Source organism: Myotis yumanensis, unplaced genomic scaffold (genome assembly GCF_028538775.1).
Source record: "Myotis yumanensis isolate MYYU_CA2020_CCGP unplaced genomic scaffold, mMyoYum1.0.hap1 SCAF_1, whole genome shotgun sequence".
In the NCBI taxonomy this organism is placed as follows: Eukaryota; Metazoa; Chordata; class Mammalia; order Chiroptera; family Vespertilionidae; genus Myotis; species Myotis yumanensis.
In genome coordinates, this window is record NW_027223752.1 from 76,521,978 (window position 1) to 76,594,066 (window position 72,089).

Sequence of the window (72,089 nt, forward strand, 5' to 3'; positions counted from 1 at the left end):
TTTATTATTCATCTGCTATCTTTTGATACATTTCTAAATATCTGTTCTGCTCCATTGATCTATGTGTATATTCATCTCAATGCCTAATGGTTTTAATTATTGTGCATCGTATGTTTTAACATCTAGTAGGGTACAAATATCCTTATAACTTTTCCATTTATGAATTTCTCTAACTATTCATGCATAGTTATTCTTCCAAAATATCTTTTAAATCAGTGTATCTAGTTGCCAAGAAATTATTTGGCACCTATTAAATGTTAGGTTATTTTTATATGCAATGGATACCTATCACATATTGAGTCTTTTTATATAATACTGAAAAGTTCCTTTCCAGTTATAGCATTTTAGTGTCTCTCTTAATAGCATATTGTTTCTTTTATATTACATGTTTACTATTTTGTTTATTACTAGGTACCTTATCATCTTGTAGCTTTTAAAATGGAATATGGCACAGTGAGAAAAAAAATACTGAAATCTAAGTGTAAATACAGAAAACACACTTGAGACAGAAAAGAGATAACCAATAAACAAAATTAATCAGACAGTCATCAAAATTCTCATTTGCAACATGGTGGGATGTCAACTAGAGATTACTGATGGAGAAAAATTAGTCAGACATCAAGATGGAAGATAATTTTAAACATACAATAAATCAGAGAGTAATCGCTCAATCCATATAAAAATAAATAAGGATTCTAACCAAATGACAAATGAGCCAAATGTAGACTTCATAATGAGGAAAGATGAAGAGGAGAAGGAACCAAGGTGAACAATAAACTTCCAAAGACAGACAGATAAATAGAGATAGATAAATGTAGATACTTTAGGATAGCAAGAATAAGCTATACGTGTACTTTTTATGTCTTTTGAAACTGAAGAAACATACAGTGAAGAAGTTTTAATTCTAGTTCAGACAAAAACCACTAAAATATTTAATTAAAACTTAGAAATCTGGGTAGAGGTGAGCAGAGGAGGAAATAATGTTCTGAAACTTGGGTGGCATGGGGCAAAGGAAGGGTAGGAGAAGTAAATTTATACCAACAGTTTTATTTTCATGGAGGAGTAAGGAACTAAAGCAAATAGAGCATTTGGCGGAATGACATGCTATCTCATTTCCCAATAATAGTAGAAAAAATATGTCAATATGAAAGCTGGGAAGAGGATATAGCCATAAGTTAAATGGAAAAATCAAAGAAGAATGTCCAAATTAACCACGGGGAAAATAGAATAAATAGCAACTTAAACCAATAAAAAGAAGGAAGAGGAAAAAGAGAGGGAAAACAGATTAAATAAAGAAACATGTACAGATGAGAACTATAAAACCAATGAATTTGTTATTACACTAGATAGAATGAATCTCCCATAATGACAAAAAAAGTCAAATTGCGTCTACAAAAGAAAATTCAGACTTACACAATTTATAAAAAATAAATTGAAAAAGAAAAGTTGAGAAGAGATATGAAACACATACAAACCCAAAAGAAAAATAGTAATGGCAATATTATTATGAGAGATGCTGGGATTTAATAACTTCAATAGTTATAACATGGTTAAGTTTTGTTCATATCAATATGGGAATGAGCTAAATAGAGTTAAGCAGCTTTTAGCTGCAGAATGTCTCAGAATGTAGAATACCTGCTGACATTCCAAGAAGAGATAGAATATTCAGGATTTTCCAAACTTACCTGGTTACTTTTATAGAGAGAATATAACAGTGTTCTGTGCAATTCCTGAGGGGTGGCATGGGAAGGATTACCTATGCAAACTCCTAAGTATGAAACTGCATGTCCCTTGCTGTAGTCAGTTTATTTTCTCTTCATCAGTCTCTTGTATCTTGGCAAGGGAAGTTTCGATGAGACAAACTTTGATTTTTAAATTTTGTTCCCCTCTTTCAAGTTTGGTGAAAATAACTGAGAAAGATATGGAAAGTATTTTAGTACTCCACATTTGATTTTGTTTTCCATAGAAAATGTCAAATAGAGTAGAGTGGAAGAAAAATAGGAATGAGTATCAGCTAAAACACAATTTAAAAATCAGTCTGGGCATATCCATATCCATTAACTAAAGATTGAACTACTTTATTCTGTTTTTGTTTTGGAGGTGTGTGTTTTCTTTCAGCTAGTAGTCTCTGCCACAGAAGACAGGAATCTCCAAGCAGGAAAGACATGAAGGTTCAACATGGTAATCTGAAAAAATCGCAGGGAAACAGCACAAAATTGTACCATGGTCAACTGGGGATGCAAAGAGAAGTGGCAAGAATACTTTCCATGACCAAATAAACCAACAAGAGTAATTATAACACAAATAATAAGTAGACCCTCTGATTCAGCCTCAAAGGTAAGGCTAGCCATCACCAACACAACCAAAGGAGCCATCAGACACCCACAAAAGTGACTTACATACAAACAAGAACTGCCTTCATGGTACACTGAGGTCTAATTTCTGCAATATAGCACAAGGCCCTGGTAACTACTTACACAATCAATAAAAGCAGGCCAAAAAGAATATACATACAAATAAATATGTTTAATGCTTTTAGCCTTGTGTCCACATTTCAAACAAATGCTTCAACATTAGCTGAGATACTTCCTTAGGAAAAAACTAATGCAAAAGAGATCAAGGATCATTGAAACATCCACCATGTGCTGTCCAACCTTCCTAAAGACCTGAGGAATTTTCAGCTTTCCAAAAATTTCTGATGAAACATTAAAATTTGGAGAGAGTTTGAATTTAAGTTCCTGGCCCAAAATCTAAGAAAGGATCTAAAAATCCTGCTCTGGGAATCACTCAGGTATGAATAAACTGTCTTCCTGACAGAAGAGAAGCATCCCCACAGAGATGCAGAATGGAATCAGCATGACCATCTAGCCCAGTGGTTCTCAACCTTCCTAATGCAGCGACCCTTTAATACAGTTCCTCATGTTGTGGTGACCCCCAACCATAAAATTATTTTCCTTGCTACTTCATAACTGAAATTTTGCTACTGTTATGAATCGTAATGTAAATATCTGAGAACTGCTGATCTAGCCCATGCTTGTTTATTTTAGTCAAGATATTCTAGTGTCCTCCCAAGAAAGTCTAGAACTTGAGTAGAAACATGGGGGTCTGCTGACACTTCCAGATGAAAAGGAGACCAAAAGTTTTCAGGAGATACCAAAAAAACAGATAGACAAAATACCTGGGTTTGCACTCATGTTCTAGATAGAATGTTGTCTATTCCTTTCACTGGTTCTACTCTCTCCAACGCCTTCCGAAAAGCCTGAAGGGTGCTCTGTAATGCTGGTGAATCTCTATTTCCACCACATAAGCCAGGCCAGGAAACCACATGGTCCTGTTACCTTCACCAGCTTGTGTCAGGCCACTTGCTCTTATAATAAGTAGTAAACCAGCCTGATTCTGCCCAAACTCTCATGTCCTCATGACATTCTTTTTTATATTTTCTATTCTCAACATTGTGTATATAAGATGAAGGAGAAAGAGAAAGATTGAGATATTGCTCCCTTTAAAAGATTGATGTAAACTTAAAAGAAATAGTCAATTTAAAAAAACTCACAGAGATCTTATTCATTCTAGGGACAAAAAAAGGCTCTGTCCACATTTGTCCTACACTCCAGTTCTGACTACATGGACTATATTGTTTGACTAACTGGACACAAATGTTCTGTCAAATCAGTTTTAAAAAAATCCAATCCATAAAAAACATAGGTTGATTTGGATCATTTTTTTTAAATCATTGAAAATCACATAAGTCCATCTGGCATTAGCTCAGTGGTTATGTGTCAACCTATGAACTAGGAGGTCATAGTTTGATCCCCGGTCAGGGCATATGCCCAGGTTGTAGGCTCAAGCCCCAGTGTGGGGCATGCAGGAGGCAGCTGATCAATGACTCTTTCTCATCATTGATGTTTCTCTCTCTCTCTCTCTCTCTCTCTCTCTCTCTCTCTCTCTCTCTTTCTCTCCCTCTTCCTTCTGCTCTGAAATAAATAAAAATATATAAAAAAATAAAATAAAATCACATGAGAACAGAGCTTTAAAAACACATAAGTCTTTCAGTTGTGAATCAGAGATGTAGCAAACTGGAGAGTTGTTTTTATCTTTACAAAAAAAAGCGGGGGAGAAAACTGAACAAACTGCATTGACTTTCATTTAACCAATTAGAGTACTGAGATTGTAGGACATAAAACTAACATTGAACCTAGAGAAAGACAGGTGCTTGCAGAGAAAAACAATAACAGAACTTTTGATTACCTGGGGAACACAACCCCATCCATCCCATAAACTGGTAAGATTTTCTTTCTGGTAAGCTACAACATTTCTCACAAATGCTAATTGCTTGGTGTGGACTAGTATAAAAGTACAAAACCCCAGGAAGCCACAGACACAAGTGGTTTGCACCCTGTTGCAGGTTTTCATTCTAAGAAGCTCAAAGGAACGTAAAAGAGAATCCTTGGTAATCTCATCTCATGGTGCTAGTTGGGGGAATGACTAGGAACCACTGTGAAACTCTTCCCAAACCCATCTTCTCTAAGGAACAAAAGCCTCAATATGCAACGGGGAGGGCATCAACACTGTAATCTGAAGACACTGGTAAAACCCATTGTAACTGAGGAATGTGTATGAATATTTTCTAGGCCTACCTAGCATTACCTCCAGACCTCCCTATATTGAGGTTAAATCAAAATATCACAGTATGTCTCCCTTCTGTACCCACCACCACCAGGCTAAGTATAGAGGAAAAATAACAGCAGAAGACAGACTGTCCCTGGGAAGTAGCCCAAAGGGAAGACACAAAGCCAAGGGCAAAACAAGCACAAGGGCCTACATCAAGAAAATAGTACATGAAGGGTAACCACTGTCATAACAAACAAGCATACCAAATCTAAACCCTGTATAGATGAACACAAAAACCCTCAAAGGCCTAGCAAAAGGAAAGGCATGCTCATCTCTAAGTATAAAAAATAATAAACCTCAGTATTGACTGTACTATTCAACATGTTCAGCTTTCAAGAAGAAGTTATAAAACATTTTTAAAAGTTATAAAAAACAAACAGAGACAATTCAATCATCAGAACCAGACAAAGATATGACCAGATATTGGACAGAAAATATAAAATCTCTATGATTCATGTATTAAAGGCTCTAATGAAAAGTTAGACAACACACAAGATTGGATAGGTCATCTCAGCCGAGAGGTAGAAAATATAAAAAAGAATCAATTAAAAAGCTGGAAATTAAGTATACAATAACAAAGATAAAAGAATTTCTTTTTTGGTCTCACAAGTAAATTATAGCCAAGAAAAAAATTAAAAGGAACTTAAAAAGATATGTCAGTAGAAATTACCCAAACAGAAACACAAAGAGAAAGGAAGAATGTGTGTGTGTGTGGGGGGGGGGGGGGGGGGGAGGGGGGGGGGAGCGCGGCAAGGGAGGGAAGCAGAGCTGAGAATCCAAGGTCTATGGGATAATTTAGAAGTTCTAACATGCATAATTAGAATCCTAGAAGGAAGAAGAAGCAAGACAGTGAATGGGACAATGGAAAAATATGAAGATACAATGGCCAAGAATTTTCCAAAATTAGTAACTGGCATCAAAATCCTGATCTAAGAATCTCAGATAACAAAAAAATAAAATAAACTATTTAAAATAAAATCACACCTAGGCATGTCATATTTAAATTGCTGAGAACTACCAATAAATAGAAAATCTTGAAGGCAATCAGAGAGAGAAACAACAATATTTATAAAGTAACTAGGATAAGAATTATAGTAAACTCTCATTAGGGAAAAAAAAAGGAGACAAAAGTTTTACATTAAAGAAAAAATAAATGTCAACCTAGAATTCTATACTCAGTAAAATATCCTTTAAAAGTTAATAGTTGCAGAAACCGGTTTGGCTCAGTGGATAGAGCATCGGCCTGCGGACTGAAAGGTCCCAGGTTCGATTCCGGTCAAGGGCATGTACCTAGGTTGTGGGCACATCCCCAGTGGGAGTATGCAGGAGGCAGCTGATCTGTTTCTCTCTCATCGATGTTTCTAACTCTCTATCTCTCTCCCTTCCTCTCTGTAAAAAAATCAATAAAATATATTTTAAAAAAATAAAAGTTAATAGTAACTAAAGAATTTCTCAGAAAAAAAAACACTGAAGAAATTCACTTTCATCAGACCTTCCCCAGAGTAAAAGTTAAAATAAGTTGCTCAGGCAGAAGAAATATGATAGAAGACTGCTGGGGTCCAATCCCAGCAGGTCCAGGGGTCCCCAAAGGTGTGGACGGAGTCGGCGAAGAAGGAATGACACGAAGACAGCCTTCAGTTGATCAGCAGCCTAGTCAGAACCTCTAGCCAGGATCTCCAGCCAAAGTTCTGGTCGGAGCTCTGATTAGGAACTGATGAGGTTCTGAGGTTTATTGTCTTGTTACATCCGTATTTATACCAGCCGATTTTAATCCTGTCAATTTCTATTACAAAGGTTAGGGTGTTTCTTATCTCCATTCCAGGGAGTAAAGATTATGTAGCTTAACTACCCGCCTGGCACTTAATTAAGGGGTTGTATCCCCTCCCTAACCTCAGGGAAAGATCCCCACCTGGGGAAACAACCTTTCTCGGAGAGGTGACCTTGGTTAAAACACATGGCGCTAAAGGGAGCAAACATATTAAGAACAGTATGCTATATATGCCAGGTCCCTTGAAACATATGCTGTGCAGATGTTTCTTTCCTGCAGCGACTGTGTCAAGCAGCAAGGATGGACCGGCTTCCGGCAGAAGACAGAAACTTAGATTAAACAAAAAATGGGAGAATGTAGAAATGAAATACGTGAAGGTAAAATTAAATATTTTTTCTTATTTTTAACTGCTACAAAAGAGTTAAGTGACACTTTGAATCAATAACAGTGACATTATTTTGCATGTCTTTATATCATATATATCAGTAAAATGTATAATAACAATGGCATAAAGATTAAGAAGAAAAAAATGTAGAAATGCTATTATAAGGATCTAGAAATAAGCATAAGGCAGTATAATAGAATTTGAAGATGGACTTATATAATTTAAAATTTGTATTGCAAATCCTATAAAAAATACTAAAAGGTTTTTTTTAAAGAGTTATAAAGAGTAATAGAGGCCATAGAATGAAATTACAAAAAAAAAATGCTTAATTAAACCCTACAATACAAAAAAAAGGAAAAGGAACTAAAATGTAATAAAATATTAAAAGGCTAGCAAGATAGTAGGTTTTAGTCCAACCATATCAATAATCACTTTATATAAGAATTATGTAAAATAACCATTAAATAACAAAGATTGTCAGAGTGGATAAAAAGGCAACACCCAAATATATACAGTTTCAAAGCAGCCCACTTTAAATATAAAAACATAGATTGGTTAATGGAAAAGGATGGAGAAAGTTATAGTCTGAAAGCACTAACCAAAGATAGCTGTAGTAACTACATTAATTTCAATAAAATGGACTTCAAAACAGGGCTATTATCAATTATATATTAAAATATATAAATATCCTAAATATATATTAACTTAAAACATCAAAACATATGAACCAAATATGTATCGATAAATGTAAAAACGAAAAGAAATAAACAAGATCATGATTAGAATTGGAGGCTTTTTCTCAGTAATTGATAGAAAAGTAGGCAGAAAACTATAAGGATATTGATGACTTGACCAATATAATCAGCCAATTTAACTTAATGGATATTTATGGAATGTTTTATCCAAGAGCAAAATATACATTCTTCTCAAGTGCAGATAGAATAATCACCAAGATAGACATTTTCTGAGCCATAAAACAAACTTTAATAAATTCAAAATAATAGAAACTGTACAGAGTATAGTCCCAAACCATAAAAAATTGAACTAGAAATCAATAATTGAAATATCTAGAAATACCCAAATACTTGAAAATAATTAAATTGCACATGCATCAACCATCTATGAGACAAACAGAAATACTCGAGGAAAATGTAAAATATTATGCACTAGGCCCTTCTCAGTGGTTGAGCTTCATTTGACCCAGGAACAAGAGGTTGCTGTTCAATTCCTAGTTAAAACACATGCCGGAGTTGGGAGCTCAATCCCCACTAGAGGGTGTGCAGGAGGTAACTGATTGAAGATGATGCTTTCTCTTTGATATTTCTATCTATCCCTCTTCCTTCCTCTCTTTAAAAATCAATAAAAACATTTTTTAAAAAAAGAGAGAGATAGCTTTAAAAATAAAGTAACATATTATAAACTAAAGGAAAATTAAAAATACATGTCAACATTTGTGGTATGTGACTAATATAGTGTTTAGAGGAAAATTTGTAGCATTAAATACTCAAATTAGAAAAGAATAAAGATCTAAAATGAATGAATAACTACTCTTCCAAATTAAGAAACTGAGAAAGAGGAGAAAACTAAAAATAATGCAAGCTGGTGGAGAAAAAAAATATCCATAGCATATGTGCCACTTTATTCAAATGTTTAAAGAAATCATCTCGGATGTTGAAGAATTCAGGATGGAATACAGACTGTAACAATAAATCTAACCATATTATAAATGTCTGTGACACAAACTCAGTGAAGTGGTAATTTGACTTGACACTCTAAAGAAAAAAAACTGCACATAAATACTATAATTTAATTGGTACATTTTTTTTTTCTTCACAGGGCAATGGATTAGCAATTTTGAAACTACTCTATACATATACCAGATTTGAACAAATAGTAACTAAACTGTAGATAATGGGAGACAGCTCTCTTATAGCAAGAGGAAGAGATTATAAATAAATAAGTGTGTGTGTCGGGGGGAGAGCATATTTGAATGAAACCTGTTGTGCTAGATTAGAGTCAGATATTTCAGTATAAATTCATGCTTATTTTACATATTAGTAAATAGATAGAAATGTAGATGTGAGAATATATGTTAACTAGAGGCCCGGTGCACAAAATTCATGCATGGGTAGGGTCCCTAGGCCTGGCTGGTGATCAGGGCTAATTGGGGCCTTCCAGCTGCTGGCCAGGGTCTTCCTTTGTTCCACACCACCCACTGGTGGTCAGCGCATGTCATAGCAAGTGGTCAAACTTCCAGTTGGTCAAACTCCCATGGGGACAATTTTCATATTAGCCTTTTATTATATAGGATATATATGTCTACTGAGAGTTTCTTGATGCAGTAACAACCCAATAGCAATGAGCACACCCAGCACCAAGATGTGTTTTTTAACCATCACTCTCTAATAAAAGGACCCATTTCTCTTTGTAGAAAACACTGGTTCTAGGACTGGAATAGAGAAAAATACAAGAAGAACCTTTAGTGCCTGCTGGTTCGAATAAGGAAGTGCATAAAAACTTTGAAATAAGGAAGGTTAAAACCATGTAAAAAAGAGAGCTCCCATTGGTCAAAAGTGCTATTGTTTGAGCATCAAAATTAACAACCATTGTATTGTTATAACCAAAAAAAATGAATATCCTTGATTCAATACTGATATAAATCTATGATTAACTGAATATATAAATAATTAGATAGATAAGTAAAAAGTGGCAAATCTCTAGAGAATAAATCTAAATAACATATGCAGATAGATAGTCCTTAATGTTCCTCCTCTTCAGAGTAAGTTGTACTCAGTAACTCTCTGACAATAATTTGAGAACAGAAAAGAAAAACTGGTAGTATTATAGTAGAGAAAACCTAGCAGACATCTCCTGACCAATAGTGATACTAACCTGGATCACTTGGTTAAGCCATGTTGACATCATGTACTCCCTGACGTGATGAGAAGGGCACTTCACTTCTCTGATATTCTTCCAAAAGAAGCATAATACTAGTCGAATCGTGAGACAACATCAGGCAATTCCAAATTTAGGGGGACATTTTACAAAATACCTGACCAGTACTCCTCCAAACCATCAATGTCATGCAAAATAAGAAACGACTTGAGAAACTGACATGAGGATTAAGTGAAGAGACATGAGAATCAAATGTACCATGACACTCGGGATCTATTTAGAATAGAAAAAGGATATGGGGAATTCTGAGTAAAGTCTATTAATTACATAAAAACTAAGTAAATTTCTTTTTGTAATATAGTTTTATTGGTTTCAGAGAGGAAAGGAGAGGGAGAGAGAGATAGAAATATCAATGATGAGAGAGAATGATTGGCTGCCTCCTGCATGCCCCACACTGAGGATCGAGCCGGCAACCCTGGTGTGTGCTCTGACCGGAATCAAACTGTGACCTTCTAGTTCATGAGTCAATGCTCAACCACTGTGCTACATCAGCCTGGGCATAAATTTCTTAATTTTGCAAATGCACTATGATTGTATAAAAGATTAGCATTAAAGGAACCTGGCAGGAGCATAAACAGTAATTCTCTGTATATCTTTGCAACTTTTCTGCAAATCTAGTATTATTCCAAAATAAAAAGTTTTTAAAACTGTCTGCCAAGGCTAGACTAGAATTTTATGTAGTAAAAATGCTAATACAGTATTAAAATACATGCTCACACAAAGTAACACACAAATTAATTTTGGAATAGAATGGCCATATTTTAAAGTTACTTTCACACCTATAAAAGTGTTCCAGGTAGTGTGTTATTTAAAGTTATAGTTGTCATTTTTTAACACATAGTTTAGTTATAGTGATAAGCTCCTTAAAGTCTACATAATGAGGGGAATTCTTGTGCTTTTTTAAAAACCTTGCTGTGATTGCATGCAGCGACAGAGATGCCTTTAAGAATGTTTCACAGATGCTTCAAATCATTCATTTCTCATAAACATATGGGGTCTATTCTTCCGTCACTGTGCGTAATTCCTATTGACACTAATGGGAACTATGCATGCATATCACTATAATTTGGCCTCCAACAAACTGAAAATCATCACTGTTGAGATGAGATGCAAAGCAAGCAAACAAAGAGAAGAATTGACTCCCTAAAACTCAAGATTCTAGAATTTCTTGTCACAAGAAATTCCAGTCAAGGAGAATTAATCTATAGTGATGCCAACGCAAAAACTACAATAAGTCAAAATATAATACTTGCTGATATTATATTTTAGGGTATGATATCTTCCCGAAGATAATAATTTACCTTTTTTTCCAACTGCAACACAGAAATAACTAAACATTTTATAATACAACTGAACAAAAATCCCAATGCTATAAAAACAGCTATATGCTACTAGGTGGTAACACTACATTGTTATACACATAAGAACCTTTATTCTGATCTCTATAAATTGACTATTTATTCAAACCTCATTTTACAAGATTCTATCCCCGCTTTTAAACCTCAAATTAAAGCTAGAAATGTTTTTCTATTTAAAATGTAAGATGATAGCATGTGTCCCCCAAGAAGGAGAGTCTCACATTAGAGAGATTTGTTCACTGTTCCATTGTCCCATTTCACACCAGAAAATACAATCAAGTTCCTGGTTGTGTATCTCAGCAGTGTCATTTTGGCCAGACTCCAAGATGCAGGAGGTTGCTTCAGATCTCAGTGGGAGGCAGCCAGTCTGTGTTTGGGGGAAGCCATTTGAAGCTGGCAGGTGAGCCAGTTCTATCACTGAGGAGAAAGTACTGCTAGTAAAGTCACCTTGTGACAAGTGTCTCCCTGCTGTGGGTTAACTTCCAGAAAGAAGGTTTGGAGAACACATAACGGTTCACAAACAAGGAAATCAAACAAAATAAATTGGGCATAATTTGACACTGTTAAAATAAGAAGTGTCATTGGCGCTGCTGTGGAGTAGGAGTTATGAAGAGCTTCTGCCGAGATTAAACATTTAGTTAGACAATAAAATAGCTTGCTGGTCAAGCCGAAGACATTATTCTTCATGCTTAAACTGATGGAGACTAGTGAATACGTCTTTTTGACAAGCAGGGCTGCCAAAGAGTAGCAGCTAGGTCTTAAGACGCATGTGTGTGTTCATGTGGTTGATAAGCCCCAAGCAGAGAGAAATAGCAATGTCAGGAAAAATAAAAAATAGAGTAGGATAGGGTTTTAAAGACATTTGCAACAATTATCTAGAGAACTGACCCCCCCCCCCCCCAAAAAAATAAAGAAAACTTTGTTTTCTTTTCCAAATTCACTTGGACCTTGGTGGACTGAACAGAAATATTTCCACATTATATAGTTTTCTCATACCAAAATATTGTCATTCAATTTTCAAATGTTTCTTCCGCATATTCCCCAAATGGTTTAAACTGTATGTAAGAAATGCCAGTGGAAAAAAATGAAATAGTTCACACAGAAATATTGGCAGAAATTAGCAAAAGGAAAGCCATGCAGTCATCGGAGCATCTTCGGTGCTTCCTTTCCCCTTTGTGCATCCCTGTCCCACCTACTAACCAAAGTGTATCCATGCTCTTGTTGGCTCCCACTCACACTTTCACTTCACCAATGCACACCTAACTTAGGATGAGCCCACTCCTCAGTCCTTATCCTTATTAATCAAACGCTGGTTGATTTCCAACTGCTATAATAAAGACAACCATTGAATTAAGTGAATTCATACTAAGGTATGAATCACACTACCCTACATAAGTTTGCCCTCTAAGGCAGTGTGTCTCGGAGTCCGATGCATGGGTCCCTGCACCATGCTAACAATTCACATTGCTGGGCCCATTAGTGAATTAGAAGTGCCGCATATTAAATAATTTCTCCAGGTGATAGTTATGGCAATGAGTTTGGAAATCATTGTTAATGAAAACACTAATTCAAAAGACTAGCCTCCACAATTGCAAAAAGAACAATGAGGGGAGATAGTTCCTAAAAGCAAGACCCTTTCTGAAAAGGAACTTTTCAAATCATACCAGAAATCAGCCTATAGATGTGGCCTTGGGTCTGGGGAAGACTAGCAATGTTATTAATAAACTATTGCTGGTTTAACTCCTTCAACACAGAATGTAAATGACCCTTGAAATCAGAGAAGAAGAGAAAACCAAGATTTACACTTTTCTCAGCCATACAGCTTGTTGGTTTGCAACACTGATCTTCAAACACACATGGGCTAAATAAAACCATAGACTTTTGCTACATAATCATGCTGTAAGATACAATCAAAATCTCATACTTGATTTTCTTTGACATGCAGGAAAAAGCAAATAAGAACAAAGAATGCTGTATAACTTCAGCTGCTACAAGAACTCTTAAGCTATGATTTGGGCAAGCTGAGAATGTTTTTCCAGATACACCCTGTGCTCTCCTACCTCCATGCATTTGCTCATTCTGTCCCCTTCTCTACCTCAACAAATCCTGCCAATCAATTTAGGACCCAACTTGAATGCCTTCTCCCTTCATTAAAATCACCCTTCAAATTCTCATAGTATTTTTTAAATATATTTTATTGAGTTTTTTTTACAGAGAGGAAGGGAGAGGGATAGAGAGTTAGAAACATCGATGAGAGAGAAACATCGATCAGCTGCCTCCTGCACACTCCCTACTGGGGATGTGCCGGCAACCAAGGTACATGCCCTTGACCAGAATCGAACCTGGGACCCTTGAGTCCGCAGACCGAAGCTCTATCCACTGAGCCAAACCGGTCAGGGCAAATTCTCATAGTATTTTATCATTACTGTGAGGATATGTAGTACTTTCTAACTTGCATTAATACTGTACACACACACACACACAAACACACACACACAACATACATGATCTTTCATCTTTTTTTAATCTTTACCTGAGGATATAACTTTATTGATTTCAGAAAGGTAAGAGAGAGAGAGAGAGAGAGAGAGAGAGAGAGAGAGAGAAGAGAAGAGAAGAGAAGAGAAGAGAAGAGAAGAGAAGAGAAGAGAAGAGAAGAGAAGAGAAGAGAAGAGAAAGAGAGAGAGAGAGAGAGAGACCAATCAGTTGCCAGGGATTGAACCTGCAACTGCAACCCAGGTATGTGCCCTAACTGGGAATCAGAGGAAGCTCCAACTGAGCCACACTGGCCAGGGCTAATCTTTCATCTTTTTATATAAGCTGCTGAAGTGCATTGTCCTTGTTATGCTAGATGAATGAGACACACTGAAATGAAGCAAATTCCAAACTATGCCGAAGGAAGGAATAGCGAAAGGAGACAGGGAGGGAGCAGCCTCACTCGTCATAGAGGCAGGAAAGAGTGTTACAGCTTTGTCAATGCAACGTTTGCTTTTAGACAGATCACCCATTAAATGAAGAGCTGGGCTTCTATGGATTCCTTCCCTTCTCATCTTTTGGGAATTCACCTACATAGCCTTTCTCTGAATTCAGTACCTTATTCCAAACCAGGTCTTTCTCTTTAATTTCATACCCATATATACAACTGACCATTTCTACCAAGAGAATAAGACTCAATACTCTTTGAATACATATTTAGTGAGCACTTATTATGTGCCAGACCCTCTTCTCTGTGTTAGCGATATAGCAGCAAATAAAACAAACTGAGCTGCTGTCCTCATGGAACTGATGTAGAAATATGATAAAATTCACACAGTGATAAGTGTGATGAAGAAAAAAAGATTTTGACAAGAGAATAGAAAGTGACAGGTGAAGGGAAGTTTGCTAATGCTGCTAATCAGAGAAGACGTCTCTAAGGAGGTCACTATGAGCTGAGACTTGAGTAGAGGAAACAAGCCATGTGTGGGCTCCAGGGGAAATGGCATTCCAGGCAGGGAACAGCAAGTGCAAAGGTATTAATGTGCAGCATCCATGTTCAACAAACAGCAGGAAGGCCAGTGTAGCCGACAGAGTTAAGTGAGGAGAGATAGTGAGGAACCCAGGCAGATCATGTGCCAGTTTAGAAGCCATGCTCTGGATTTTGGATGTTATTTTCTGAAGCCAGTGGAGGTTTTTAGCCAGGGAGAGACGCAATCTGCTTATGATTCAAAAGAAGCACTCTGCCTGCTGGGGTGCGGGAGGAGAAGGTGGGGGTAAGAAGATTAGGGAGACTATTTTGGAGTCTATTGCAGTGATCCAGAGGTGAAATGACCTGGGTAGAGCAACCACAGCAAGTGGTCAGATTCAGGGTACAATTTGAAGGGAAAGCCAATGGAACTTATTCAGAGACTGGGTATAAGGTGCAAGAGCGGAACTAGGAACAAGGTGAGAAGGGGAGCCATTTCATGCAACAGAGAACAGTAGAGGAGGAACAAACAGCTCTATCTTAAACATGTAAAATGTGACATTAAATATTACATAAAAATTTAGATATAAATCTAGATTATGGGGGAAAGGTCAGAGCTAAGGAAATAAATGTAGTAATTACATGAATTTAAATGGAACTGACAGTCATGTAACTAGAAGAGATCAGTTAAGAAGAGAGAAAAGAGAAAGGGGCCAAGTGTACTCCTTATTACTCCCACACACAACCCACTTCTATTGTAGTTCTAGCTTGTCCTTTAAGATTCAATGCAAAAGGTAGCTTTTCTATCAGCTTTCCCCACCCTGCCTGCTCCCATACCATCCTACAGAAAACTTTGCAATAGTACAAAATGGCATAATCTCAGGGTTTTCGAACACGCTAGTAGACTGGAAGCTTTTTGAGGTTAGCATTGTCTTCATTATTATTAAATCCTCAATATCTTCTGTGGCCACTGAAATGTAGAATATGATCGTTAACTTTGTTTACCAAAATGAATAAATGAACATTTACTGCCCCATTAGTTAAAAATATATACTAGTTAGCTCTGGCCAGGTGGTTCAGTTGTTTGGAATGTCATCCTACACAAAAAAAGGTTGCAGGTCTGATTCCTGATTAGGGAACATACCTAAGTTGTGGATTTGATCCCTGGTCAGGGTGCATATTGTGGGCAATTTCGACGTTTCCCTCTCACATCCATGTCTCTCTCTCTCTCTCTCTCTCTCTCTCTCTCTCTTTCTCTCTCCCTTCCTCTCTCAAATTAATAGAAAAATATCCTCAGGTGAGGATCTCAGCATACACACACACACACACGGGCAAAAGCAGGTTTATAGTTGTGAGTATGCAAAACACAAAGTTTATTTTTCTATTATAATTTATTAATTATTGTATTATTTTCCATGCTAACAACTATAAACCTACTTTTTCCCAACCCTGCACACAAATATATATAAAATATATATATTCAGTTTTCTTTTAGCTCTGTACAAGGACAAGCAAACATTTTTATATTATGAACCTGGAGATTAGTAGCATTCCAGGGAGATACATAGGATTTTTTTTTCATTGAGCACAAATCCCCTGGAGGAAGAATTAAAAATAAATCTGCTATAATGATGACCTATCAGAAATCTAAAACAAATTTGGCTAAATTTCTTGGCAAGAATCTTGAGCACACTGAGTGGTTGAAATTTTAGGCAAAGAGAGGAAATAAATTTTTAAGACCACTTCTTGAAATAACTTTTAAAAATTAAAAATTATCTGATCCATATTGTCTCTTCTATTGTGTGTAATTTTGATATAAATTATACTTGGTTATTTTTTATTTACTGTAGTTTGGGATCAGGGAAAATGAAAGGCAATGATTATATTTGACCCATCTTGGCAAAGCTTGCACCTTCACACCTTATTCCTGCACATCGACCCACTTCTCCTGTTCACATTCTTCACCCTTTTACATTGTCATGGGTCGGATAAAAGAGAGGACAGAAATAAATAAGAAAAATGAGAGTGCAAGCGGAGACTCCTGGATTATTAAAGCAGGTTGAGCAGATTGTTTCCTCATTTAAGGAATGGGTTTGAAAGCTTTGTTTGAAGCCCTGAAAAGTTATTAAGACTATAAAGATAAGCAATGGAATATCTATAGACAATGTAGTAATTATGTTTTAAGAAATAGACACAGATAGTGGTAACTTTACAAATAAAATTGCAATCCATTATGATAATTGTTATTCAACCATTACCAACAATTGTAAAAACAAAAATAGGTTAAAATGTCTACTGCCTTCTTATTAAGCCCCTGCCCTCACTTGTATTCTTCTAGTGTCCTTCCTGAACCATAAACAAACTTAGAGGTTGACTTAGTTATTACGTAATACTAGAGGCCCGGTGCACAAAATTCATGCATGGTGGTGGTGGGGGGGTGTCCCTCAGCTCAGCCTGCACCGTCTCCAATCTGGAACTGCTGGCTCCTAACCGCTTGCCTGTCTGCCGGCCTGATCCCTAACTGCTCTCCCCTGCCGGCCTGATCCCCGTATCTGATCTCCCCTGCTGGCCTAATCCCCCTAACTGCTCTCCCCTGCCAGCCTGATCACCCCTAACTGCCTCTGCCTTGGCCCCTGCCTTGTTTGGAAGGATTTCTGGTCTAATTAGCATAGTACCCATTTATTAGTATAGATAGAGGCCTGGTGCACGGGTGGGGACTGGCACCTGAAGAGGGTCCCAGATCAGGGTGGGGGGCCCTGCTAGGGGGCAAGGCCAGCCTGGGTGAGGGGCCACCAGGGGTTTGCAGGCCGGCCATGCCCCCATCGGGGTGGGGGTCCCCACTGGGGGTGGGGCAGGCCTGGGCAAGGGGCTATCGGCCGTTTTCAGGTTGGCCATGCCCCCAGCTTTGTCAGGATGGACGTCCAGAATACATCTGGTCTAATTAGCATATTACCCTTTTATTAGTATAGATACTATTAATTTTAACAATATCTAAGATGTTTTGAGCATTGTCTGTGCACCTGGAACTGTGCTAATCCTTTATATGGAATGTGTTACTTAATCTTCACAACAGCCCAGAGGTAGATCCTACAATCCTCCCTATTTTGGAGCTGAGCAAACCTGGAATCAGGCTGTCTTAATTATTATTTTGATGGGTTAAGTGACTTGCTAGTTTGTGGCAGGACTGAGGTTCAAACTAAGACCATTTAAACTCCAGAGCCATGTTGTACATTTAACCAGTTTGATATACAGTCTCCCTGCAGGATTTTATCAAAGTATTTAATAGGCTAATGTGATTGTGAATTTCCAAGAGGGAGAGGCAATAAAGAGCATTTCTCACTTATTTGATTATAAGCCCCATTTTTTTCTTACAGAATCTCGAGCCACCTGCACAGCACTCTTTCCTATTCTCTCCCATAGGTGAGGCTAGGATTTCCCTTTTTCCTCTGCCCTCATTCCTTTTGGTTCTACCCCTTTTAGTCTGGGCCCTACAAGTGTACATTTTATACTCCTGTAGGACCTAATTCCAAATTAAAGGAAGCCCTGTGTCCTCCGAAGCCAAAATAGCCACATTTCTTAATATCACAGTCCCAGGCTAGTATGTCTTGTGCCTCTGAATTTGCTTGGAATAACAGAAGTTCCTTAGGAAGCCTTTATTACTTTCCCATGACCCCAGGGCCCAAAAGAAGCCAAGGACTTTGCCTTTCATCATTTCATAACATGTTCTGTGTCTATGTTGAGTATTTTAAGAAGACAGACACTGTCTCTTAGTACCTTATGTGTTTAGCAGTGCACTGCACACAGTAAGTATTCAAGGGTGATAAGGGCTAGACACTCTTGAGTTGTTTCCAGATCTAGAGATCCAGTTCATATAGGAAATATAATTTATTCTTCATGCACTCCATACCAACTTTATCAGTATTTAGTTATGTTTTAATTAGCCAAATCTTCAAATATCAAAAGAAAGCAGCAAAAAGCTTTCCAGTAGGTAATTGTGGTCATGTTAAAACCTAAAGTGAAAGTTATACTGAAAATTGCTATTACCTTTCCCCTTATTTCCTACAATTTATTGACAGATGATACATATGGGTATTCCTGTACTTTTCCCATAAAGTTCAGTGCAAAGGGATTGAGTTCATTTTCTACATTTGTTACCCCTTTAAAACCACTTTTTCAAATATCCATGAATTAAAAAAAAAAACTTAAGAGAATTTCTTTCCTTCTCATGGTGCTACAAACATGCATCTTAAAACAAATCTAGACATAGGCCTAATTGGTAATGCACACCCAGATGCATAGTTAGTTGCCCAATCGCCCAAGCAACTGGGTCGCAATGGGTGTAGATGTATTTTTCTTGGGAGCTCTACTGGCAAATAGCTTCAGTGATTGAGCCCATGGAAAATGAGCCCTGTTTTGCTTAATGTTTTAGGTTAGGGAGTGGCTGGCAGCGTTCTGCATAGAAGTGACACTTTCAACACTGTAAGTGATTTGCTGACTTTATTTAACAATATCTAAACCATTTTAACCAACAGTATCATATAGCTTGGCACATTATACCACTACAGATCTTCCGGAAAGGCTGAAATGGCCAAATATTTACATGCATTCCGTTTTCTTTACATATTTGTATTTCTACCATTTTGAAAATTAGAATATAAACATTCTGTTTAAAAATCTGTTCTCCCCCACATACTACATATTCAAAGAGCAAGCACACTTTTTTTCCCTTTAGTATATATCTGTGTAGGTGTGTCTGGGTTTCCATCCTTTAGGTGTCTCTGACCACCTGATAGCCCCAATCCTTTGTTTTCTGATGTGGAGCAAAATTATAAAATCTGCTATCCCTGTAATTACATTGCCCTTTGCCGTCGCTTGAAAAAAAAAGGAAAAAAAAAAAGGTTGTGTTCAAATTTTCCCCCTGTTTTATTTGCACCCTATTAACAACTGTTACTGGAGCTTTAATTATGCCCCGGTGATTGCGGAGTTGTGGCTGACTTGTGTCATTTTCCTCCCAGGGGATGCTTTATAATTACCAGCATCCATCGTGGCTGCCTGTAAGCTGATGCTTTTTTATTACCAGTTCAATAATCACTGCATCCTTGCGAACATCTGCTCTGCAAGCCATGCATCGGGGGTCCCAGCGCCTGTCACTTGATGTTCCCTCACCACAGTGACCTTGGTGCCCTCGCCTTCGGTTTATATCTAATTTGTTTACCAGAGGTTCTGTCCAGAAAGTCTCCCAGGAATGCAATTAATACACTAGATTTGCAAACAAAAGAAAATTTTGCCCTTTCTCTCCTTTCTCTTTTTCCAGATTATTGTCTTGCTCTTAGATTCCATCATTTCTATTCCTAGGAGGATGGATTCATTTAAGACTTGCGGGAATGGGGAGAATGAGAGATGCATTTATTTGGGCACTATCCTCCTGTTAGTATTGAAAAGTAGGTGCATGTATTTTTGGTATGTTTTCTCTTGAATATACATGATGATGGCTAGTGAGGTAAGGGAGGGTATTGTATATACAATACTCCATAAATGTGAAGGAAAAAACAATTGATTTGTTCCTATTGTAATTTTCTTTCTGATCTCCTGTCTCACTTTTTTTTTTCTCATCCTAAATAAACTTCTCTGCTATTCATTTTATGGAATAATCCTTTCCTCCCTCCACTCCCTCTCAAGTCTTTTGCTCTACTTCGACTGCCTATTCCTTCTTGCTCACCTCTTTACTTCACAAAAACAATATAAGTAAAAGATAAAACTGGGTAAAAACCAGCACATATTGGTCACAGCTGCTGGTCCTCCTGATGGTGTTTCCTCCCGGTTCACTCTTTAGCTAGTCTTGGCACTTGTTACTAATCCTGTGCTGACTGCTTTGGACCAGATAAGAAAAAGTTGAATTCTTTCGATTGTACTGACGAAATCCATGCAATCCTTGGATGTGCACATGTGGCCTTACCCTCTCCTGTTCTTAAGTAACTGACATCACAGACCTAGTGAGAACATTTTATAATTGTCCAATGCAACGCATGTATTGGTTGAACCACCTGAAGTGCAGTAATTCCTAAAATCTCAAAATGAAGTGGAAATAGCATAGGTCAAATTGGCAGCAAAGTCAGGGACGAGGGAGGTCGTCGATTCTGCCTCCCTCGCTGGCCCGCGAGAGCAGTGAAGAGGGACCTCTACCTATTCTTCTCTGTATCCATAGGAACTAGTGTTTTACTTTTAGTTCATGGTATGAGTTGACTAACTGGTCCTTGACTGATTGGATTATACCACTTGTGTATGAAATTTTATTTCAGAGCCATTAACATAATATACCACTTAGTCCCAAACTTGGATAAAAAATGCACACACAGACATATATACACTAGAAGAATATTACACAACACCTTGAGACTACTGATTAAGACCATCATCCAAATCTATGCTTTAAGGCACCCTCTAAATACAGATTTTACTTGAACTTTTGCAGAGAATCAGGAACTGAAATCATGCCCCCAGGAGACAGCAGACCAAAACTAGGCTCACTGTTTAAGAACAAGTACCTAGTAGGACTTTCTGTTCCCTTCCCTTCTCATATTACTGAACTTCCACTCAATAAAACAGTCTGAATCATACTGCTATTGACTGCAGCCAAGGGCTACACCTAACAGGGAATAGGAGAAAACAGTCTTGTAGCCTACATCTGGTCCAAATCACCAATTGGCTTGGTGAGCAAATATAAGAAATATCTAATAGCACTTGGGATATCAGCCCTAAATTGCTGTTTTAAAACCTAGATCTAAACTAGAGATTTAGGATATAAAGTGGAGACAACTGAAAAACAAGTAAATCAGAGAAGAGCATAGAGGAAGAAGGAGGGAGCAAAAGAAGAAGGAGAAGGAAAAAATCATAGAAAGAAAGAAGGAAGGAAGGAAGGAAGGAAGGAAGGAAGGAAGGAAGAAAGAAAGAAAGAAGAAAAGGAGGAAGGAAGGAAATAAGGAGGAAGGGAGGAAAAGTTAGCATAATTTGTAGTTGGGAAATTAATTTACTGCCTATAAAATAAAAATAATACCACACTCCAGAAATTACTTTAAAAATAAGTAAGTTTAGAGTCCAAATAACAATAAACCCAAGCAGTACTGAGAATTTGCCCCATTCTGTAGCACCAAAGAATATAGGAATTAAACAATATGAAACAGTAGTGAAGAGAAAACAAAATTAACTTCTGAGGTTTTAACATATCTACACTAATAAAAGACAAAGATGCTAATTGACCATACCTTCGCTACACTCATCAGCCAATCAGAAGAGTATGCAAATTAACCCAACAAAGATGGCCATTAAATTTGCATACTGCAGGCAGATCCCGCTCTGCTGCCCCACCTGGGGTGGGCGGCAGTGCAATCTCGAGCCGCCGCCCGACCCAGCCCGGGATCCGGGCCTGCCATCTGCAACAGGGGGAGACGGGACAGGTACCGCGGGATCGGGCATGCCATCTGCCACCAGAGGAGCGGGCCTAAGCCAGCAGGTGGTTATCTCCCGAGGAGTCCCGGACTGTAAGAGGGCACATGTTGGGCTGAGGGACCCTCCCCACCCCCGCCAGTGCACAAATTTTTGTGCACCGGGCTTCTAGTATTTAATATAAATTCTAATATCAGAAATTGGGAGAATAGCAGAAAAGGTAAATTAAAAAAAGATATTCCTTGGGAATATTCCAGGATTGAAGAAAGACAGATGTGGTACAACTAAAAACAGCAAGCATAGATTTGGAAAAATTAACTATCTAAAATACAATATTAATCATTTTTAACATTTTTAAGAGTATCAAAATATTTCAAAAGTAGAAAGAATCATGGACAATAAATGTGAAATAACTTATGTAACCCTTCTGGCTGATAACAATACATTTTATATCAATATATGTGTTCAATTTTATGTTTCTATTTTTTAAATTATTTTCATTATTTGTTTGTTAAATTATCTTTACTTCTGCCACTTTTTGAAAAGAATATGAAAGTCAATTTAAAAGTAGAGCCCGCTTCAGATATTCATCCAATTTTAAATGTATTTAGCATTAAACTTTGTTCATGCTGCAAACTTCAAATTCCACAAACTCTGTCATTTAAGACATCAAAACACATGAAAAAAGCCACTTTTCACAGCCTCAGATGACAATAAAACAGGAAACTGGTCACTGTGCTGCTTCATAATAAAGTGCCTCATTTGCTAAAGCTGCTGGGTAGTTTAAATGCATGTGAAACTTTCTCACCACATTTTTATAGAGGGGAAACTGCTAAAAGGGACTGAGACTTGTATCTATTTTTAAAATCTAGGGCCATCCAATTAGGTCATATATTGTGTCAAATACATGACACAAGTCAACATGTTTAAATCAAAGGAATTATAAATCATAGTGATTAGTTCTTCAGTAATCAGCATGTTATTTCAGCTTATTTGGGAGCCTGGGGGTTTTACCTGATGCTGTTACCTATCGATGAAGGTGGAACAAATAGCAACAGGTTGTCCCAGGAGGAAGGAAAAAGGACAGAAAGGGCAGGATGAGCAAAACGAGTCTATTCTGGTGTCTATATGTGAATATGTTGCTAAAACACACAACAGTCAGGATGTGTAAGACCCAGCAGCGGCTGACATCACCAGAAGTGGTGAGCAACGTGCTGTCATGCAGCCCTGATGGCTTCTCCAGACTTTCCTACTATCAAATCCTGACTACTCCTGATCCCGGCAGCATTCTCCCTGCTTCCCTCCTTTGTCATCTATTTACTGCTTTGCCCCTCCTCTCCAGGACTGCTTGATGTCCACTGCAGTCTTCAGGGCCCCTTGCCTCAGAGTAGCCACCCTCCCCCTGCACCCCACCACCCCATCAGAGGAGTGCTGCCACCCGGGTTTGCCCAGCCCAATGCCGAGAGCAGACTCAATAGCCTTTAAAACTAAGGTCAGAGGAGAAGGGGGACAGAAAATGCTTCAAATCCAGGATTCTGGGCAAAGCTGTTCACAGGGAGGAGCATGCTACTAAATTGCCTCTAAGGATGCAGAAGGGGAAGGGGGGATTGTTGGACACTGCTGACCTCAGTGGCCTGCAGCACTGGGTGCTGCAGACCTGCCTATGCAGCACTAAGAAGGCTACTCCGAGATGAAGACACGAATGGCTATATAACTTCCAGGGCCAAGTTCAAAGTGAAAATGTGAACCCCTTGTTCAAAAGTAATAATTTTAGGATGGTGACAGCAGAGCACCAAACAAGTACAAGGCCTTGGGTGACAGCACAGTTTGCATGGATGTGGCCCAACATGTAGAAACTGGGTGTAGAGAAGACCCCTGAGCCAGAGAGAACCCCAGGCACCAGGAAGGAAACCCCCCTCACGGCCCCTGCCTCCTGCAGTGTCTTTCCAGTGCCCTCTATGAACATAGCATGACATGGAACAAGTCAAAAGAGAAAAATATTTGAAGTCCCCATCCCTTCCTTTTTGCAAATCAGGCAATGATGGGTGGATTTGGAGCTCGGGGTAATAAGCCAGTAACTGCCACAGTAGCTAAGCTCAGCAAGACTGGAATGGGGTGACATCATTGACCCAAATAGAACTCAAATCCACAAATTGGACCTCATTCACATTTATTTCTCTACCCATTGCTGAAAGAATTATATTCTAAAACATTAGTCCGTCATTCTCGTTTCCATCCAGGCATAGTCAGCATACAACTGAAGCTCTAACACACAACTTTCTTGACCAGAACCTTAGGCCTAATTGTCTAGCCCAGTGATTTTCAACAGACATACCACAATCGTTTTTAAAACATGTGATACCTGACTATTTAGTGAAGGATACTGACCCCTATTCCCTTAGAATGTCAAATTAAAAATTGACAACAGCCTGAATACAACAACAGCCATCCGGTGTGAATGAATCAAAACTATACCTTTTTTTTTGTCAGATTGGCAAAAAATATTGTATATGTTTTTGGTGTGCTGAAGAATTTTAGTGATTAGTTTATGTGTGCCATGAGATGAAAAAGGTTGAAAGCTGCTGGTCTAATCTTTCAATTACTCTAATCAGTATCCCTAGACTTATGAAGCTCTGTCAATTTAGTATTGTGCCATTCTGTCAGAATGGATTTCTGTCTGTAACAGTTTCCTTTTACTTTTTTTCTCAAAAGAGAAAATAGTTAAGTCATTCATTCTGTGGTTGTAGTTGATTCAAAACATTTCACTAAAACAGAGGATTAAGATGCATTTGACAGACAAACACATGAGATCTTTTCCTGCCCTGGGCAGATTCTTGGCTTCTGGCTCTGTTACCTGATTGGCAAGTGACTGAAATTGATTGACAGGTATGGCAGTGAGCACCGCAGTGCATCAAACCCAGAATGTGTGGTTTGGAAAATGCAATGCTTAGCCTAAGAGAGGAGTTTCACAGCGGGCTGACTGTGGCACGGTGGCTTCCTGCATTGCGGCACGTGGAATGTGCAGCCTGAAGAGGAGAGGCTGGCAGTAAAGGCTGAGGGGCCCTGCTCAGGCCTCGGCCTAGCATATGTTACCAGGGCACAGGGAAGGTGCCTGACCATGGCAGCTTCTGCCCAGGTGGCCTTCTTCCCACTGCTCTATTTACCCTGGGGATACGGGCCTGGGAATGGCAGGGAGGTGAATCAGCTTTGAGAATATTCTTCCTCTTCATTTTCATCCATGAGGGCTGTGCATGGCCGAGCACTCTGGACCTGTCCTCTCTCCCTTTACATTTCACTGCAGACAGTGAGCTCCATCAGGTCAAAGAGACTGTGTCTGTTTTGCTGCTAGGACAGTACTGAGCGCTGATCGGTGGTCCCATGAATAGCACTCTTTAAACCCTGGATCTAGAATGATTCAGGGGTATCCATGTGTTTTCTTTGCTGCTGCATTTCCAGCACCTATAAAAGTCACTATTGCAGTAAATTTTGGTGCTCACCTTTCCCTCTGCCACCTCTCAAGGGCACTCTTTCTTTTGGCCGTGTCAACATGGACTTGCCTGACCGGTGACCTCCCTTCTACTTCCCCTGGGATCTGCCAAGGGTGATGCCCACACCTCCTCTCCCCCTCGATGTCTTTATGGTAAGTCGCCCAAGCTTGTTCCCTCACTATGGCTCTTTAGCTTAGGAGTTGCCAATTAGAGTCCTCCCCTGAGATGTCAAATTGTTACTGGGAGGTAGATTTCATTCATTCTGGTGGTGGAATCCATGAAGATATAAAACTTAAGTGTTGGTATGTAGCCATGTTGTCTCATAAGAAAGATATAGCTCCATCTGGATTAAGAGAAAATAAAGTTTCTACAAGAGAAGTAGGATAAAAGGGTAGAGGGAGAGAGTCCTGTAGCATCCAAAACTCTGGTTTCCAGTTGTGCCTGCCTGCCTGGACCTGGCTGCACCTCTGGTCTCCTGTGGCTTGGTTCTCCAACCCTCCTGATTTGCCATTAATCAGTAGATGTCCTTTCATCCAAGACAGCTTATGGTTTAACCAAGAGTCTGATGCTCTTGACCTCCATGATCTATTGTCCACATAGCAGCCATGGTGACATATTTAAAACATTTCTGCTTTATTAGAATTTTCTAATAGTTTCCCACTATATCTATATATAAAACCCTAATATGCAAATAGACCAAACGGCAGAACAAATGTACAACCAAGCAACCGGTCTCTATGATGTGCGCTGGCCACCAAGGGGCACACACAGAACATGGTGGGTGTCGGCAGCAGGTGGCAGAGTGCGGAACATCCGGCTGCAGCGGGACGGTGGAGCAGATGAGCGGGGGCACCAGACCATGGCAGGGTGCCGGTCACTGTTATCAGGGCAAGCATCTGGTGGTTACTAAAAATTCTTTGCTGCCACATGCCACGGCCCCACCAGGCACTGGCACCTGCTGCCAGCGCTGGCCCCGCTCTCACCCACTGCCAGTGCTGGAGACACCACTCACACCTGCTGATGGCTCCAGCCCCACTTGCACCCACTGCTGGTGCCAGCCCAAATCGCTCCATGCTGTCAGTGGGTGCAAGCAAGGCCGGAACTATCAGCTCATGGGAGCAGTGGTGGCGGGAGCCGGGCTGCTGGCAGATAGGGGATTGGGGGCCCAGGGAGGAGGGGCCGAGTGGGGGCGCGGAGGATGGCCCAAGACCTGCCCCTGTGCCCAGTGCAGCCTCATGGCCCACAGTTCCTTTCAAGGTGCATGAATTCGTGCACTGGGCCCCTAGTTTAGAACAAATCCAAACTCCTTAAGATGGTTTACAAAGCCTCTTTAACCCACCCTATTCTATTCTCCTCTTTGTTCCCAGCCTTCTTTAAACTCTTTAAATACTCTAAGTGCCCCCTGTTCATAATCTTTGCACAAGTCATTCCTTTTCCTGGAACTGCCCCTGCCCTCCTTCTTCACTTGCTTGGGTCTTTCCTATCATCCAAAGCTCAAGTGCTACTTCCTCAAAAAGGCTCCGTCTGACCACCTGATATAAATGACGACTTGGTATCTCCATATATTCTTTCATTTTTAACAGCAAAGGATTGCCACACCCTGGCATTTTTCTTATTCGATTTTTAAATGTATTGCCTTCCCCTTCTCTCCCCTAGTCTCCACAAGAACAGAGAACTCATGTATCTCATTCACCTGCATATCTCCAATGCTCTAGAACTATGCCTAGCACATAGTCAGTGCTCAATAAATATGTACTGATTGAACAAATTTATAACTTACCTTGCCACCCCAAATACCAGCCATCCAGCAGACTTCAAATGAGAAGCAGAATAGCTCCTCATAACTAACAAAAAGTTTGGGGACTATTTACACTATTAAAATACCTTAGTAAAAACACCTCACCTTAAAAGCACAGTATACCAGACTCTCTATGTGGCATTTCAGCAAGTAGAGGACTTAGGATGATTTTATAGAGATGGAGGAAGGGAGGGTAAATGGGGGGAGAATGGAAGGATAGATGGGAAGAGAGAGAGAGAGAGAGAGAGAGAGAGAGAGAGAGAGAAATAGAGATAGATAGAGATAGATAGAGATGGGGAATAGATAGATAATTGCAGACCTTAATGGTTTGGCATTAAGTATTAGGGATGCAAATATCCTTACTTATTTACTCCAAAGAATTTCTCAATAAAGGATAATTGACATTATGAAAGATGTATGTAAAATAAAAAAGCTTATTTTTACTAAGTCTTTACAATGTGCCAGGCACATGTGTTTACATGTATTAACTTATTTAAACCTCATAAATCCCTATAAGGTAGCTATTATTGTTTGAAGATGGGAATCTTGCCCAACCTCACAGTTCCAGCAAGTCGTGGTTGTAGGACACAAACACAGGCATGCTTTTAACATCACCTTGCGCCATTTATTTATGCCATGAGAATGCACCAAAGCCATCAACTATCTTTGGGCAACACTAAAAGAGCGACATCTAATTATTTTATTTAGTGACTCTATGTAGCTCATAACCACATGTGTAAGTGCTAGCTGATATCTCTTAGATGTCCAATAAGCAGTAAAAGGCACTGAAAAAAAGGATAATTTTCTTTTTTCAAAAGTTTGAATAATAATGATATGGCAGAGCCAGGAAAGGGGCACTGGAGGGTGGATGTGCTTCTTCATTCCCATTCACATTATTTCACTTCAGCTCATGAATAACTAGATGGAGTTTGTGGTCTTCTTTCCAAATCAATGAAATGACTTTCATGTTAGAAGGGTAATTTAAATTTACGGTCCATATATCCATGTCATTTCTACCCCTCCTCTGAAGCTGATATGTGTGATTATTTAGGAATGTTTCAAGTTTAAAGCCAGTGTCTGCATGATGAATATGCAGGGCCTGATATCAAACACCCTGGTTAATGATAACATGATCATTTGTCAGTGTTAAGTTATCAACATTCACAGAAGGCCAAGCATGATGCTTCCCGCCCACCACTCCAATCAAAGCCGACTGGGTTTCCACCCACAACAACAACACTGGCCCTTCCACACAGCATGTCACATCACCTGCTGACAGAGCCAAAAAACTAAGAAAAATAGTATGTGTGTTTGTGCTTCAGCGCTGCCTTATTGAAAGTGGTTTCCTTTGTGTCTAGGTATTGAGAGGAACACTCACTTTTTTGGACAGCAGCTTTTATTAATAAAGGACAACTAACTTTTAAAAACACTATCATTGTTCACTTCTCCTCTAAGGGGCTAATATTTTTGTCAAGAAATTTAATTTTTGAGCTGAAGTAGCTAAAACAGTAGGTGGAGTCCCTCCTTTTCTATCTATAGCTAGAATCTAGATAAAAAAAGAAAAACAGAATGTAATATGTATGCACCAGGCAGTAATTACACCATTACAAAGGTAAAGTTGGTCTAATATAGTTCTTTGGTGGAGAATATAATGTTAGCAGATTATCACTGATTATCTTGATTCTTTAGAGCAATTATAATTCATTTTACTTTATCTCAGTGAATCCTGCTTTAAAATTTAAAAACTACCTGCCACTATGATAACTTCTTTATAGGCCTCTAAAATATCTGAGGACAGGTTTGCCCAAGCAGAATAGATGAAAAGCAAATGATACAAGCTTGATGCACACAGCTGTGGACAAGTTAGTTTCTCTCACTGAGCCTCAGCTTCTCTATCTGTAAAGTGATTTGAACAGATCTAGCACAGGGGGTTATTGTAAGTTGTACATGAACATTTATGTACATCACCTAGCATAGTGATTAAGACTGGCAGATATTCCATAAGTAGTAGCTATTATTGTTTTAATGAATAATAACTTATGCAACTATTATATTAATTTATAGGCCGTGTGAGAAACTAAAGGATTATATTACTGGCAATAAAGATTCTTTAAAGTTGAATTTCAGAGTTGTCTTTGGTAATAAGGCATGTTTTCAGTAATAATCCTGTCTACTCTTATTCATAAACATTGAATATTCAAATTGTTCTCTCCAGTTATAAACATATTCTTACTATTCAAATATATACATTAATATATGTATGATTAACCCTTAGTTTATACCCAGAGTGTCCAGATTATTATGACCACCTGACGGTTGTACGCAAATTAGCTATAATTTTGTGCTGAAGTTGCTAGAGGGCCAGACCATTATAAATATTGAAGCAGGTTGTTTACCACAACAGTAGAAGTGATTTTTTTCTGAAGATATGGGTAAACAACGTGATTCAACAGCCTTTGAACGTGGGATATATTTGAACATGAGTGGCCAGATTATTATGAGCACCCCATCAGTACTTCGTTGGGCCACCTTTTGCCTTCAATACTGCAGCGATTCTTCTTGGCATTGACTCCATGAAATGTTGAAAGGTGATGCGAGGAATCTGACACCATGCCTGATGAATAGCACTATCCAGTTCTGTGATATTTGATGGTTGTGGAACCATCTGCCTGATGGCTCTTTTAACTTCATCCCACAAATTCCCAATTGGATTGAGATCTGGTGATTGTGGGGGCCACCTAAGCAAGGTAAAGTCTCCCTCATGTTCTTGAAATCACTCCTGCACAATATGAGCACCGTGGTATGGCGCATTGTCTTGTTGGAAGAAGCCATCTCCATTGGGATACACCATCAACATGATAGGATGAACCTGAACAGCAACGATACTTAGGTATGTTGTGCTATTCAGATGTTGTTCCACACAAATTAAAGGGCCCAAATCATGCCAGGAAAATATGCCTCAAACCAGGGGTCCTCAAACTACGGCCCGCGGGCCACATGCAAATACAAATATTGTATTTGTTCCCATTTTGTTTTTTTTACTTCAAAATAAGATATGTGCAGTGCGCATAGGAATTTGTTCATAGTTGTTTTTTTTTGTTTGTTTGTTTTTTAATATATTTTATTGATTTTTTACAGAGAGGAAGGGAGAGAGATAGATAGTTAGAAACATCGATGGGAGAGAAACATCAACCAGCTGCCTCCTGCACATCTCCCACGGGGGATGTGCCTGAAACCCAGGTACATGCCCTTGACCAGAATCGAACCCGGGACCTTTCAGTCCGCAGGCTGACGCTCTATCCACTGAGCCATACCGGTTTTGGCGATAGTTGTTTTTTTTTAAACTATAGTCTGGCCCTCCAATGGTCTGAGGGACAGTGAACTGGCCCCCTGTTTAAAAAGTTTGAGGACCCCTGCCCCAAACCATAACACTGCCCCCACCAGCTTAAAGGGTTGTACTCATGCATGTGGGGTGCATGCTTTCATGCTGTTTCCATCGGACCACATGACTTTTTTCCAATGCTCGACTGTTCAATACTTGTGTTCCTGTGCGAATTGGAGACATTTTATCTTGGTAACTGCAGACTGCAAAGGTGTTCGAACAGGCCTTCGGCTTCCATATCCCATATGATGCAGAATATGGCTAATTTGCCTACAAATGTCAGGTGGTCATAATAATCTGGCCACACAGTGTATATTATGAAAGAGATGAGGGCTGTTAAGTAAACATCACTGAAGCAAATTTACATAACTAATTTTTCCATTGACTTCCATGACTATTCTAAAAGAAAAAAAAAACTTCTAGGTAATTAACTTGAAAAATCTAGTTGAAGAGCAGTGCTTTCATACATGGCAGTATCTTCTTAGCTATAGAATTTGTCCATTACCACTTACTAGCTTTTTTTTTTTTCTTCTTCATCTTGATCTTTTCCAAGCCATAAGAATGTCTATGGCTAATAATGATATTCTAACACCAATCTAAAATGTTCAGATTTTAGTCCTAACTGGTTTGGCTCAGTGGATAGAGCATCGACCTGCAGACTGAAGGGTCCCAGGTTTGATTCTGGTCAAGGGCATGTACCTTGGATGCGGGCACATACCTGGTAGGCGGTGTGCAGGAGGCAGCTTATCTATGTTTCTGGCTCTCTATCCCTCTCCCTTCCTCTCAGTAAAAAAATCAATAAAATATATTTTAAAAATAAATAAATAAAATAAAATGTTCAGATTTTAACTCCTTTAGTCTGGGTTTCTAAAAATCAGCAAAATTGGAATATGTTAAGACCTTTTGTTTTTTTTTGTTTTGTTTTGTTTTGTTTTTTAGTTGTCTATGTATTCTGATAATCTTAGTGTGATGGCTAAGAAAGTGGGCTTCAAGGCCATACTTCCCAAGTTCAAATCTCTGTTCTGCCACTTATGAGCTATTTATCCTTGGAAAAGAGACTTCACACTTTATTCTGAGGATTTTTCCTCTGTAAGTGAGAATTATAATAATAACTCCTATCCCAGCCTTGACTGGTACTCTTCAGTGGTTAGAGTGTCAACCTGTGCACCAAAGGGTCTCAGGTTTGATTCCTGATCAAGGGCATGTACCTGGCTTGCAGTTCACTCCCCATCCCCAGTCGGGAGTGTGCCAGAGGCAACCAGTCGATGTGTCTCTCTCATATCACTGTTTTTCTCTCTCTCTCCCTTCCCTCCCTCCCTTTCACTCTCTCTGAAAAAGCATTGCGAAAAATATCCTCAGGTGAGGATTAATAAACAAACAAATAAAATAATAATAATTTCTATCCCAAAAGGTTGTTGTGAGGATTAAAGGCGTTAATCTGTCTGCTTAGTGCCTGCTACAGAAGAATCACTCAATGAATGCTTGCGATTATTATAATAGCTCCTACTTTTTAGTTGAAGATATTGTTCAGACATAGCAACATGATTTTATGACCTTAATTAGTGACCTTCTCCCTTTTTCCCAATGTAATGGCTCTAAAGTCCTATAAAACATGTCTACTTAAAACATACTCTTAAAAGTGTATGATATTTACTCTGACCAGTATTTTTCAACTTGTAATATCCAACAACATCAATGTATCAGTGGACAAATTCTGTATTAACAATGTTGTTCCCACCATGTTTAATTTAGCTAATGAACACTGTTTCTTAGGGTTTGCTTAGCATTTCAAATGCATGATTCTTAAGTTTGGTAAGAAGGAAAAAATAAATGGTTAAAACTTACTCTTGTCCTATGTCATTAACTGTTAGCAGTAGCAATACCTTTAGCTTTCCTAATTGGGGGAAAGTAAGCCACAAATAAAAGAGGAATATTTACAATCCAGAAAGTTGCCCTGGCCCAGTGGTTCTCAACCTTCCTAATGCTGCGACCCTTTAATACAGTTCCTCATGTTGTGGTGACCCCCAATTTCATTGTTACAAATTGAACATAATTAAAGCATCGTGATTAATCACAAAAACAATATGTAATTATACATGTGTTTTCCGATGGTCTTAGGCGACCCCTGTGAAAGGGTCATTTGACCCCCAAAGGGGTCGCGACCCACAGGTTGAGAACCGCTGCCCTAGTCATTTCTTCAATTGTTTCCACCTTTAGAAATGCATCATGGAAAGAAATTTTAAGTTACCTATGAGAGCTCTCAAAGCAAGTTCTATTAGTTTATCAAGTTTTAAAAAGTCTTTGTAAACACACACACAAAAAAGATTTAAAGTATCTTTATGAGGCCTGAAATACAATGTTCAGAGCTAACAAACTAGGCACTTGGGTAAAGTCTAACTCTGTTAGTCTTATGAAATTTGCATAACATAGGAATACCATCTGCATTCTTGTCAAGAAAGCTCCCACTGAGTGTTATTCAAACACCAGTAAGAATTTCTTATGAACCTCAAATGATTTGTAAAGTATCATCAAATGCAATTTCTTTAGTAACAGGAGACAAGTTTATTTGTCTTATCTTTCATCCTGGCACAGATTAGGTCTTTTACAAATCTTTGTATGAGATAGTCATTTCTAAACCTCAGTCTTTCTGACAGCTTGGGGGACCACTCTAGTCAGAGTCTGTGCCTTTCAGCGGTAGGCCACTTTACAGCCTGGTTCTGTTATCAGTGGGGAGAGGTTCCCATGCTGCCAGTTGCTGAAGGGAGTGGGCTTCTTGCAATACACAGAGAAAAAGAATTTTCTGAGCCTCGCATGGGAGAATGAGATATGGTAGAAAGCTTTATTTCTGTGGAATCAGAGCCCTGAGTTTCCAAGGTTCCATTTCCATCAGTCCTGCCATAGAAGAAGCATAGCTGTGACTTCAGTGGGGCGAGAATTAAAGCCAGTGTCCAGAGTTTTCCCTCCACGTTGGATCAGTGTCCAGTCCAGCCTCAGGCCAGGTTAGTTTGTTTCCTGCTGCCGTCCATCAGTCCATTGCATGTGGTGTCTGCATGGCCATGGGCCATGTGGTGATAGAGGGAGCATAGGCAAGTGCAAAGCCCAAGGAACCAGAGAACCAAGAGAGGGAGCTCCTTTGTCTAGATTATGCATTCCCAAATTTCCTTCTCTAGGCTTGGATTGGCCCCACCTCTTCTAGTCAATGATTTCTGTTCCCAGGTTTGATTGACAAGCACCTTCCCTAGGTCACCCCAACTCACTGCCCAGGCACCCATCTTTTCCTTTGTCCAGTTCCTCCTCCCCCCCTCCCCCCGCCATCCCACCCCCATTAATCTGCAGAGAATGAGCTGGTGGTTCCCTGGGGAGTGTGAAGCTGCCCAAATGACATGTGTCTAATGCCTGGCCTTCCTTTGCTCCTTTCCTATTATTAATAGCTAGCTAATTACAACGGTATCGGTTTCATACATAGGAAGACATCTAGATTATATTAGTTCTCAGAGTCCACTAATTAACTTCTGAATATTCCTCTTACAGTCACTTTTCTGGGTTGTATAATTAATTTTCATTATTTTTATTCATCACCACAAAATGACATGCCCTGTTCTCCCTACAGGCCTGCTGTGTTGCCTAAAATAGAAGAGGGCCTGCAGAGGAGACAGTGAGCTCCCCATTAATGCCAGCTTGTTACCTAAAATTCTCAGAGAATGCAGACTATGTGGTTTCCAAAATATGCACAAATATGATCTTATTAATACAGAAATTTTTATCTCAGTGGGGGGGGGAAAGGGGGGCAGAAATGTTAAATCAATAACTCCAACATTAAAAAAACCACAATATTATAAACACAAAAGCAATGGCAGTGTTTTCATTTCAATGATGTCTTTCCTCTCTAAGGTTAAAAAAAAAAGGTGATTGAAAATGCAGCTTCAATGTTTTTACAATGCATTCAATAATGAAAGTGTTTGCCAAATATTGGTCATGATATTTATTTTAATTGGCCAAGAGGAGGCAGATTCTTCACCAATAAACATTTTTCATTATCAGGTTAAAAGCATTAGTATTATTAGTAGTATTATTAACCCTTTAAAATAAGTTGTCAGACTTTTTTTAAGTTCTAAAGGACTATGCTTTGTTGCAGGAACATTATTTTCTTTAAAAGAAGTTTTCAATAATGAAGATAAGTTCAATAGCTGGTAATCCTTCTGTACTCACATGCTTTTCACTGTTTCTTTCCTCATGTAATATCTAATCTCTCTTAAAATGGATTTTATTTGAACCTCATGGACCAGTAAATAATGCCATGTTCTTTTTGTTTGTCAAAGATGAATCAGCAAACTGCTCCTACATTACAAGACTAGTTTTTGACAAATCTGTTAAAGGATTTTATGTTCTAATTTATAAATGATTGTCAATACTTCTTACCTTCAAGAATGTCCTTTCCAGAGTCCAGAGTTCTAACCCAAGTCCCTACGAAACATCCTGGGTAAGACTGATTGGTCTAGGGCTAACCCAAAGTCTTTTCTGAGCTTGAAGATAAGCAGGAAGGACAACTCAGACTAAGAGTCATTTTATTTTTTACTCTGATTTACTACTGAATCAGCAAGAAGGATATATAAATAAAAGATGAATGAATGTGCACAGTTCATTGATGTCCCTATGACCCCTCACACAGATGCTATAAAAGTTTGTGATCAAATGTGGACCACATACAAAAAAAAATCTTCCAGGAGAGAGGAATCCATGACCAGGGACTCACTGCCTTTTCTACAAGTGGCCTTGTCCACACACAAATCCTGGCCATCATCCACTGCACTACCACAATTGCATACTTCTGATTCTATTACACACTGTGTTGGTGCACCCATGGAAAGTTGGCCATGGCCTATGGCTCTGATTCTTGCCAATTAAGTCACGTATAATCATCTGTCATTCAAAGCATTAATAATTTAGGTCTGCCTTAATATACAAACATCTGTCTCATATTTCTCCATCCGTCACAAGTCTCAGTATAGTCATCCCTGTGTCAATTTATCATTAACATGATTCACACCTCATAGAATAGCTGCCACCTGAAAAAGATCTCTCTTCTCCTTGGGTTCCAACCTTCACCATATCTATAATTACCATATCTTTCCTAACAATACAAACCCATCCCAATTTTCTCACCTCATTCTACTCCCCAGAATTAATCCCTCTTAGCAAATTTACCCAAATTAGAAAGTAATAAAAATTATCTCTAAACGTATCAGGTTATATACAGTAATTATCTACAGCTTTTGTACATCAAAAAAGTTTAAGATTAAAAACCATGGTTATAGAGGGAGGGCAAAGTATAAAATAAAAATATTAAGAGCCTTCACAATTACTTTCAATATTTGCTCATGCATTTCACTCTCACTGTTCTCAATGTTATTTTCTTAAATTTGTTTATTCCCCATTCATTTATTATTAAAAAAATCATCAAAACTAATATCTAAACATTAGTTGAAAAACTAGTTAAATCTGAATAAAAGGTAGAGTTTAGTTTTTGAAAGACTAAAATGAGCAAAATATAAAAAAATGTGTAAGCATTTTAAGGACAAAGAATGTGTGTTTATGTCTTATAACTCTATAATAGATACTAAATATTTCTTGCTGCTGTTTCTGCCAAGTGATTATGTTGGGTATTCTTTACCCTCCCTCCAGATCCACTTTCCATCTTTTTCTACCTTCTCTATGTCCTGACCTCTATGGACTGCACTACCCTGGCTCCTGGTTGTGCTCAGGCAAGGGGGAGGCACCAGCCGTTGATTATAAGAGCAAAATCCAGGTGTTTAACATCCAGGCTCCCTCCCTGCTGGATTGCAGATTGGAAGAAACTGTGTTTCTCCACCAAATTCACAGCTTGTGTTGATAATTCCTCTTCTACAACATTATCTCTTTCCAATTTATGGGAAATACACTATCTTCTTGCTCCTCCAAGCTTAATAGAAATGGTACCTTGCTCCTGGTAGTCTCAGTAGGCTTCTCTATCTCTTCATTTGTTTCCCTTAATTCTGTCCATATCTATGGAAATGGTTCTTTGATTAAACTGTCTCTGTCATCTTATTTAAGTGTCACCTATTTCCTGAGAGGTCCCTGAGTAGTATGATGATGAGTGAATATGCTTTATATCTGTAGCAAAAAAAAAAAAAAGATTAATTTGCTTCTATTGTAGCAGGAATTCTCAAATACTTTGGTCTCAGGACTCCTTTGCATTCATAAAAGTTACCAATAATATCAAAGGCTTTTGTTTATGGGGTTAAATCCATCAATATCCATTGTGTTAGAAAATAAAACTGAAAATTTATTTAAAATATGTACTTATTAATTCATGTAAAAATGACAAAAATAAAGTCATGATATTAAAATGAATAGCATAATACTAAATAAAAGTAGCTATAATTTTCAAAAATAGTAGTGAGAAGAGTGGCATATCTGCATATTTTTTATATCTGCCTTAATACATGATGGCTAGATGTTCACATTAGATTTCTGTGTTTAATCTGTTTGATATGTTGTTTTGGTTGAAATATATGAAGAAAGTCCAGCCTCATGCAGACTTGTAGATGGAAAAGGAAGAAGTAACATAATAGTCTTTTTAGATAATTATGGATATTCTTGTTCGATGACATATCAAGACTTGACAGTCGGTAGTTACTTAAAGTGAAGTGGCAATGTGGATTCAGAAATGTATTTATAAGCCTTTCATATTTTGTTACATTAAAATCCACTGGTCTATCTTGCATTTACATGAATCTTTTATTCATAAAGATTTTGTAATATCATAAATTGGTAATTTAGAAAATATTGTTTCATCGAATTACACAGATCTTGACATGTTTTACTGTATAATATAAAAAAAAAAAAAAACCCAAACTTACAAGAAAGTTTTTAAGTATTAAGCTCACCTTGGAGGATACAAGTTTCCCAAAACCACATAACAATTACACAGGTGTTTTTCCTCAGGATAGTCATTGTGCTTTGGCATGGAGCAGAAGTGCATTATGGGTATTTCCCAAAGATTACTAAAAAAGTGGACTCCAGGAATGAGATTTAATAAAATTAATCACTGTAACTGCTTCATAAAGAACATCCTTAAATTAAACTATTATTTACATTACTGTGAGAGCATTTTGGTGATAAGTCTGACTACTGACGCGGTTGGGTGCCAACCTTGATTCCTCCTAAGGCACCAGCAGTTTTGCCCAGCAATGTTTTGGCACCATCAGTGTAAATGACAAAAAAAGTTTGTCAGGGCAAACTCTGGGATTCAAAATGGTTAGTCAATACTTTAAAGTACTTTGAATATTTATTTCATCAGTATTTGTTTGATCACAAAGTATTCACACACACACACACACAAAAAAAATCTTCTTTACTGATGAGTTGGTGCTGAGACCAGGAAAATATAGGCAAGACAGCAAGCCCAGCCATGACTAAAGACTTACTCTTTTGTAAATTCTGACCATAAGATATTAACTCAGCCTTCAGTTTCACAGCTAAATCTTTAATTTACTCAGTCAGTTGGCACTGCCATGACTTTACTGATGATTCACTCAGCAGAAATTCAATGATGTCAATTGTATGAGCTATTGTGTGTACTTCATAAGGCTGTGTGATAATTTACCCTGTAAGATAACTCATTTTTTATCTCTAGTTTGAAAAAACTGCAATTAACAATTTTTGCCCTTTTAAAGCTCATCCTCTCTATGTTTAGCAGCTCAAATAATACTATAACATAACTGCTATCTTCAAAAATATTCTAATGCATATGATACAAGTAGATAAATTACTAACATCTATAAAACCAAAGATAACTTTCATCATATTCTCATTCTTTTTCATGTTTTCCAATTTCTTTGGAAAGGCAGTTTCCATGAGGTTTCATATTTTTTGCAACTTTAGACAAAGCATGCAGCAACATTGTGAAGGCAAGTCTTCTAATCTCTTTTTTTTTAAGCCAATGATTCAACTTTAAATTCAGAAATACAGTAATTTTTAAATTTTATAATACATATTACTAAATACTAAATATAGTTTAAGTTAAAACTTAAAAATGTATATAATACTCAAAAATATTTCCTTATTATTACAAAACAAGGCACAATCTGTACTTCTTGTGTTTCTGTGAAGGTGCAAAGAAAATTTCATCAGTAAAAGTAACAATTTATTTACTATTAATGAGATAAGGAGATTGTGAAGGCATAACCAAAACTACTAGTAAGAACAAAATAGAAGTAATTAAAAACAAACTGAGTTAAATTTTAAAATCATATATATATTTATACCCCCAAACTATTAAAGTTATATTAAACATAAGCTTTTACCAGGAAAAAAAAGAGAAAAACAAATAAAAAACTATTAGTTGTCAGGTCTATAAGAGCAGCACAAGTCAAGTGGTATCTGGAAAGCTTTACTGTACATTTACGAGAGAAGAATAGAAGGGCAAATAACAATATCAGTATTATTATGAAAACTAGAGGCTCGATGCACCAAATTCGTGCAAGAGTAGACCTTCCCTCTCTGGCTGCCGGCACCAGCTTCCCTCTGGCACTAAGGAGGGCTTCCCTCCAGCCGCTGGCAGGCACCCGGGACCTGCGTTTCTTTCCAGCTGCCCGCAGAAACCAGGGACCCGGGCTTCCCTCGCAGCCCCAGCTTCATCTGGTAGGTCGTCTGGAAGGACGTCTGGTCTAATTAGCACATTACACTTTTATTATTATAGATAACTTTGTCCTGGAAGATATCCTAAAAGAATCTGGAGGACACCTAAAGGCCCCTGAGCTATGCTTTGAGAATCATTGCAAATATATTGTTACAGGTAGAATTATTTTATAATTTTCTTATGGGTTATAAATTTTGAACTGTGGAGTAGTTTGAATTCATTGGCTCAGCAAACTAAATCCTGGCACCATTTTCAAAAAGGTTAAAGGTTAAAAAAATAATCTTACCTAGGGAGTGGGACTCTTACATTTTATGCTATCAATTGGCTAACAATTTTGTAAGCTCCTATGATAAATGAGCATGAATAAGATAAATGAGCAATCTATTCTGCTCTACCCTTAGAATGTCTTTCTTCAACCTAATAAGTAACACAAAATTTACCAAAATTTCCAGGTAAGAACTTCAACTCTGACTCAATGCCACAATAAGTATTGAGTGCAAAATTTCAAGAAAAATATATATTTATTATAGCAAGGATCTATAAATCATTTAGAAAGAATCAAGCTGAATCCAGATATGGCAGAGGTGACCCTGGGTTGGCACAAAACTTCAGGATTAAGTATATAAGTAATTCGCAAAACCATAAATATCATAGAAAAAACATAGGCAGTAAAATCTCAGACAACTCTCATAGAATATGCTTGCTGATATATCTCCTAAGGCAAGGGAAATAAACAAAAAAATGAACAGATGGGACTACATCAAACTAAAAAGCGTCTGCACAGGAAAAGAAACTATCAACAAAATGGAAAGGGAACCCACTGTGTGGGAGAACATATTTGCCAATGATAATTCTGAAAAGGGGTTAATTTCTAAAATATATAAAAAACTCATAACACTTAACACCAAGAAGACAAAAAATCCAATAAAAAAATGGGTGAAGGATCTGAATAGACACTTCTCCAAAGAGGATATACAGATGGACAATATAGATATGAAAAGATACTCAATATCACTGATCATTAGAGAGCTGCAAATTGAAACCACAGTAAGATATCACCTCACACCTGTCAAAATGACTACCATCAATAAATCAACAAACAACTTTTGACGAGGATGTGGAGAAAAGGGAACCCTCGTGCACTATTGTTGGGAATGCAGATTGGTGCAGCCACTGTAGAAAACAGTATGGAGTTTCCTCAAAAAATTAAACATGAAACTGCCTTTTGGCCCAGTGATCCACTCTGGGAATATATACTGAGAATCTTGAAACAATAATCAGAAAGAATATATGCAGCCCTATGTTTATAGCAGCATTATTTTCAATAGAATTGTCAAGATCTGGAAACAGCTCAAGTGCCCATCAGTAGATGAATGAATAAATATGTTGTGGTACATTTACATAAAGGAATATTACATGGCTGTTTAAAAAAAAAGAAGGAACTCTTAACCTTTTGCAACAGTATGGATGGACCAGGAGATTATTATGCTAAGTGAAATAAGCCAGTCAGAGAAAGACAAATACCATATGATCTCACTTATTTGTGGAATCTAATGAACAAAATAGAACCAGAGGCATGGATACATGGAACAAAATACTGACAGCTATCAGAGCAGAGGATGGAGGTTGAGGGAAGGGGAGGGCTGGATGAAAGAAGGTGAAAAGATTAGCCAAAGAACATATATCCATAACCCAAAGACACAGCCAAAAGTGTGGTGATGGCCAGAGAAAATGGAGGGATGGGGCTGGGTGGTGGTGCGCAAGTGGGATACCAGCGAATAGTAACATCAGTAATAGTGTCAACAATAAAAATAAAATTTAAAAAAAATATATATAAGTAAGCAATTAATCTTAAACATTCTCTTTGCAAAGGCCTTTGAGGTCTTAAGGCTTCAGTTTTTTCAGTATTGTAGAAACTTTAGATTTATGGGTAGTTATCTCTTCCATCAATAAACTCAAATGTATGTGGTGCTTGTTTCTATAGATTGATGCCATTCCTAGTACGTAAATGACATTAGAAATGTAAAACATTATTTCAGTTATTTTCCAAAGAGCTCTGAATTAATTCTTTTTTCAATTTGTATCTTTCAATGAACCCATCCTTACTGCCCTTAGGCAGACATTTTAAAAAAAGAAATTTTTAACACAATTAGATCAAAACATGCCATCCAAGTGATCAGCAAGACAAACAAACAATAAAACAAATATCAACCCATTCTTAAAACTAACATCACCTTTTAAAACAAACTTCCCTCTCTCAGCAAGGAGTTCTCTGGAGCATATGCTCCAACAAATTGATGGATCTTGGCTTTGAAATTAAAATGCCCAGAATCTGTTAAAAGGAGATGGGAAGCTGGTTCCATAAAAAAAGTATCTTCTATTTCAAATGGAGTATAAGTATAAGTCTACTCCAAAGTATAAGTCTATGGTAAGCAAGGCTGTGGTTTAGAGGATAGCTTTAGGGTCAGAAACCTGGGTCTACAGGTTGGCTGAATCACTAGTAGTTGATTCTAATAAATTTTTTAATTTAATAAATGATTGTGACATAGTCATGAGCTCATAAAATCATTGAGTGACAATGAATTTTAACCAAAACAATGGCACAGGGAAGAAAGAAGAAAGCTTACATTGTGGTAAATAAGAAATAAAAGGCTTTAACACTAAGGAGTTCCTTCAAGAGAATATCTGCTAGGTGTAGGAGGCAGCACAGAGGGCAAAGGCATATTTTCAGAAATTAGAGGAATTTAAAGCTCCATTATGTGCAAGAATTAGTGCAATAGCAAATTAGAAGCGTAAGACTTAACCTATAAAGTAAATGCAAATACAGAAGTTATTGTGCTGTAAATAAGAATTTTGAATGATTACAAAGATGGAGAATTCTATGTGAGTGGTACATCATTGCACATATAAAAACCATGCATATAACATGGAACAACATAAGCAATGATGGAGAGTGGTTTAACAAGTGGGAATCAACATAGAGTTAGGAGACCAAGAAGGAGCAGAACTCAGATCGGAAGCAAGTCAGAGTCAACCTCCTTACAGCTCCTCATTAGATCTTCTTAGGGGATCAGTCTGTACAGAAATATTACACACTTCATATTTAATAAACTTTAACAAAACTGTGATTCACTATTTTGAGATCTAAAGAACATCAGTATTCCTTTGTATTATATATCCAGTTATTTCAGTAAAATGTATCTCTTTAACATGCACTATTTTATGTGACATTTCCCCTCCTTTGCCAACGTTATCCTCTAGACAATGAAATAATTCACAGAAATAGCTCATACCAAAGTTTTTATGTGGGTGGACAGGTTTCTTGTTTGGGGGTTGTCTTTTTTTGGGCAGGGAAGGTGGTCTTGGTTTGTTTTACTTTTTGTCTTAAGCATTGGTTCTCAAGCTTTTTTGGTAAGATAAACTCATAGATTCTTTAGATCAATTGCTGCTTCCTATTTGCTTGATTTCTGGCAATTTTGTACTTCTTGAACTCTCCATGAGTAATCAAGGTAGGCAAAAAGAGAATAAATCACTGAGTGCTGTATTTGGCTTACTTATTGGCAATTTGGGGGTTTTGTGTACTTTCATTTTTAATATCATATTTATTTTCTTTCCCTCCTATAAGTACAAGTTTGCTCAGTTAATAATTGCCTTAATTCCTGGTGTGTACACTCCTGACTAGCTGTGGATGTATTTCTGCTGTGTTGTCTTCTGCAAATGTTTCACCTCTCCCCAGTGAAAGCTGAAATTCAAGCAACCTATGTGGTACTTTGGTCTCAACCTCTCTGTGAAACTTCATCATCTCTTTGGACTGACTTAAGAACCAGATTACAGCCTGTGCTGGCCTGCAACAGAAGGGAGGCATTTACAGCAGTCTAGGGAAGAGGCTTGAGACTGCTCTGCCAGGCTTCTTTCTGTTAAGGAATTTGTCCTGCCTCCACGCCCCCATTTTTGTTCAATCAATTGCATATCTCAAAAGCCTGTGCTTCTGAATTTGAACTTACGAAATAAATGATGCAGATCTTTTTAACCGGAGTAAGTCTACCAGACATTAGTCTCTCTCTGCAGAAGTGGCATGGAACTTCCTGGTGGGGAAGTGAGGCGGGAGGCAGGCAAATAGAGAAGGTGGTGAACTTTCTAGACCCGGGGGAATAGACACAAGGGTGAGACCACCTTTAATTCTGGAAATAGTACATGTGCTCAGATTCAAATGTAAAGGAATAAAAAAATGTCCTCCAGAGACAAATACAAATGCTTTGGGGATTATCTCCCTTCAATTAGTGCAGATACCCAGGAGTTAACAGTGCTGGTACCTTGCTAGCTAGGGCTATCTACTCTGCAGCCCTTATCCTTTCAGAAAATTGCTAGTGGAGAAATGCCAGGCCCCGCTCTGCAGAGGACCAAGGATATCCCTTGGCAAATAGAACCATTTCCTAAAAATGCTACCATGGTTAGATTTCTAAATCTAAATAAAATAATATACTTACCTTTAAATATGACATAGGTTTCCTACCTATGGCTTCTAATCTTTACAGATCAAACCATTACAGTGTTTTTCTATCTAAACACAGATCTTTAAGTCATAAAAATGAAGAATGTTCATTTTTCTAAAAGAGATAACCATTGTATTTTTAGAGAAAATTCCCCAATCTTCAGCTTCCTTCTACTCTTCGGTGGAAGCAATGGCCACATATATAACCTGTCTCAGAAACTTATCCCAACTAACTGAAAAAGGAAAAGGAGCCATATTGCTTGGTGCTCATGGCAGGCATTGTGCGTTTTTTATGTGGTTGTGTATATGTGTATTTGTTCATTTACATTTAATAAGCATCTGTGAAGAGATATCACAAGTATGTCAAATTTTATTCCCCCATGTATTTTTTAAGAACATGTGGCAGGATGGGTAGTGGAGATGGAAGAATGAACCCCCAATTTTTTAGCATGGCCTGCTATTTTTATAGATAAAGCATTGAACAGATGGCTTGTGGTTTCACCAAATTCTGGTTCAAAGTCGATCACTCTTAAAGGAGCCTGGATAACCCTTACAAATTCCGGTTACTTTAAACCAAACTTTTAGTCTCCATGGGAGAGAGTAAATCCAGCTCCCAGTATGCTTTTGTCATTAACAAAAGCTCTGAGGGTGGTTTCACAGGGATTTTTATGCATTGTTCTATGTTCTTTGTTTGATTTATAAACTGCTGAGGGGAAATGGGGTTGTAAACCTAATCCAGGTTTATGATATAAAAGGGCAGCACATTTTAGAAACACCTTGTGGTCTTACAAATAGAGTTAACTTTAAGCAATTAATTTAGTTAAATAACTGACTCAACTATGTATTAAATTGCTGCCAGTTGGAAATGATGGAGCTTGGCAGTTTTACTGTCAAATATAGTGGGTACAGGAAAATATGTGGAGACTGGAGACTTCCAAAAGACTGAGCTGCTGTAGCATTCAGTGATGGAAAAATCAAGTAATTCACCTTGACCATACTCAAAAGGAAAAACTTGAAAAGCAAGCTTCCACTATTAAACAGTTAATTATAGTGTGTTTATGTGTATAGGGCTTGATTGTTAATTGCTTAAACTAAGTTGTTCTATGAAGACAAGTGCTTGCTTAGATTCCTATGTGCTTAGAGACTGATCTGAGAGTAAGCTGGTCTGCTTTGCAGGGTGTAAATTGATTGACATAAACTTGTAGTCTGGATTTTAGAAAGGAGATTTTATTGACTGTCTTGTGCAAAAAAATAAACTGTGAGGAAAATCCACAACTTTAGTAGTAAAATTAAAAATGTTACATGTCTGTCTTACATGACTTTTGGAGAAACATTTCTTAGCTTTTTTATTCCCATCAGCAAGAAAAGGAAAGGAAAAGAGAAAATAAATGAAATATAGCAGATTCTGGATCATAAGATTTTATGGGTTCAGAGGCTTTGTGATTAGTTATGGAAAATAAAATCCCTGGGAAAAGATCAAGGGGTGTGGAATTATTTGGGCTGCAGGAAAGAGGGTTGAGGACTAATGTAAATGGTCTTGAAGCCTATGAAAATCTACAGAAAACAGACAAGTAGCTCTTCTGTTTGAACATGAACACTGAGCTTCATTAATAAAAGTTGCAATATAGATAATTCGGAATGGAAATAATAAGAATAAAAGAGTATTTGTTCTTAAAGTTGTTGTTTTTAAATAGACACTAGGATTCTATAAATGACAGTGGCATTTCATATAGAAAATACACATTTTTCAAAATTTGTATTAATAGTTCCTATCAACTTTGGTTATCAAAGTTTGGATTTGATCAGAAGCATAGGCTTCAAGAAAACTATTACTATGATTCATAATTGTTCAAATCATGTTAATGAAGTATAGTGTGAGGTTACTTTGTAGACTTATACATACCCAGAAGACAAGAAATAAGGACAAAAAGTAAATTCAATGTCAAGGGAGGTCATCCATTCCTTTACATTTAGTTAACATTGGCTCAAAGTCCCTACCCCATGTCCTTCAGAAGGTCCATGCCCTCTGAGATTTTTGAAAATTTCCCAAGGCGAAGGGCCCCATGGTTTCAAGTTCCTTTGAACTTGGAACTCTAAGTCTCACTTGGGTCTGAAATTCCAATTTAAAATATGATAAAAATAATAATAATAAAAACTCAGTGTTATAAGGTATTGTGTACATAATGGACTTTCACATCAAAGAAATTGCCCTTCTTTATCAAATAACTTTGTAGGTACACTAGTGTTGTCAGACACTAAGTTCTGTTAGGCTAGTGAGCCTCAACTCTATTGAGTACGGATGGTCTGCAGAAAAGTGTAGCTAGTTTGTATAATAATAAACCTGGAAAAGTATGCCAGGTCAAGTCAAATAGCAAGTCAGCAAGAGCAAACTTCACCATGCCTTTCTACCACTGCAGACTAGCTTTCAGGGAAGGGACATCTGACAGAATTCAGGAGAGTAATTAACTGAAGGACAGCATGCAGTTTTGAAGTGAGCTGTGTCTGGTTCAAATCAAGGGTAGAGAACAGAGCTTTTTGTTCTTTACTTCTGTGAATGTCAAGCTCAGTGGTGCAAAAACTATTTTAAAAAAGAGAAAGAGAGAGGTAGTTCAGTGTGATGGATTAAGCTAAGAGATAAGTATGATCTTAAAATGATATATCACCTCAAGAAAGTCATTTTCCCCATTAATAATGAAAGCAAATAAAGGGTGTTCCAGTGTTTCTTGTTTGTAATAGCCCCTGTTAATTTTGTTTTATCAAACTTGGGATTTGCCTCCATTATTCTTCCCAGCTTTCTTTGAGTTAAAGTATGGCTCTATAAAAAGAAATGAAATCATCTGTTCATTAACTTTTTACTCAGTAAACATTTTTTATTTTCTTCAACTACAACTCTCATAATTTTTCTAGTCACCATTCTTCTCATCTATTTTCACATTCCTTAGTTTTCATGTCAGTCCCAAATGCTTCAACCCATCAGTTAAATTAGTTCTGTTTTTACAACAGCTCACAAAGGGGTTTACAGCTGAAACTCTTCTTCTAATCTAGCTCTTCTTGCTGCATGTACTACTTCTTTATTGACCTTAGCTTTGCAGTGCTTTAAAAATAATACATATCAGCAAGGGTTACATGCTTTCTAATCAGATGTTTTCTCCTGCTAATCATTCAGTTACCTGATAAGAAACAGATGCAACCTATTTGAAACGTGAACTTAAGAGTGAACTGCTCATAATCGTTGCATATTTTTTAGATATTCTGTGTCTATGTTGTGAAATGCCCTAGAAGGCTTTCACTAGTAAGCATTTAGATTATATTTTATACCTACAAGCTTTTTTCCTAACAAATGACTCATTCCAACCCATACAAGCTGACAAACAAAACAAGCAACAACAAAGATTCAACTGACATTGAAAGCCACAGCATTTATAAGCAATCTGCAAACAAGAGTGCTAGAACTGTGATAATGCCAATTTTAAAGCCTACAAATACCCTGTTCTCCAAAAGCTCATGATATGTTGTAAGAAGTAAAGACATTGCCCTAGCTGGTTTGGCTCAGTGGATAGAGCATTGGCCTGTGGACTGAAGGGTCCTGGGTTCAATTCCAGTCAAGGGCACATGCCTAGGTTGTGGGCTCAAACCCCAGTAGGGGGCATGTAGGCAGCCAATCAATTATTCTCTCTCATCATTGATGTTTCTATCTCTCTCTTTCTCTGAAATTAATAAAAATATATTTTAAAAAAAGAAGTGAAGACATAAATATTTATAATCCAGAACATAATATGCTAATTATTTTTAAAATTTTTTTATTGATTAAGGTATTACAAATGTGTCTTTATCTCCCCATTTACTTTAGTTAAAGAATATACAACGTATTATGTAAAAAGAGAGAAAAGAAGAAAATTCTTCTGTCTAAGGAGAATGAGGGCGGGTTTGATGGAGAATGTAATGCTTGTGTTGGATCTTGAGAGTAGAGATAGGACAAAAGTCTAGGCTTGAGCACAGCATCAGCAACAACCTCTGAGAAAATCTTCAAGGGTCATGCAACTAGGATCCCCACCAGCTTTACTGATAAGAGATTAAACTACAGATTTGAAATAGATTGATGGGACAGTGAAGTGATGCCTATCAATAGTGCAACACCAACCAAAGGGGCTTGAACTGAGGCATGCAACAAACTCCAAATATAAATACACTCAAGAATTTGTTTAATCAGACTGCCAAATGAACTGAAATATTTTATTTATTTTTTTAAAATATATTTTATTGATTTTTTACAGAGAGGAAGGGAGAGGGATAGAGAGTTGGAAACATGGATGAGAGAGAAACATCGATCAGCTGCCTCCGGCACACCCCCTACTGGGGATGTGCCCATAACCAAGGTACATTCCCTTGACCGGAATCGAACCTAGGACCCTTCAGTCTGCAGGCTGATGCTCTATCCACTGAGCCAAACAGGTCAGGGCTGAAATATTTTAACAATAATAGAAAAATAAAGAGTCCAGTGGACCTCTTCAAATTAGAACTAAATCTATGTGGGCATTTCTTCTAATTGATTTTACTTTTTAGCACAATTATGTTCATAGCAGAATTAAGGGGGAGGTACAGAGATTTTCCATATGCCCCTGCCTAGACACATCCATAGCTGCCCCCATATCAACATCCCCCACCAGAGTGGTACATTTGTTACAATAATGAACCTACATAACATCATAATCACCCCAAATCCATAGTTTACATTATGGTTTTTTTTTCTTTTATAAAAATAACAAAATCAGGGCAATCAGCATGTTCTCCAAATCAAATCTGAGCTAAATCAATATTTATTTCTCCTCCTTTATTATCTGTGGTTATTAATAAAATTCCAATTAGGGCACCAACATTTGGGTAACAATTTTAAGCTTTAGTAACTGAGGCTTTTACAACTATTTGATGATTTGGAGAGTTTTTGTTTTGAACCATTTTCATCAAGGACAAAAGAAGGGCAGAGAGTCCCTAAGCTTAAATTTCTAGTTCATCAATTAAATCCTATTCTTTCCTTGTAGCCAAATGACTTGTTCAGACAATTCAGGAGGAATATGGAAGTAGCTGGGGAGGGGGTGGGATATTTTTTCTGAGAACTAGTTTAGTAATAATAAACAGACACCTCAACATTTACTGCTTCTTAATATACAAAAATGCTTATAAAGTTATTGGTGAGTTCATCTCACCCCATGCTCTGTGTACACATGGCCCTTTCAGTAACCATGAGAAGCAGAGAGGCAGGGATCTGATGACTAAATGGCCCCTTTTTCCATTGCTTTGATCCATCACCAATTCTATTTAGTCATCTCTGCTCTGAAAACTGAGTCGCTCTATGACGCTGAGGGCACACGATGGCTTGTTTTGGCACTAGCTCTGTAGAGCTAAACCTCTGGGCTACAGAAGCAGAAAGATTTAAGAGCCTCTCACCTCACAAACTTGGGTTTCAGGCCAGGGCAGTGACAACCTGTCAGAATCTCGTTTGTGGCACCCAAGCAAACCAAGCACATGGACAGCGGAAATGGCTAGAAAAATCCTCAGACCCTGGTTCTCTTGGTCATTAATTCCATTGATTATTTTGGTGCTTAACCACTGAGACAGGCCCTGGTGCCAATCCAAAATACAGCAAGTCAAGTCACATTTCTCTTGGCCTTTTAGAAAATTCAGATGTGCCCAAATCCTAAAAAACAGCTGAGTTAAACAAACAAAACAAAAAGAAGAAGAAGAAGAAAGAAAGGAAAAGGAAAGAAGCAGGGAGGAGAAGTGTTCCAAACAAATGCAATGTTGATCTGCCTTTTATTAATTTCATTTTTTATCTTCTTGTGTACAGACGTTTGACAGCTGTGACATTCATGGGCAATGCATTTGAAAAAGAAGACATAAATATTCAGAGACATATTAGAATGCTGTTCAATGTAAGCACCTGTCTACTTAGTGTTGACAGAAAATCATTTACTTTGCTTTATGCATGTTCCCTCCAGAGACCACAGAGGTCCTATTTTATTTAAAGAGCTGGTCCCAATATCGGTGCTTGCTCTCAAAACTGCAGTATATACGGCTAATTATATTTATTGAGGAAACAATTTCGTTTTATATTTTCAATAATACTTAAACAATTTTGTCAAGCCTGACCTCAGAAATGATTTCCCTAAGGAGTCAGTTAACAAACGTCTTCGCACAAGGCCTGATCCCAGGGCCCTTACACTGTCTGTTTCCATGATCTCCTAGGGAAGTTTTTCAAGTATAACTTTCATAGAGAAAGGACACAGGTGCAATTGCAAGATCTCGATGGGGCTTATGAAAAACATCACAGTCAATGAAAAATATGCTAGTATCTGAATACACACATTAATTATTTATTATACTTTGATTATTACCATCTTAATCTTCATTTTACATAAAGTCACATGAATCATGACTTTTTAACTCTGGTATATCAAAATTGGTCAATCTTTGTTTCTTCTCTACTCTGGCCAGATCAGAAAAGTAATCATGGAACCTGACTGAAACAGGTGTCAACACAGAGAGAAGGAAGAAAGAAATAACAAAGAGCAACCTTTGTCAGGATGCTAAGGATGCTGTGGGGATCTCATGAGGTGGTTTCGATGAGCGTTCTCAAAGCCTTTTGACTCATTCCCAAGTCATTAAAATAGGTATGCTTAAGTTAAATTAATTATTCACCCCCAAGTGCTATTTCCCTTCCTGAACTTGGTATAATGCCTATTTTGAAGGTGTATGGTTTGCAATGGGTTAATGCCCAACTACTGCGATGCTTCCTTTGACTGAATCTCAGGTCAGAATTACAAATGTATGTATCATATTATCAGAGATATAATGTAACACAGACCAAAGTGAACAAAGCCTAATTTTGGAGCTATGACATTTCTCTCCATTTTTATTTCACCTGACACGAGTGTGTAATGATGTTAGCTCAGCCTAAAGAGGTGGGGGTGAGGGGTGGGTGCTGTGGCATGGGGGAAATGCAGCTGGAACTGGCTGAGACCTCCTGCTCAAGACTTCCAAACCCTTACAATGCTGCCACCTACAGGCCTAAACTTTCAAGGCGGATTCCATCAATAGTGTGTTTTCCTATCCTTAACAATGAAAAACATACAAAATCGTGATAAAAGACCAGAGTCCCAAACTCAGAATCCTGCAAAGAGTTAAATCACCAGGTGAGTTGAAACAACAGGCCCTTTAGCTTTCAATGCCGTTACATAATTTAATTAGGATCATCACACGGCAACTGAAGCTGTCCAGAGGAATTATGAGCCACAAGTTCAGATCACATGCGAATCCTTTTGCTCAATTAAAGCTAAGCAATTTTTAGGGTTCTTTTTTCCCTTATATGCAAAGAGCAATGAAGCGTGGCCTCCATATTTTTCACATTAAAATTATTACATAAAGCCTGTAGCATTTGAAATGCTTAAGGGAAATCAAAATGTTACACTCTGACCTTGGGCATTTCAATTTCGTCATTTTTAAAGCTATTGTTGCCATGCTCTTCTTTGTTCTAAGAAAATGACTGTGGTTAGTTATAATAGCTGAATGAATAATTACTGAGGGAAGAAAAGAAATGTGTAATGGTGCTGAAATGATTCTTGAGCCTACGTACTACTAGAGAGAGTTTTAATTCTGTTCTGAAGTTCCAGCATTGTGACTAGAGGAATTATCCTATTTCTCCCTCCCCTAGTGTGTATCTCCATAAAAGTGACTGTATCCCTTCTCAGTAGACTATCCGGTCTACTTTGAAGCTGATTTAGGATCAAAGAAAACACACAACTTCTGGAGGAGTCTGATCCTAGGTTGATCTATATTTTACAATGTAAGCACATGCAGCATGAATCATATTAGGCTAATAATGTCCATTTTCAAGCTTTTGTCTAAAGTCTTAAACTTCCTTTAGGCATTAGGCTTTCTTTATGGTGGGTTGTATCAGCAGACAGAAAAGATGCCAGTACTTTCTAGTTTGAACTGTGCTTTAAACATATATAATCAGATACAAAATTACAATTTCAGTAATTTTAAATTAGAGCTTAAGATTATATTTGTATTTGTGAAAAAAAGCTATTTTAATTTTCTAGACTAATGGAAGTTTAAATTTAATTTGTATGTTTTCTTGGAGGAATAAATATTATTCTTAATAAAAGATCATTCTAATAAAAATGACATAAATGGAAGATGCAAAGAAATAAGTAAGTCATTACTAGGAAGACCCTTACATTTAGTTGATGATGTTGGCAACTTGGAGTCGTTTTATTTATTTGTTTGTTTGTTTCTTTTTAAATCCCCAGAATTTCCGGATGTCTTGCTTAAGACAATTGAAACTACAACAGACAAAAAAAAAAAAACCTCCAGTGAATACTGTGGGAAATTCTTACTAACTCATAGATCAAAGAGAATAGGCAAAACTTATTTTTCAGTATTACAGCTTACTTATTATTTACAGTAGAAAAAATCTGGATTTTAAGGGCACACACAACCAGTGTATCTGAGTCACATATTGCTTATTAGTTTCTTAGCTGAGAGGTACACAAAATGCAAAAATTAGGCAATCTTTATTTTTTAAAAAATCTGAAAAGGTTAATTCTTTCTACTTTTGCAACTAGATATTTGCAGGATTAACACCTTCTTTAAACACTAGTTGGATTTAGCTATAATAAGAATATAAATACAATAACACATTCCTAAGGGAAATACAATTTCTTAAAAATTTCCATATTTGCTACAATAAATGTTATGCCTAGAAATTTTATAGCTAACAGAACACCGAAAATACTATACCCAGAGCTAGAAAACTGTTTCAGTACAAAGTAAGTCTGATATATTACCTCCCAAATACACAGCATATCCCTGGTAAAGTTGTAAATTATGGTTGCAAATGAGGCCACAAACAAAATTTTGCTCAAGGCATGAATCATAAATTCAAACAATAATCATCTCCTGCGTGAGGCACAGCTACTTTGTTTACTTCTTAGACACTGTTTCCTAAACATGAAGATGAAAGTAGGTCAAGGAAATTTAGCATCTTTTTCTCCTGAAGCATGCTCTGCTATTGGATGCATTGCTTTATTTACAATTGCATAAGCTTTTTAAATATTAAAAAAATCGGTTTTCATAATGCTGAGGCTTTAAGCATATCAACATTTTACATCATGATGACATCATATCATTAAATCTATAGATATTTACTGAAGAAAAACAAGTGATTCCCACTACTAACCTGCTATGTGGAATTCTGATGTGTTTTTTTAAATGGAAATTAAAAAGGTATTTAGCTAATGGTCAATGGCACTTTTAATCTACTTAGTATATATAATCATTTGTGCTTGCTTGAACATATCTGAAGGTTCAAATGCTTTTCTCTTTTTACATTTTAGAATTTCTAAACACCTAATACTACTAAAATCTTTCTAAGCATGAAGCTGAAAAAGGCAGACCTTTAATTAAATCTATTCAAATCATAGAAAGAATCATGCAGTTAAATCATTTAAATACCAGTTCTAACAATAATCTTGGAAGAACATACGATTAGAAAATATTGTTTGGAATGCAGATTTCGAACATTAACATAACGGCTTCTATTTATGGACAATAAGAATGCAGCATGCTTGCTAGTCTAAAAGGTCCTTAGCTGTCAAAAATTCACAAACTTCCTATTCTTTCAGCAATAACTATCAATAATAATAGCAATAACAATGGTCACATTAATTGTTTACACACGCTGTATGCTTTTATGGATTATTCCATTTAATTTTTACAATAACTTTAGAACAAGGATGATGTTTATATCTGTCTTATAGATTATGAAACTGAGGCTTACAGACAAAAGTAAAGAGCCTTGTTCATGTTGCCCTGAGCTAAGCCCTGGGCATTCAAAGATGGACTGAAGGACAGTCTATTTGCTGAAGAAACATATAATCCATTCATTAAAACTTCCTATCAGTGTATAAACCAAGGGGGACACACACATTTGATTCATTTTAATCTATCCAATTGAAATCCGACAATGTATTAGTACTGATACAAAACTAATAAATTGGCACAATGATGTACATAATGCAATTATTCAAACAGTATTTATTGGATGCCTAGCAAGTTTATTATTAAATGACTAAGTCACTCTCTACTAGGTGGTGTGAATTCAGTGGTTAGCAAAATGAAGGTATTTCTGCCCTCAAGGAGCTTTTACAACAGTGGGAAAATCATTCTTTTAAATCTGTAAATAAAAGTAAAAAACATACGGAATAGAGAATAATATAAAAAAGAGCAAGTGATCAGAAAATGTCTCTAAATAGGTTCTATTTGAGCTGAGAACTTAAAAATGAGGTGTCATCATACCAAGACATGGAAAGGGTATCCTATGCAAAAGGAAATGTAGGTGCAAAGGGTCTGAGGCTGAAAGAACTTACATGTATGTGCCCAAGAAACTGGTGTGGTAAGCCCAAGGGTACAAAATGAAGGCTTATTGTCCGCATTCACCCCTTCAACCTTCTCCATCTCAGTCACTTACACCACTTCTACCTGACTGTCCAAGCTGAAAGACAAGAATTGCATTCAATTTCTCTTGGCCCTTATACCCCACATCCAATCAATTAACAAGTCCTATTGGTTTGGACTCATTATCCTTATCCAGCCTTTTCCATTCCTCATTCTAGTCCAATTTAGAATCTTCTCTTGCCTAGACCACTGCTATAGCTTCCTAACTGGGCTGCCTGCTTCCTCCCAGCCACTTCTAATTTCATTTTCCTCACAGCAGCCAAAGTTATCTTTTTAAATGTAAAACAGTTTGCCCAAGTATCCTACACAAAATCCTCTAATATCTTTCTTTTGCTCTTTCTTTTGATATCCATATAATGTGGTTTGCCTTGTCTTTCAGATTTTCACTTAAATGCCATTATCTAAATGAGGCCTTCTCTCAGGGCTCAATCCAAGATTGGTCCCACTGTGGCACATCATATTTATTCTTTTTAACTTTCTATTTATGATATATCTTCATCTCCTGAAACACAATTTTTAAGGAGAAATCTTGTTTATCTTCTACAGTGTCTCCGTCATTGAGCTATGTACCAAGCACCTAGCAGGCTCTCAATTCAATTGAAAAGGTTGGAGAAGTGTGCAGAGCTCAAAATATCCCTGGATCTTTGGTCTACAGTAAAAAGTTTAAAAAGCTATTGCTGTGTGGAGAATAGAGTGAAAAAGAGCAAAAAGTAGAAGCAAGGAGATGGATTATGAAACCAATTCATCAGTATGAGAGAGAGTTGGTTTGGGCTTGGTCTAGAATGGCAGTATTAGAGATGGCAGAGAAATGGATGAATTTGTGATATAATTTCAACTTGCTGATAGAATGAATCTGGAAAAGAGAAGTAATAATTTTTTCCTACACTATTTATTTATTTATTTATTTATTTATTTATTTACATGAGATGGCAGGAAGGGTGGAGTTAAAGGAGGATGGACCTGGAGGAAGGACAATGAATTTGAACTGGATCTATTTAACCACCCTGAGCCAGACCTAATTTTCTGGCAACACATTTGGGCTTGCTTCAGGTCCAGTATTCCTCCTCAGAGGGGCAATTTAAGGAAAGGTCAACCTATTAACAGAAAAAAGATATTTCTTTAGCAGATATCCTGCCTTGATTAGATGGCAGCACCACTAGACACAAACAACAGCCCATGAAGAATGATGAACATTTAGCTCTTCATTTTTAATGCCCGTTTTCCACAGAAGCCAAAAACAATTTTGTCAAAGAATTTCCAGCCCTGAGAATACTACATGGAAGAAATCACGGATCAGGAAGGCTTTTCACTGCATTTAACTGAAACATGATGATGCTGTCAGTTTTTAATCTTCCGTTCCCACTTTACATTCCCTCCATGCAATCTGTGGCAACAGGGGTATGCAAGAGGAGAGGGAACCTGATGCGCTTAACAGTGTGTTAGCGACTTTTACTAGGGGAGGGCTGGGGATATGAACTCTGGTAGTAGAGCTGTGGGAGCAAGCCTATGTAGGAGTCAAAAAAAATGACAGTGATTCCAGAAGGAGCAGTGGTTACAGGATAATGAAAACTGGATAAAGGAGCAAAGCAGAATAGAAAGTACCTGGGATGTCTCCTAGTCCTTAAGACAAAATAAAAAATTGCTTTTTAGAAAATTTCCTGGTCAACTTGGAGATTGATATTCTAGTAGATATCAAAGTATTAAGAACTTAAGAATCACTGTTCAGTGATATTTTATCTTTATGACAAAGGTAGCCATTCTATTCATCTTCATTTTTTCTATTAATATTATTCATGAAATAAGAATGTATTGGGCTCTAATATAATCCTAAATTTGTTAACATCTACTAAATATATGGGTTTAGAATGCATGGCAAAGGATAAAAATGCAATCACAATTAGGTAAATGACAACAAAGACATTACTTTGGATATAAATTGCTCTTAACATCCTTGCAGAAAATATATAATAACTATTGGTTTATAACTGCTAAAGCAAAAAAAACCACCATAGTCAATATTCTACTTGACATAGATGATTATGAGAATTGAATGATTAATATTTTTAATTATAATTTTAATGCTGCAAAAAAGGAGAGATAATACCAATATTAATATGATTATTATGACTATAACTGAATTCCAGTAATAATCTTAATGCATAACTAAATAAAACATGGTTAAAGAAAAGCATGCATTAGTGTAAAATCAACAAAATGAGCTGGCAACTTGTTTTCCACCATTCCTATGTTGTGAATTAAGAAGTGTGTGCCAGGGATGTCCACTCCCTGCCTCCCCCAGCTAGAGAGAGCTTGAAGGGCCTAAGTCCAGTCATAAAATACACAAACAGGAGTTTCTCTCCCCGCAGTCTACTGGATCCAATGTCCCATTTGGGATTTGAAGTCTCCTGGTGCACAGATAAGCAATTCCCCAAGGGTCCAAAGATCAGGTTAGCATAGAGTCAGCCCCCAAATACAATCATGTACCACTTAAAGACAAAGGTATGTTTTGAGAAATTCATCAATTGAGGTGATTTTGTCATTGTGTAAACACCATAGCGTGCAGTTATATAAACCTAGACGGTCTAGTCTACTACATACCTAGGCTATGTGGTCGACAAACTGCGGCTCGCGAGCCACATGCGGCTCTTTGGCCCCTTGAGTATGGCTCTTCCTAAGCCTTAGGAGTACCCTAATTAAGTTAATAACAATGTACCTACCTATATAGTTTAAGTTTAAAAAATTTGGTTCTCAAAAGAAATTTTAATCGTTGTACTGTTGATATTTGGCTCTGTTGACTGAGTTTGCCGCCCACTGGATTGCTCCTAGGCTACAAGCCTGTACAGCATGTTACTGTACAAAACAATATGAGTTTAAATCAGCGGTTCTCAACCCGTAGGTCGCGACCCCTTTGGCGGTCAAACGACCCTTTCACAGGGCTCGCCTAAGACCATCCTGCATATCAGATATTTACATTACGATTCATAACAGTAGCAAAATTACAGTTATGAAGTAGCAACAAAAATACTTTTATGGTTGGGTCACAACATGAGGAACTGTATTTAAAGGGCCAGAAGGTTGAGAACCACTGGTTTAAATCAAGCACAGAGAAAATGATGCAATCAAACACGAGATGCACGTCTGCTACTGGAGTAACATAATATACTGTTTTACAGCAAACTTTTAAAAAATAAATATATTGGACTTTGAGCAAACTTTAACAAGTAGAAAGAGAATACTCTAAATTAAAAATTTTTTAAAGTATACAATAGTAAATACATGAACTGGTAACATGGTCACTTATTATCATTATAAAGTATTATGCGCTGTATAGTTGTATGTACTGTACTTTTATACGACTGGCAGTGTAGTAGGTTTGTCTATACCAGCATCACCACAAGCACAAGAGTAATGTGTTGGGCTACAATGTTCTGATGGCTATGATGTCACTAGGCAATTAGAAGTTTTCAGCTCATTGTAATCCTTTGGACCACCAATCGTATATGTTTTCCATCGTTGACTGAACCATTATGACACAGGGGAAGGCATTACTGATTCCCTTCTTGTAATGACTAGATAATATGCTGATAGAACAAATATGCATTTGGCCTCTATTTTAGGGCAGATTCTGATTCTCTGGTCTGCACAGCCCCTGGGTACTCGAGAGTTTAGCCTCACAACAGTTGTTCTCCCAAGCAATTAGCCATAATTTTTTTTTGACCATGGGCTCTCCAGTGGGTAATTTTAGGGATGAGGGACACATGCCCAAATGTTCTTGCTCCCACTCTCCTTATTCTTCTTTGAGTTTCCTTTCTTTATTTACATTTCTGTGTTTTGTTTTGTTTTTGTGTGTTCTTCATTCTTTTCTCCGCAGAAAGAGACTGTCAGCAAGGACCCTAGCATTCAGCAACACTTAATTTATTTACCTTCCCTAAAGTAGAAGGAGTCAAGTCCTCAATATACAAATTCATTTCACAGAGGAAAGAGGAAGTATTTTTACTCCTATTGTTGTCTTAGACATTTTTAGAATGGGCAAGGTGCTTGTAAATATAAAACATTAACTAGTAAACATAGAGAAGGACATGTATTTTCATACCTGATTATGAACACTAGTGTTTAAACAATTCCTGTCTGTCAAGTGACTTCCTAAATCTTTAGACCCTGCCTTCTTTATCCTCTGTGAAATGGACCCCAAACAATCCCCTTAATGACAGTGATGCTTTGTAACATCAGGAGATCCTCCAAAAGCTATCCTGTCAAACCTGCTGGGTTTTTTTTTTTAACCCAAACCCAAAGAAAATTAAAAATAGTCGGTACCAATACTAACCTGACTCAATTTTCATATGGCAAAATTAGAAAATAGAATAGAGTGTGCTGGGATACACAGTGAGTGTCCTTTAATCTCTCACAAAAAGAGACACAATTTCTAAAAATTTATTCTATCCAAAAAAAAATTGGTTCTTGTTCCCCTACTCCAGGTAAATGTGTATATTTATTTGTAATGAAGCTATTTAGGTATATGATAAAGCTGAAAATGATGATACAGCTGCACAGTTGAATGAAAGCCAGCACAGTTGCAAAGCCCACCAGACCTTGCTAACAGAAGTGATGCCATCTATCCATATATGTATATGAAAAGAAGCAATATGCTAATGAGGTTGAGACTCCATCACAGTCACAACCAGCTCAGGAGGAGGGCCCGGGCTCTGTCCAAGCCTGAGAGATCAACACAGGGGGGCACCTGCTTTGAGCCTCTGTGGTGCAGCTGGGGACAGGCCCCCAGAGGACACACACACACACACACACACACACACATGGAACGCCTGCTCTGAACCTCAGAGGCATGGCTGGGGACAGGCCCCCAGCAGACACACACACACATACACACACACACAGGGTGCCTGCTCCAAGCCTCTGTGGGCAGACTACGGCTTAGGCCCACTCCCCAGGGGGAGCGGGCCTAAGCCATCAGTAGGACATCCCCTGAGAGCTCCCGGACTGTGAGAGGGGGCAGGCTTGGCTGAGGGACCCCCACCCCCCAGTGCATGAATTTTGTGCACTAGGCCTCTAGATAGAATATATTTGTAAAGATATTGTCATAATCTGTTAGCATTAAAGCAGGCTTCTTTAAGCTAGATTTTACTATAATTTAGACCCCATCCATATTAAAAATAGCACTCTATCAGTTTTGAAAATTTGTTCTAAATTTGTACTTTAAGGCTGACTGGGACCTCATCTGCTGTGCTTCAGTCTGGGGCAACTATTTTATAGGCTAGTTGTAAAGCCTACATATGAGGAATAGTGATGAAAAGTACAGCCCCCTCCCCCCCCCAATGATAATAGTGCATTCAATAAATCTTTTCTTTCTCGTTTGACCAAACTACATATAAAAAAATGTAAACATGTAAATTCATTCCATGTGCAAATAGGATGGGGAATAAGAACCAGTAGGAAATGAGCATCAGAAGCTGCAGCTGAAGTTGGCAGGTTTGGTGAGCATATCAAGGGCTGTATCTCTGCTTCCCATAATTTCATCCATGTATTCCACTGAGCTTTGCTAATGTTTGATATTCCATTTTGATATGCTGTGAAGCAGTCCTATCAACCGTGTTAGTACCATTCCTACTTTATAAATTAGACACTGAAGGAATGGAAGGCCTCACTCCTGGTCAAAGTAGGAAAGGAGAAATTCCACACTCCTTGTGTTTGACTGCTCTGCACATTTGGGACCAGCAAACCATGGTATTCACAGTTACAATGTGGTAAAAGCCATCAGGCTGCCCAAAAGATTGCCTTCTGGACTGAAGAGAAAACACTAATACTGACAAAATATGACTCAAGCAACCCCATATGTATATGTAAATCCATCCATAACAAGTCCATGTGGTGTTCATCCTCCTACCTTTCACTGTTGTTCTCCTACACTGTGTTGAGGAACCATGCCTCCCGTATGGACTGGTTGGCAAGGCTACATAGACATTTATAGCAGACGTGTGTAACTACATAAGCCTACGAAGACAATCCTGTGTGTCCTTGGGCCTCTTTCATGATAGTGGTCTCATACACCAAAAGTTAATAGATTCATGATAAAAAGAATGAGACAATCACCAAATAAATGAGTACTGATTGACTGACCAAGAATAGAGAAGGAAAGGACCATAAAGAAGTAGAGGAGACATTATTCCGCTGAAAACCTTTGCTAAAATCTTAGTGGCAAGATACCATTTGCTTTAAGAGACGTAAAGAAGTATAAAGTATTCCTCTTGCTATAAGGAAGTATAAAATCCCATTGAGGGGGGGAAGAAAAGACACTGTTGGGAACAAAGGAATCTCAAAATATTCCAAAGCAATAAAATCAAGAATGAAAAAAGAGTAAATAGCTAATTCTCATGATGTGACAGCAAAATTGACACAGTGAGGATTTGGAGTCAGAAGACCAGGGCTCCATCATCACTCAGACATCAAGGGACCTCAGGAAACTTCTTAAATTCAGATTCTCACTTTTTTCACAGATAAATGAGAATAACACTGGCAGTTTTTACCACAAATGTTTGTTATGTGTGTTGAGTTATCTATTATAACTCAAAATGAGCTCAAGTGGAAACCTCACCAAGGTAACCTTGTAATTAGGGTCTCAAGTCTAAATTCTAATATTTTATCTTAAATATTTTTCCTAATTATGGATCCTGTCACCAGAGAACCCAGGGAATTAAAAAAAATGGTGACTACATGGAAAAATCTCAAGAAACTTTAAAATGGATTTGAGTAACTGGAAAATAATTTATGAAATAAGGTATATTAAAGCATAAGGGAATTAGTTACTTACCCAGATTTCTAAAATCCTTCCAACTGTATAGAACTATTTTAACCAAGCATCCATTCTAACTCTTGACAACTCATAGTAACTTAGACACTCTATCGGTAGAAGTAGTTTTAAAGCAAGGCTGGATAGCCTGTCTTGTACTGCAACAATTAACGCTATTTGTTGAATATCTATATGCTTTCCCAATGCTGTTATATTACCAAGTGCTCTAAAGATTTCACACTTAACACAAATCACATGGTTGTTTTGTTTTGTTTTTGTGCTCCTCCAATTTAATAGACCTCCATGCCTCATAACAGCCTGAGGTTTGGAGGCCTGGCTTCTATAAGGACTCACATCTACGGATTCTGTAGAGTCTCCAAGGTTTCTGCAGTAGCAACATTTACATTTTCATAACTGAAACTTCCCCACCAAATAATTTTACTTCATACACTGTAGACTCTCTGAGTCTTTCAAATGCTTAACATCAGATCCACATGGGCCTGTTCTCAATAGATAGTGTCCCTTTACTCTCTTTGCACTGAGCTGCTAGCTAAGCAAAAATATGCCCCTTGCCCTAGCTGGTTTGGCTCAGTTGAAAGAGCATCGGCCTGTGGACTGAAGGGGCCCAGGTTCAATTCTGGTCAAGGGCATGTACCTTGGTTGCCAGCATATCCCCAGTAGAAGGTGTGCAGGAGGCAGCTGATCGATGTTTCTAACTCTCTATCCCTCTCTCTTCCTCTCTGTAAAAAAATCAATTAAATATATTATTAAAAAAAGATGCCCCTACCTCACTTTATGACCCATTTTTTCAAGATTTTCCATTAACATCAATTGAATTGAATCCATAGGTACTTTTAGTTGCACCTGTCCTTTTCATTACAGAGCCATTAGAGTTTGGCTGAGAGAATAGAACAGTGAGTAAATGTTGAGTTTTTAAAAGAGCACCTCAACATGGCATTTCCCCAAAAAGTGCAATGGAGTGCATTCTATAAGGGGAAATCAAGACATAATAAGCCACCTTTTACTTTTATAATTTGAGCTCTCAAACATGCATGTCTAGCATTGTCCCTCTAATCTTGATGCTTCAGGAAAACTGAATAATAGATCGGAGAAGGTAGGTTAGGGATAGCTGGGAAGGAAGTGTTAAGAACCCTATAACAGGAAATGAAAATAAAAAGATCCTGTGCCATCTATATTGAATACAGATGTACACAATGCAGCAACTCTGTCCTGTACAGATGCCAAGAATATACCAGCTACATGTGGCCTCATAGGAGGATGGAGAACAGTGATAGGATAAACTAATAAGCTTTCTTTTACTATTGGAAACAAAGGCATACATTGCACTATTGTCCTGGATCTGCCTGATACTTTAGCAGTTAGTGAGTAGTCACTCTGAGCAGGGAACTGGGATGGGACCATGTTTCTCCTATTTGCCCACTTTTCCTACCCAGGCTCACAAACATGGGTCAGGCTCTCATTAAGTCTCAGATGGACTCTTAAAATCATTTTCTACTAGATATCTCCCCTTCCAAACTAGCCTGCACACCACTTTGGGATTGATTTTTGTAAAATATAGCTTTGATTATTGTACTTGTCTGAGCAAAAGCCTTCAGTGGTTCTCTACCGTACACCCAATTAAGTCCAAGGTCTCAGCTTAGCATTTAAGACCCTTTACAAAATGGTCCTTTTCTGCTTACCTTTTCTCTCTGCTCTCTCTAGTCTAGCTTCTAGGCAAATCCCACAATTCTGCAATTCTCTGGAATCTCCAATTGTGAAATGGCCTGGATGTCAATGCTTTCTGGGAGTTTCCTGCGGGCTTAGGGACTTAGAGCACTCAGGAGTAGTCCAATTGGAAGGAAGGTTGGTGATGGCCAACAAATTGTGCAGGAATGGGTACGTAATGAAGTCAGGAAGGGACTTCCAATCAACCAGATAGTTCAATGGAAATCATTCTCAAAAGAAGAGAGCTAAGTGCAAGGCTAATGATTCCTGCTGTTTGCTTATGAGGACATGGTGACAATAGCAATCATGACCAGCTTTCCTTCACTTCCTCCCATCCACCACCCAAGTACTGACATCACTTTTCCTCCCTGGCTTGGAGAGTATTCTTCTTTGTTTTTAAACAATAGCTCCATATTACATAAAAGACACTTGTCACTCCAAATATTTTCACCTCATTCTAGCTAGCATTGTGTATGCTTATGTACCTTAAAAGTATAAGAAAGAGGAACACTGAACTATTAAGAGGTAGGTATCTGAGCAAGCGGGTGGGGACTGAGTATATAGATGATCTATATGGCACAATCATCAACACCCATCCCCTGAGATGAGGGACAAGACAATAATCTTTGCAATCTCCACTTCTATTCAAAACCGGATTCCAGTTTTAGCTGGTGGCAAGGGGCATAAACAAGGGAACAAAAAGTTTATAAGAAATGAAATCTCATTATACACAGATGACAGGACTGTGGTTGAATAATCTACATGTACATTATTAGAATGAGCAAGGTCACTGGATATGAGAGTAATATACAAAAATTAATTATACATCAGCAAAAGCAATTAAAAATAAAATTTAGAAAATACCAATTACAATAGCCAATAAAACTATTAAATATCTAGGAGTAAATCTAACAAAAGGTTGTGCAAATCCTCTACATAGAAAACTATAAAACATTACTAAGTGGCAAGACCTCAACAATGGAGGAATTTATAATAGATGTAGATTGGATGACTCGGTGTTCTAAAGATCTTAATTCTCCTCAAACTGATCTATAGAGTTAATCAAATTCCACCAGGAAAGGTAGTTGTTTATTGTTTTGGTTTTTGTTGTTGTTGTTGTTTGAGAGTACATGGTATGCATGTGTGTAGAAATTACCAAATGAATTCTAAAATGCATATAAACCTAGAAGAGGACAAAAACAGACAAGAAAATCTTGAAGGTGAAAAACTAAGCTGAATGATTTATACAACTAGATATGTAAATTTATTTTAAAGCTACAATATTCAAGGTAGTGGGGTACTGGCACAGTGAGAACCAAAAATATCAATGGGGCAAAAGAGACCAGAAACAGATATGTGCATATATGCCACTACAGTGTGGTAAGGAAAAATGTGGTTTTTGGAGTCAAGTGGAGATCTGTATGGGGGGAAAAAGCTAATCTTTACCTTTGCATATCACATCATACACTAAAATTAATTCCAGGTGGACTGTAAATCTAACAGTGAAAGGAAAATCAATTAAGCTTCTAGGAGATTACATAGGAAATATTTTCATTAGCTTGGAATAAGGCAAACATTTCTTAAACAAGACACACACAAAAATACTACCATAAAAGAAATGATTGATGTAAGACATTAAAATTAGAAATTTGTTTTCCTCAGAGACACTTTAGAATGGAAAAAGCAGAAAATAGTTACATACATATAACTAACAAAGGACTCACACCCAGAATGAATAAGTGATTCCTATAAATCAAATGTTTTAAAATGGATAACCCTACAGAAAAATAGAAAAAGGATTTGAATAGGCGCTTCACAAGAGGATATTTAAACAGACAATTATCATGTAAAAAGTTGTTTATCTTCATTGATAACTAGGGAAATGCAAAGTAAAACAAATGCCCATCCTAAATGCTACAATTAGAATGCCTGATAATACCAAATGTTGACAAGGATGTGGAACAACTATAACTCTTACACACTGCTTAGGGTAGTGAAAATTGGTAAAATTGATTTGGGAAACTGTTTAACATCATCTACTAAAGTGTAGATACAAACCCTAAGCCCCAACAATTCGCCCAACAATTCACCCAACAAAAATGCACACATCTGCCTCACAAGACATGTACAAACAATTCCTCAAAAAGTTCAGAGATATTTATAACAGCATTACCCAAAAGGTAGAAACAACCCAAATGCCCATAGGTGAATGGAAGAACAAATTGGGGCATATTCATACAATATACCCCAATTCAGCCATAAAAAGGAATGAAGTACTAATACATACAACTTACAAGAACCTTGAACATATTATGTTTAGTGAAAGAGGCCAAATACAATGGTCATATATTGTATGATTTGTTTTATATAATACTAGTGACCCGGTGCACGGATTCCTGCACATTGAAAGGAAATTAATTAGAAGGTGGTCAGCGGGGCAGGACTGGGTGAGACGGGCTGGACATGCCCTGGAGCCAACCTCCCGTGGTCCCTCCTCTGTGTCTGCGGAGTGAACAGGGGTTTCTCTGGTGGGTGGTGTCTCTCGGCCAGGCCTGCGGGGATCGGGCCGAAACTCTCTGACATCCCCCGAGGGGTCCCGGAGTACAAGAGGGCACTCTGCAAAGTTGCTGTCATACAAGGGTGTGAAACGCAAACACAAGTGTGCAGTAAACCAGATTCAGGACCGACGGTGCCCCAGAAACAACATAACCCACTGTCAAAGGTGGAATTGTGCAGCCCCAGGAGGAATTGGGTTCCCTCTTCTCTGGTTCCAGGGTGTGTCACCTGAGAACCTCCACTGCCAAGTCACTGCAGCACTGCAGCTCCTGCGTTGAGCGTCTGCACCCTGGTGGTCAGTGAGCATCATAGCGACCAGTCAGATGGTCGGACACTTAGCATATTATCCTTTTATATATGTAGATTATATATACAGATATCCAGGCAGGCAAATTCATAAGGGCATAAAATAGATTAGTTGTTACCATGAAAATGAGGAGCAATTACTTAATGGGTACAGGATGTTTTTCTGGCAAGGTGAGAAAGTTTTGGAACTAGAGAGAGGTGGTGGTTGTACAACATTGGGAATACACCAAACTCCACTTAACTGTACACTTTAAAAAGTGTTTTTAGCCCTGGCTGGTCTGCCCAAGCACCGAAGGGTCATGGGTTAGATTCCCTGTCAAGGGCACATACCCCAGGTCAGGGCCCTGGGAAGCAACCAGTTAATGTGTCTCTCACACATCATGTTTCTCTCTCTCTCCATCCCTACTTCCCTTTCAGTCTCTCTGAAAAGCAATGGAAAAAAACACCCTCAGGTGAGGGAGGGAAATGTATTTTTAAATTGTTGCACCTTAATTTTTTAAAAGACATTAAAAATTGCCCTTTTGCTCTTATTTTCTTTTTTTTTTTTTTTTTTTTTTTTTTTTTTTTTTTTTTTTAATTAAATCTTTATTGTTCAGATTATTACATTTGTTCCTCTTTTTTCCCCCCATAACTCCCCTCCTTCCAGCTCCCACCCCACCCTCCACCCTCACTCCCCACCCACTGTGTTCATCCATAGGTGCATGATTTTTGTCCAGTCACTTCCCACATCTCTCACACCCCTTTTCCCCCCAAGAATAGTCAGTCTATTCCCTTTCTATGTCCCTGATTCTATTATAATCACCAGTTCATTCTGTACATCAGGTTATTTATTCACTTGATTCTTAGATTCATTTGTTGATAGATGCATGTTTGTTGTTCATAATTTGTATCTTTACCTTTTTCTTCTTCTTCCTCTTCTTAAAGGATACCTTTCAGCATTTCATATAATACTGGTTTGGCGGTGATGAACTCCTTTAGCTTTTCCTTATCTGTGAAGCTCTTTATCTGACCTTCAATTCTGAATGATAGCTTTGCTGGATAAAGTAATCTTGGTTGTAGGTTCTTGGTATTCAGCACTTTGAATATTTCTTGCCATTCCCTTCTGGCCTGCAAAGTTTCTGTTGAGAAATCAGCTGACAGTCGTATGGGTATTCCCTTGTAGGTAATTGAGCCTCTTTCTCTTGCTGCTTTTAAGATTTTCTCTTTGTCTTTTGCTCTTGGCATTTTAATGATGATGTGTCTTGGTGTGGTCCTCTTTGGATTCCTTTTGTTTGGGGTTCTCTGCGCTTCTTGGACCTGTAAGTCCATTTCTTTCACCAGGTGGGGGAAGTTTTCTGCCATTATTTCTTGAAATAGGTTTTCAATATCTTGCTGTCTCTCATCTTCTGGCACTCCAATGACTCTGATATTAGTCCGCTTAAAGCTGTCCCAGAGGCTCCTTACACTATCTTCACACTTTCGGATTCTTTTTTCATTTTGCTTTTCCAATTGGGTGTTTTTTGTCGAATCTTTTGTTTGATTATTGTACTCCTCTGGTCTGCTATTGGGTATAATATTCTTTATTTCAGTCCGTGTATGCTTACTTTCTAATTTCTTTATCGTAGCATCGAGGGTCTCATTAGTTTTCGTGAGGCTCTGCACAAATTTATGGCAAGCCCTCAAAATTGCGATTCTTAGCTCCATATCCTCCATTTCTGTCATGTTTTTTTGTCTCCGCATCTTTTATGCTTTCTTGGTGCACCCCCTTGTGGTCTCTGTGCGCAGTCTTGTTCTAGCCAAGCCTTAATTGTTGTAGTTAACACTAGAGGGATTTGACCCCCAGGCCGACTGGCTATAGGAATCAGCTGTAAGGAAAACGTCTGCCTTCTGGGGAGGCGCTAATCCAGCCTTTGCCTGAGGCGATCGGCAAATGGCTGTGCGCAGGCTTTGGGCGGGGCGGGCTCAACAGGGCGGGCGGAGGGAGCAGTTATGGCCACGCTCAGTCCCGTTCCCAGAGGCTCTGCTTCTCAGAACCCCGGCAGCCGCTGCAAACTTCGGAGAGAAAGCTGCCCTCAGGTTCCAACTGATGCCGGATAATCCCGCTTCTCCCGTTTGAGTCTGGGTCCCTAGAGACTCGCCCGGATCTGGAGCCCAGAGTCTGAGACTCACTCCCGACCGAAAACGACAACCGCGCCCTCAGCCACCAGCCCGCTTTGCGCGCGCACCTCGGTACCTTTGTATTTTCCACACTGCGCCGCCTCTGAGCCTCGATTTGCTGTTCTCTTTCCTTCTAGTTGTAGAGTCTCTCTTCAGCCAGCCTTCCTGTGGTTCTGGGTGATGTCCGTTCAGTCTTTTAGTTGTATTTTTGAAATGGTTGTTTGCGGCAGCGGTCTCCGGTGTTTACCTACGCCGCCATCTTGGTCTCCGAGCTGGTATCCGAATGCTCTTATTTTCATATTCTCCAGAAACTATATCCCTCATCTATGGCAGTCCTCACTTTACAGGCAACTGGCATGACTTTCAGGTACCACCGTTAAGTTACACCAGTCACCCAACAAAATGGCTCAAATTTCAGTGACCATAGTATATTCTGTGAGTGATTGCATAAAGTAAAAACTTCACAACTAGCTCTTCACTCCATAAATCACTAAGTAAACAACATATATGCATCATAATCAATGACTAATCGCATCTTCTTTCAAAGTCGGCCAGTGATTGGTCAGAGCAATAATTAAGCAGATCAAGCACAGACAGCAAAGCATACAGTTGTGTTGCATCCTGCTCTCCAATTGATAAACACATATGACATTTACAAAAAATGGGTAATTGAAAGAGAAAATTGGCCAAAAAAGATAAAAATGCAGCAAAGAAATGAGTGGTAGCATCAAAAGTGAAACTCTAATGCAATGTAAACCGAGTTATGGAGAAATTGCTGACAATGGGATTGTTGATAAAACTACCACTTGAGAGACTCAGAATTGGCAACTAGAGAACTTAGTGAAGGCAAACTTACCAATTACACAAGGAAAGTGGTTTGGACAAAAATGATTATCTCCCAGAGGAAGTGATAGATACAGGCAAACAACTGCAAATAACAACTTCAACATGAAGAAAGCTCTCAGAGATATTTTGCAACATTGAAAGCAAGAGGAAAAACGTTGGAAGCTAATCTAAACTTATAAAGGAGTATGACAGTGTGCCAATGCATAGAAAATGTTCACTCCCTGCCATAATTTATAGGCAAGAAGAGGACAAATACTAGCTAAAACTACTATTGATAGGACTTTTACAAAAATAGCAATGTACTTGAACTCTCAATATTTCTGATTTTTAATTATAGTGTATTAGCTGTATTTTTATTTCCCTACATATTTATAACCAGCAATAAGATAGTTTTTATTCTTTTGACAACCGTTTTTTAAAGTTACTGAAAATTGTAATTTTCCCCATTGATTGTTCAGATTACTTTGCATGGTTTCAGCTTGCACAGCCATTGCTGATTCCACACTACTATACAAAGCTATAACACCCTGTACTCTATGCTTTACACTCCACATTCCAGTCAAATGCTCACTATTGCCAGCAATTTAAAATATTTGTATACTTCCTAGCAACATCTCTCTGACATATTGTCTTAAAAATATTTATTTCCAACCACTCCCTCCCCACCCTATGACTTTGATCATGATATTTCCTTACCCTATAATTTCTTCCTCTCACAATTTTAAATTCATCTTCCCTCATGAAGACATTTTCTGATTTCCTGCTTCCAAATTAAGGTGATCCCTCTCGTCCTCCTTGGAAGCCTCTCCCTACTATAATAAAAAATATGTCTAGCAAACAATCCAACAATCACCACTTAATATACCTTTGTTGTAAAGACATGTATGTTTGGTTTTCAGTCTTTTGGTGTTTTGGGTCTTTATTTTTGCAAATAGAGAATTGTAGCTTAAAATGGGATATAGTTGAACATATGCATGTAAAAATAAAGGCAAAATAGACAAAGGACATGTCACTAGAACTTTTTTTTAAACAGTAGCTTCTTTTTTTCTTTTGTTGACAGTATTACAGATGTACCCTAATTCCTCCCATAACTCTCTTCTTCCAATCCCTGCTCCACCCCAACCCTTCACCAAACTATTGTCTGTGTCCATTGGTTATGCATATATGTATATACATTCTTTGGTTAATCTCTTCGCTTCTCCCCACCCACTCTAAGATAGGTCTGCATCCATGACTCTGGGCCTATACTAATATTTTAAGAAATATAATTTTTTCCCTAAAGCAGAACTTTTCTGGAAAACAGTTTAAATGCTGTTATGGTTTTTTATTTGAGTATTTATAGAATACTGAATACTTCTAAAATATCTATGTTAAGAACAAAGTCTATTCAAGTACTATTCCTCAAGGGTGTGGGGAAAGACAACACTGTGCTCTGTATGTTAGCAGTCAGTCCAACAACCCCCCATTGCTGTGTGCAATTGTACTTTTATACATTGCCCTTGAATAAATAGTTACTTGGCTCTGAAATTTCTTGAACTGACAGCTCTTTGCTGAAGACCTCACAAGACTTTTAATAAAGACAACTAAAAAGCAATTGATTTTCCCCCTGGTTGGAGTATGAATTCAAAAGATTGGTAAACAATATCTGCCATGATCTCCCTTAAGAATGCATCCTTTGATTTGTACTTTAGAGAAAAAAAAAAGATACATGTAAATCAATATTTGTTTTCTTTGTATAGTAACCACATGCAGAGTTATCTGAGACAGTAGTATTTTATAGTTACTCTTGTTGGGGAGTGGGACAAATAGTTGTCTGTTTACACTCTCTATGTGACTTATTTGAAATTAGTTCTAAATGATACATACTTGAACCAATTTCTCCCCACACCACACAAAACACACTACATTACACTGCTAGGCAACCTCCATCCATTGCCAGCCCACCTATCACGGTAAACAAACCAACAGCATTTTATCACTCCATCCCCTTGGCCATGGTGGATTGGACCAGGATTGCTTCTATCTCAGTCAACCTTCTCTTGGAAATTGGATTTAGAACTTAAAGATGGACCATTTTGGGGTATCTAGACATGTAAGATATAGTCTTGCAAATGTGAAAAGGAAATTATCACCTGGAAATTGTCATGAAGGAAGAAACTGATTTTCAAAGAGAAAGAAAACACTTTCTAGTCTCTAATTCCAACTTCTTTCTAAGCCTAAGTTCCTTCCCATTAGTGGGTTCCATGAGACATCCCTACATCTTTACAATGAACTCCCCTTGCCTACTTGAATTGTTATCTGTTACTTGCTTATTTCACCTAAAACAAAACAAAAGAAATATTCCAATGCAGCACTGATTAGAGACTTCATCTCTGAGAGAAGAATAATGATGACATTATTATAATAAATCTCAAGAATGGACAAACAGAACAATGAATGCCCTTTTAAAATGGGAATCAACTATTCATTATTTTTAGATTAAAAATGTGCAAGCTTTTCCCAAGAAGGCTTTGTTACCTGTCTTAAGCTCAGTATGTAAACCTGTGTTGCTAATTTGCCACACAAATTGATCTGTTACTCCACAAAAGCACATCAGCCTTTCATGTAACAACCGAGCCTTTTAGACCTACAACTAACTCTCCACCTGAGAGGGGAATGTGGTCTCAAACACCCTATTAGATCTTTTATAGGAGACACTCTCCGAAATGAATAACAGTTTCAACATCTTAACAGAGTCTGTGTTGGTTTTCCTGGAGCCAAGAGACCCTTACTAGGAAAATGTTTCCAATCTGACCACTGACCATAATGGTGCTTATTCTCTTCCTGTCCAATATTATTTACCTTTAGAAATATTTAGTTATTGATTTTTGAAAAGCTTAACAATTTTCTAAAATGCACTTGATACTCTCTCCCAGAGGTGTGCTTTTTTGTTTGTTTGTTTGTTGTTTTCACATTCAATGTTTCATGGGTCTTCAATCCCATTCTCCTCACTAAATACAGGAATACTACATCTATGCTACAAATTTGAGCAGCTGGATAAATAGAACCCAAGTAAAAAGCTAGGAGAAAGGCAATCTCCTAAGTTTAGCAGAGAATCCAGCCCTTTCTTAATTTATTAAAAATAATATGATTACACAGTCAAATGTAGAATACAGGGTCATGTCTCTTTTACTGAAAACAAAAACAGTAGGATTTGTTTCCAATATCTGTACTTATTCCTGAAAAAGTTCTTGAATATCATCAGATGTTTTAAAAGGTATTTAGCCTCCAAATTTTTACTGGTCCCAACAACATAGTTTAGACTAACACTTTAAACAATCGATCAATAAGCTAATTATTTG